Genomic DNA, 72,089 nt, shown 5'->3' on the forward strand with positions numbered 1-72,089 from the left:
TGTGGTTAATGTTTGTTAGTGTGTTGCATGTGCGCTCGTGTGTGTATGTGTTTGTTCGTATGTGTATGTGTTTGTTCGTATGTGTGTCCATGTCTGTTGGGTGTATCTGTGTGGCGTGTGTGTGTATGCGTTTTATGTGTGTTGATATTGTGTATGTGTTTGTGTGTGTGCGTATATATGGTGCGAGTGTGTGTGTCTTTGTGAGTGATTTTGTATATCTGTATGTGTTTCTGTGCGTGTTTGTTTTGGATGTGTGCTTGGGGCGTATGTTAGAGCATGTTTAGTTGTGGTCTGTAGTTTTGAATAAGATTATTTTCCCTATTTATTCGTGTTTTGTCTGTGGTGTTGTCCAGGCATTGGTATAGTGGGAAAACTAAGAATTTGGGGGACTTATTGTGTGCACAGAGGTCTATGTGTCCACAAAGTGGTATCTGTCTTGTGGTGAGGTCCCTCAGTTGTTGGTGGTGAACTGTCATCCTTTCTCTGAGGGTAAGGCTCGTTTTCCCTATGTAATTTTCGTGGCACCCTTCACACCTTATGACATAGAGTAAATTTTTTGATGCGCAGGTGAAATTATTTTTTATGATAAAGGTGTGTCCTGACTGGAACTTGTACGTTGATCCCTCAGTGAGGTGGATGCAAGTCCTGCAGTTGGAACGACCACATTTTTTTATGGTGGGCGGTGGGTTTGTGTTGTGTAATTTTGCGTTGGTGAGTAGGTTTTTTAGGGATTTAGGTTGTCTCTTACTTTTTATTATTTTATGAGCTGCGAGTAATTTTTTTAGGCGTGGGTCTTGATTTAGCTGTGGGATGTTGTTGTATATAATAGTGTAAGCATCTGTATTTCTTGGATTGTGTGTTGAGAGATAGGGGAGGCTATTTACTGTACTGTGGATGTGTTTTGGTTTTCGTAAGTCTTGCGTGTTAATTGAATTGGCCCGTTCTATTCCGTTGTCCACTAGTGATGGTGGATAATGTCTTTCGAGAAGAATTGCCCTTAGTCCTCGGAGTCTTTTATTTCGTGTTGTGTTATTTGAGGCAATTGTGCAGATTCTCGCTAGGTTGAAGGGGATATTTGTCTTTGTGTGCTTTGGGTGATTGGTGGTGAATAGAAGGTATTGTTTAGAATCAGTGGGTTTGTAATGGATGTCAGTTTCAATATTGATGCTTTTTTTAATGATTAGAATGTCAAGAAAAGGGAGTTGGTCCTGACTACATTCCATTGTGAATTGGATGTGGTTGTTTACACTGTTGATAAGGTTTTTGAAGTCAATAAGTTGGTCGAGTGTGTGGGACCATAGGGTGAGGCAATTAGCTAAGTAGCATTTCCAGTTCTCCAACATGTATTTGTGGAAAGACTGGCCGTACTTATATTTGAATTTTTCATAAATATGTGATTCCAGGTAGGCCATCACCAGGTTTGCATAGGTAGGGGCAACTTTCGTACCCATTGCAGTTCCTGAAACCTGTCTGTAAGTGTTATTATTAAAATTCATAAAGCTGTTTTGCAGAATAAATTTGAGGCCCTCAATGATGAATTCTTTTTTTATTCTTTTGGGATCTGATTGGGATATTTATCCAGGCAGAATTTAATGGCTTCCAGTCCATATTCATGTAGGATCGTAGTGTAAAGGTTTATTACATCAAAGGAGACGATTAATGTGTCTTTATCGGTATGTCTGGGGAGATTATTTAATAGGTCCAGGTCATCTCTTACAATACTTGGAATGTGTTTTAATATTGGTTTTAGGATGATATCGATAAAGTTGCTAAGTCTGTGTTTCACAGCTTGGGCCTGCCACTAGTGGTCTCAGTTTGAGATCAGTGGGATGTGGTATAGTGATGCAGGTTGAAGTGGACTTTTTGCAAGCTTCTGTGATAATTTCACTCTTGTGTATTTTTGGAAGTCCATAGAGCGTGCTGGTTTTGCAATTAAAGTTTGTTATGTAGTCGCATTCCTTTGCTGTTAAGTCATTCCGGTGTTGGTAAATAAGTGCCTTCAATTTGGTCATTGTTTTGGATTGCTGGTAGTATCCTCTAAAAGGTGAGATACGAGTTTTTTTATTGCTCAGTATTCATAATAACGACTGTACTACCCTTATCTATTTCCTTTATTGTGACGTCATGATTGTCTCGTAGCGTATAGATTATTTCCCATTCTCTTTTACTGGTGTTGGGTTTGGGTTTAGGTTGTGGGAGTTCACCATAAGGAAAGTTTGAGATGCAGTCGCAAAATTTGTCTAAGATTTTGTTTCTGCCTTTTATGGGATTATAGCTGCTTTTGTTACGAATATTTGATTCGTCGTTATTGGTTTCTTTGTCAAAAAATTCCTCTGTGAGGCGTAATTTTCTGCAAAAGTGTGAGATGTCATCCTGTATTTCCCTCAGGTTAGGGTATTGCGGAGTTGGGGTGAATTTTAGTCCTTTTGAAAGGATTTTTATTTGTGGTGTCGACTGGTTTAGGTTTAAGAGATTCACTATTTTTGGTTTTTCGGGATTGATGTCGACCATCTGGTGTCGTGAAAACAGATGCCCTTGCCTAAAAAATGATTCCTGGGTGTTCTTCTATCTGCGGTATTTTGGTATGTGTTGTTCTTTCCCCCGTTGATATGTTGTCTGCTGAAGGGGTTTTGTTTGTTCCAGAGTCTTGGTTGTTGGTGTGGCCTACTGGAAGAGTTTTGGTTATTCCAGGGTCTGGGTTGTTCATACTGGGTGTAATATTGGTTCCTTAGAGTGGGTTGGAAACCACATTCATAGTTTAGAGGTGAATTCTTATATGTTGGGAGGGAACTCCGAGTTTGGAACGGTTTGGGTTGGGATCTACAATCATAGTTCAGAGGTAGGTTTCTAAGTGATGGGTAGGATCTCCGATTCTGGAACAGTTCTTGTGTGGGTTGGGGTCTCCATTGTCTGGTAAAGTTTTGTCTTGTGTTGGTGGATGTCTGGGGTCTTTTGATGGGATTGTAGCGCTGTCTGTCAGTTCTGTTATTGTTGTTGTCACTGTTAGGGGTGGTATGTGTTCGGTGTATTGTGATTTGTTTTCTTTGTTTTTTGGCGAGGGGTGTGAATTGAAGTTAATATTTTAAAATATGGGTTGCTTGAACGGTGTTCATTTTTGAACTCTGTTTCATAATTGGCGAACCAGCTGTTTTTTTTCTATTCTATGGAGGGATGTTCTTCATCCTCGCAGTTTTTTCTCCAGAGTTTGGTGGTTTTATCAATGATTGCTCCTTCACAGTGTTTTGAGATTTCAATCTGCATTTCATTGTCAAGGGTCTTGAATTTTTCTTCGCTAGCATTGGCTCTGAGCCGCAATAGTTCTATTTCTGTTTTGAATTTTTCGAAAACTAGTTTCTCCCTGAGGTTTTGTTGATTTTCTGGTTCATTTTGGATGGGCTTTATTTGCAGTTTTCTGGGTAGGATGATAGGGGTGAAGTTGAGCCACTTTTCATAAATGTCTGCTTTGTTATTATTTTTTATGAAATTCCAGAGAGCAAACTTGCGTGCTTAGAGATTTTTAATCCAGGTGTTGTTAAGAGTGTTTTCAACTGAATAGCAGTCTTTAGTTTGTTCCTGCTTTGGGAGTATTGTTGTCTCTATAGATTTGATTAGATGTTGTAATGTTGGGATGATGTCAAGGGTTTGATTGGCTGTTTTAGCCTCCAGGAGTCCATTTAGGTATAAGTGCGATTGTTGGACTTTGTTGATTAGGGTTGAAAGTTTCGAGGAGATTTCTTGTAATTCTTTTAGGATATTTTGGTTCATTAAATTTTCTGTTTGTTGTGGCTTAGGTGGCATTTTCGGGACTCGTGTGATGTTTATATATAACAAAGTGGAGTTGTAAGGTACCGCACGAGTGGAATTATATACGAAAGAAGGTTTGAAAATGCAATTTTAAAAGATGTTTTTTTTAATTCCACTGGTGCGGTACCTTACAACTCCACTTTGTTATATATTCTCTATATATAAAACTGAAATGCGTTTTTACCGCTTGGATCGCTTTCAATGCCACTACATCCCGTCTGATTCGCTCCAAAATTTACAGGGACATGTAGAATGAGGTGACGATGCGCGTGGGCTACCTTAGAAATCCCTATCTTAAAAGGTGTGGTTGCTAGGGGCCATCTTCCTCACTCACCCTACTTCCTCCAGTACTCTCTCACTCCTCTTCATTTGACAATGCCACTACGGTTATTTAATGTAAAGTCTTCCTCAAATCACTCTCTCGCTGTTTCCTCTCTTCCAAGAACATTTTCACTCACTCTTATCTCTTAGCTTCCCATACATTTTACTCATGTATCTATCAGTTTTATAGACAGAAACAAATATTACATCGCCATCGCCATCGCATTCTATTGTCTACCTGTCAACACACACACACACACACATATATACATATATCTAATATTATATTTTTATTTTTATGTTTTTGTTTTTGGTTTTTTACTGTTTCATTTCCCTATTAGTGGTTTTATCTCTAATTTAATTTCTACAGCGTGCACACACACACACACACACACACCTATATGTGGGCCCCAGTACACCCGAATGAAATCGGGTTCTCTTCATCAAAATGTGAAAAGGGGTCTACAATTATCATCGCCACAACTTATGTATGTCTTCCTCACTCACTCACACTTTTTCCTAATGATAATTATCATCGCCACCACCAACACCACCAACACACAATCATGACAATCTTTCTCTTAAAACAAATCGTGTTTACATTGCAAAATATTTCATTTTCCCGTCCTCTCTTTCATATATCACCTTTTCTTTCTCGAGCTCTCTCTTTTTTCGCCGTCTCTATTTATTCTACAACGAGTCTATCAATGACAGCCGCAAAAGTTTCAATATTCCTACTTCACCTCTTTCAGAAACGCAACAGATATTTTTTTTTTTGCCGGGGTTAAAGCCCACTACATCCCGTCGGATTCACTCCAAAATTTACACCTTCTCTTTCTACCTCTAACTCCCATTCAATTTCTCTTATCTCCATTCTTAAGATAATTATCATCGCCACCACCACCACCAACACACAATCTGGACAATCTTTCTCTTATAACAAATCATGTTTACATTGCAACGACGTCTGCCACCTCCGCCGTCTCTATTTATTCTGCAAATGACCAGAACTCGGGAAACTTGGTTTAGTGTTCTATGGTCTATGACCAGAACTCGGGAAACTTGGTTGAGTGTTCTATGGTCTATGACCAGAACTCGGGAAACTTGGTTTAGTGTTCTATGGTCTATGACCAGAAATCGGGAAACTTGGTTGAGTGTTCTATGGTCTATGACCAGAACTTGGGAAACTTGGTTGAGTCCTCATCTTATAAAATGTGGCCCCAGTAGACCCAAATGAAATCGGGTTATATTAACCAAAAGGTGAAAAGGGGTATAAATGGGGCTGGAAGGGGATTAAAATTTAAAGGAGCGGGTGTTTAGCAATTCTCTGTTACATCAAACTAAAAAAATTGCGCCAGCCTTTTAATCGTCAATGTGTTGCCGTCCATGATGAAGAAGTTTTGAATGCTTGCCATCGTGAGTCTACTGTCGTGAGAAAGAATCAAATCAAAACTTGGTTTTTAGGGATTCTTTTACATCAAGTTCAAAATTTTACGCCAGCCGTTGAACTGTCAATACGTTGCTGTCCGTCGTTAAGAAATGCCAGCCATGGTGACTCTATTATCCTCAAATTCTATCCCTTCTAACTTTGGTTTCCAATATTTTATTATTTTTATTCACCTCGCAAGTTCGTCTGTCCCTTTTAAATGTTAGTGTTTTGCTGTCTGTCTTGAAGCAGACCTTTCCTTTGTAACTGCCTGATATTTATGATTGATCTTTCTAAATATTTTATTTCTCAACTTACTCAAGATCTTTTGTTGTTTATAAATGGGAGAGAGATACATAAAGCTAGAGTAAGAGAAAGCGAGGGAGAGTCCGGGAGAAAGGAAGAGTAAGAGAGTGGGAAAGTGAGAGAGAAAAGAGAAAGAAACAAAGAGGGAGAATCATCATCATCATCATCATCGTTTAACGTCCGTTTTCCGTGCTAGCACGGGTTGGACAGTTTCACAGGGGTCTGGGAAGCCAGGAGGCTGCACCAGGCTCCAGTCTAATCTGGCAGTGTTTCGACAGGTGGATGCCCTTCCTAACGCCAACCACTCTGTGAGCGTAGTGGGTGCTTTTTTCGTGCCGCCTGCACAGGTGCCAGGGGGGCTGGCAGCGGCCACGATCGGTTGGTGCTTTTTACGTGCCACCAGCACAGAAGCCAGTCAAGGCGGCGCTGCAATCCGCCACGTTCGGATGGTGCTTTTTACGTGCTGAAAGGAAGCAACAGAAAGTAACAACCACACTCTTACTCGCGCGTAGAGCGGGTCACCTTCAGCTAGTATATATATATATATATTCAATATACTTTTATTAATATTTAGTTGAACAGAGTGACTCAAGTTCTGCGAGTTTCGTGAGTTGGCACTTACCAAACTAATCTCGAGTCGAAGGCCTGTGGGTTTATATAATTGTTAACAAACTTCCCTCCGGATTGTTTTAGAACGACTTATGATAAAGTCACATGGATAATTGAAGTAGTTTCCCCGTTATGTTGTTCAATAAGCAAATACATAGACAAATAAAGAAGTAAAGAAATAAATAGAGAAAAATAGGATAGAAATCTTGTGCGTTTCATCACACACACTCACACGCAATCAGATATACACACACACATATATAAAATCAACGGAAAATCCAAACATACATATATATGCGTACACAATACACACATACATACACACATTTATGTGCGAACTTTGCGGGGTTTGTGTGTTTATGTGTCTATGTGTTTGTGTACGGGTGTATGCGTGTGTGCGAGTGTGATGACACGCACAATATTTCTTTCTTTTATTCTCTCTTTATTTCTTATACATTTATCTATGATTTGCTTATTGAACGACGTAACAGGCAAACTATTTCAATTATCCCGCGTGACACCATGAGTCGTTTCAGAACAATTGAGAGGGAGATGTACCAACAACTATATAAGCCTACATGCCTTCGACTTGTGACTAGTTCGATAAATGCCAACTCACGAATCTCTTGAACTTGAGTCCCTCTGTCACTTCTGCTAAATATTGATACACACACATACATACATTCGATCCCATACACATTCACGCATACATTCACACACACGCACCTGCGCGCACACACACATAATACATGTAATATGTGTAATATATATAATATATATTGATATATATGATATTCTCTTATTCTTTTATTGGTTTCAGTTCAAAGCTGCAGCCATAAATAAGGGAATTTGATGATGCTGCCCTCATTGACAACCACTGCACGTGATAGGTTCATCTGGGACACTCGTCAGGAAGAGATCTAGTTTTGTTTCAAAACATATCCGCTTTGTGTAGGTCCCTCAGGCTCTTTGGGAGAATATTAAAATATTAAAAAGAATATTAAAAAGCCGTGGGCCCTTGAAACCGTGGCTGTTGCAGCAACTGGTCCTGAAATGCGATGGCAGTGTTGGTATGTTTGGCACTGTGCAGTGGTGACCCATTCTGGTATTTGTGTAGTTTTTAATGCCACAATTTGGCACTATACCTTCCAGAATTTTCCAGATGTATATTACTGCATATCTCTTCCGCCTTGGTTCCAGGGTGTATAGTCTGCTTCAGCCTTTCTCAGTAGCTGAGCAGCTGCAATGTTAATTTTGCACTCCCATAGTTGGAAGCAGTAACCATCTTGTTTTCCTTCTCTCTGGTTCTCAGGATCCAGCCAGCCAGCCAGTACTGTCTACACTTTGTCGCAATCTTGGTAATGTGCACTTGGAAAGGGGTGTCATCACTCATGTCGATACCCAGGTCACGCACTGATTTAGGTTTTGGAATTGTAATCTCACCTGGGCTAGTATACCCTGGATGTTTTCCGTTTAATTTTGGGTACTGGTAGCGCTGGGCTTGGAACTTTTCAGTATTAAACTGCATATTATTGTCCCCAGCCCATCTGCAAACTGCGTCCAGTTCCTGCTGCAGGCGTACACTATCGCTAGGGTTTTGCATTTTCTGCAAGTCTTTCCTGTCATCAGCTTAGCTAGCACGGGTGGTCATCCAGGTAGCTGAGGGTATATCTGATAGGGCCACTATAAAAAGCAGTGGTCCTAAGACAGTGCCCTGTGGAACACCACTCTATTTGTATTTCCTTTGAGGTGACACCATTGACCATCACTGCCTGATTCTATCTTTCAGAATGTTATGTAACTACTCTCTAGCTATGCCAAGATCCCGCAGTTTGAAGGCATATCATAAACTGTATCAAAACCTTTTGCAAAGTCAAGGTGTATTACGTCCCCATTTGAATTGTCAAGTAACTGCTTCAACACCCAGTCATAGTGCTGTAGGAGCTGTGTCAGACAGCTCCTACCTGGTCAAAATCTATGCCGAGTATCACTCAGAAAGTCGTTTTCTTCAAGGAATGCGACTACTTTCCCTCTGACTATTAATTCCATGAATTTGCTGATGTGTTAAATCAAAGCGATAGAGCTATAATTTTTGGCACCTGACCTTCCTTTATAGATTGAGCATATTATTCTCTCCTTCAGTTTGCTTGGCAGCTTGCAATTCGGAAGAAAACTCTGGATAAGAATATGTAGTGGTTTTGCCATAGTATGTTTGCATGACTTGAGGAGGCTTGCTGGGAAGTCATCAGGATCAGCAGCTGAGTTTGCGCCCACTTCATCTATGGCTAGTATTATATCTTCTTCCCCAATGTCGATGTAATCTATCGTAACTGCCTCTCTGGTTGTAGGTGAGGCGATAAAGAAATTCACTGGTTCGTTTGCCTGTCTGTGGTAAAGAGTGAGTGGTAAAGACACTTTTGAGGTGGCCATCCAGGATTTCACTGATCTTGGCTGGGTTATCTGTGAGGGAACCGTCTTTTTGGAAGTGGGGTCCTATTTTGAAGTGTACTGAGGCCGTTTCTTTGGCATAATGAAAGAAAGTCTTTGAATTTGACTTTATGTTTTTTTAATAATCCAAACTTTCATGTCTGCTCTCCTCAATGTCCACAAGTGACGTTTTTAGGCGGGACTTTTCACTACTTTTGGGATGTTGGTTGAAGCGATTTGCAAACTTTTTCCGTCGTCCCAAAAGGATTTTCCTCTCTCTTGGAATCTCGTTCCTTTTAGTGTTGGCCTTGTACTTTGGGACATATTTTTAGCATATGGCTTGTATACTCTACTTTCATGCCGATGTATGGACAGACATTTCAGCCAGTCCCGTCTAAAGATCTTTTTTCGATCGATTTCCAGTCCACTTTGTGAAGTTCAGACTGGAGAGAATATATATAATATATATATATATATATATATATATATATGTATGTATGTATATATATATATATACATGTGTGAGTGTATGTACTTATAAAAATATATAAAGAACAGTAACACTCGTGAGAGATTAATGTTAGTGGCTGCAAGCTAAAACCGTATAGGCAAAATTAATAGACCTCTATAAAAGAATTATATATAACAAGGACGCTTTTTTTAAACTGCCTAATTTTCTGAAAATAAAGAGCCAAAACACTCCGTAGGATAAAAAATTAACACTATATTTTCACAGGCATAGTTGGATAAGTATTGCGTTTTTCCTCTGCCAAATAACAAGAAGGAACGTCAGATGAGGAGAGGAGAGGTGGGGAGTCAGATGATTTCGAATTTAGCGCCAACACACGCTTGATTCTCCTCAGCCAAGTCTACTAGTAACAAACACTTATATATCACTTCAACACTCATTTCGGAGTGTTTCCTTCTTGTTATTATGCAGAGGTAAGACGCAATCCTTATTTCACGTAGTTTTTTGTCCAACTATGCATGTAAAAATAGGGTGTTAATTTTTGCGGCTTCGTTGTATTTTGACTCCTTATTGTTAGCAAAGCTGGTGTTTTTAAAAGAAGCGTCTTTGCTGTATATAATTCTTTTATATATATCTATTTATTTTGCCTTTACAGTTTTAGCTTGCAGCCACTAAAATTAATATCTCTAATGAGTATTAATGTTCTTTATATATTTTTAAAAATCATTTGTATTCACTTATTTGGTTTTTCTCTGTGTGACTCAGGCATGAAACGAATACAGGCATTGGTTGAAGTGATATATAAGTGTTTGTTACTAGTAGATCTGGTTCAGGAGAATCAAACCTGTTTTGGCGCTAAATTCAAAATCATGACAGCAAGTTAACTGACATTGCTTCTTGCAATTTTGCAGAGGTAACATGCAATCCTTATTTTACTTAGTTTTTCACATGCATGTGAAAATATGCGGCTATTTTTTGTGGCTTTGGAGTATTTTGATTCCTAATTTTTAGCAAAGCTGGGTTTTTTTTACAATAAAGCGCCCTTGTTATATATAATTGAAATTTTAACATAGTTGAAATTTAAAGAAAAACAAAAGACGAAGACAGGTGTATGAACAACAAGTAGGTGTATTAGTTTGACGCTCGGGAATGTGAAACACTGTTTTAATTTTCGAGCCTACGCTCTTCAACAGAAATTAATGAGGAAGCAAACAGAGAGAGAATAGAAAATATGAAAAAAACTTGTGAATTTAGGGTCAAGTATGATGACTCATTAGCAAAATGTTTGAAAGAAGGTGAGATAAAAGTATTGGTGATCCCAAAATGAAGGAGCACATGCGTGTGCATGTGAGAAAGTGTGTGTATGTGTCGATAGGGGCTAGTGACTTTGACGTATGCGTGCGTGTTTGCGTCTGTAACGTGTAGCTGCTCATATAGTGGTATATGTGGTGACACTATTAAAGATTGTGTGTAGGTTTGTGGATGAAAATATTTGTGTAGGTGCGTGGTGAGGGTGCTGGGAATTAGTCAGTGCTAGTGTGTGTGGTGTGTTATGGAGTGGTGTGGTGTGATAGTGTGGTGTGGTGTGGTGTGCGGTAGGGTTGTGGGGTAGGCGTGTGAGGGTGTGGGATGGGAATGTGGCGGTAGGGGTTAGGTGTGTATATAGGCTTGCGGTGTGTGTGGGTGAGACGCGAGTGGTATCACTGAAGAGAGAAGGTGGATAGGAGTGAAAAAAGGAAGTAGGTGTCAGACGAAGGGAGGAGAGGTGGGAAGTCAGATGATGAGAGAGGGTAGCCCATGTGGTGCAAAGGAACGAAGAGAGAAGATTAATTTCTGTTCATGGCGAAGCCAGGAGTCCGGATGGCCCCTGTGCAAAGCAGTCTGAACACAAACAGGTGTTGTAGTGAATAACCGGTAGAGCGAAAATGGCGCGAGACCAGGGTGTCTACACGGTAAAACCTTAAAACCTATGAAATCAATCCTTGCAGACCGATATATTCGACTATCTTTCATTTTAGATTCATAATTCGTATATAGAAAAGGATATACGATAACCTAAAGAAGTGTTTAACATCTTATACACAAAATATGCATTGTATGAAAATGAACATTATTTTACCAGGTCAAAAATTTAAGACCATGAGAATAAAAAGTTTAAATCTGCTATAAACTATAAACGTTCTGATATTTATGTTCTAGCTTTCTCTAATAATATTAATAAACTAAAATGAAAAGCTAAAACAACGAAAAGCTAATAATAAGAAAAGCTAAAATGTTGACGGATTTTGAACGTGGCTGATTTGTAAAGCTCCAGAAGCAATGTTTTTTTTCAAAGTGTCATCTCCAGGAAAATTGGTCGCAGTAAAACTGCTATTGGGATCTCTTTGAAAGACTCTGAGGCTTATGGATCGCAAAAGTCGACAGACCGGCCAAAGAAAATTTTACCAGCGTTGAGTAGAAATATTCGACGGGAAGTTAAGTAAACCACAAGTCAATCATCAAACCAGATTATGGCACTTATGGGCGCGGAATGCAGATTAACGACAATAAGACGACATTAGATGGAGAGAGGGAGAGAGAGGGAGAGGGGGGGCTTTAAAAATCATAAAACTCTTCAGAGATGCTGGACGTTCAGGGTCGTTCACAAATGAAAGACAGTTTTATTCTCAGCTGAGGAGAAATTCAACCTTCACGCTCCTGAAGGTTTCCCACGATACTGGCAATTAAAAGCTATTCCACCGGAGACATTTTCAGTGGGATATAGTGGTGGAAGCTCTATCATGGTGTGGAATACTTTCTCGTACAAAAGAACTATGGAACTTCAGGTGGTGCAAGAGCGACAAACAACAGCTGGTTATGTTGGCATGTTGGAGCGGGCATCACTCTTGACTAAAGGCACTCGTTTTGTGTGGAGAAGACTGGATTTATCAAGAAGATAATGCTATAATCCGTAATGCTCACAGACCAAAGGATTTCTTCAGAACAAATGACGTTCATCCTTTGAATCATTCTCCATGTTCTCCTGACTATCCAGAATATTTGGGGATGGGTGTCATGAGACGTCACCGAAAATGGAATGACTTTTGAGGCTGTGGATGCCCATCACCAGATTATCTTCACTTCGTTGCGTTACATTCCACACAACCTTCTGCAAACACTTGGGTCGAGTATGCCACAGCGAACTTGTTAAGTTATTCGCAGGAATGGCAGGGCTGCTAAAATATCAGCAAAAGAGACTGATAGAATAAGTACTTGCCTTACAAAGAATAAACTTTGAGATCGATTTCTTCGACTGAAACCGTTTAAGGCGACACCCCTGCATGGCCTACAGTTTTCTGAATGAAGCAAGTAAAAAGATAAACTCACACGTGCACGCATACTAACAAGCAAGCATATGTGTGTGTGTTTATGTACATATGTATGTATATATATATATATATATATATATATATATATAGATAGATAGATAGATAGATAGATAGATGCATGAAAGTTTATACTTTGTAAGGCAAGTACTTATTCTATCAGTCTCTTTTGCTGAACCGATACTTACGGGGGACAAAAATACACAAAAACAAATGCATTGGTTGTCAAGCGATGCACGGGGGTATAAACACACACGCACATATACAATATATATATATAAATATATATATACGATGAGCTTTTACTTTCTGTGTACCAAATCTACTCATAAGGCTTTGGTTGGCTTTATAGATTCATTATTATTAAATAGAAAACGATATATACATGTGTATGGAGGCACGCACACACACACACATACACATATACACAAACTCAGAGGCGCAAAACTCTCACACACTCACACACCCACATAGTTATAGTGTTGTTTGTCCCCTTTTCGAAGACATTTGTAAACAAATCTAATTTGTTTTTTGTTTTTTATTTTTGTTTGTTTTACACCGTCTATAGTCATTGTGTAAGAGAAATACGATTTAGCCATAGTAAATTTATTTACCTTTTATTGAAATCGGCAACATGTATGAAGATATAAATCTCGTGAAGCGAATTAAACCTCCACCTTTTCGTTTCCTCTCTCCGTTTCTCCATCTGTACACAAGGTAAGCTATGAAGTTGTATATACACGTACACATGTATAACCACAGACACTCACATACACAAGCATATAAACATATGCGCATACACACATGTGGCATATTGTGAGAAATTATGAGTTTAAATGTTTTTATTATCCAATACTGGCTGGGCAATACAATTCAATTAATGCTTGTTTCTTACATTTTGGATTCGTGGGGAAAGACTTCTAAAATCCATACGATTTTTAGGTTTCTTAATTTTCGTTTATGGTTGTGGGAAAAAAGTTAATTTTGTAAAGGTTTGCCTTCTCAAGTAGTTCGTTATTGTGGAACAGAATCTATTTCTAAATGTGTTTCATGACATTCATAAAAAATATCGATGCACATATATATTAGAGAATGTGTCAATATATTTTCCGACAGAAATATAATTTGGCAAATCGGGTATGGCATCAAAGAAATGAGGTGAAATGATTAGTTTTTATTTTAAAGTGAAATGTACAAAAGGGTCGATTCTTTAATTTCCCTAAATCGTGACCATTAATAATATGTTTATAACTAGGGTGTAAACTAGTAAATAATACAAATGTACTGAGCCCAGAAATTGTTTCATTTAATTTTTTTAATTTCTTGCTTATTGTCTACATTTTTTCTTCTATCTCCCAACCGACACTCATCACCCCCTCTGCTGCTCCTCCTTCCTATGTTGATGATGTATCAATCAGCTTTAATTCAACATAATATGCTTTCTTCATCTATCTGTTTCTGGAACATATCTAAGTTTAACACGAGACAGTCAATGAGGGATAACTCTCTCATACTACTAGGATGATTTTCGCCTTAATAAATGATGTAGAGGTTTAACATATACTTTTCAAAATATAATATTCATATATACATACATGCGAAAATTTGTTGTTTTAAATAGTATACAGCACAAATTCTCTGGAAACCTGATGTTTTACATGTATTCCTTTATAAATACAAACACATTTCTCGATATGGTTTTATACAGAGGTATATGATATTTTTGATAATGTCAATATGATATTATTTATTAAATATGATAGATAGATTCAAGGTCCTTTGTTATCACACACATATCATATGTTAAGACATCGTTGAAATAATTTGTGATCGCACACACACACACACACACACACACACTCGCGCGCGCGCACATATATATGTATGCTTATGTACATAAATATATATATAAACATATACATATATATGTGTGTGTGTGTATATATATATCTGTCTATCTACCTATGTCTTTCTATCTCTCTCTCTCCATCCCTCTTGCCCTGTGTGTGTGTATGAAACGCGGATTGTTTATTCCAGGTATTATTATAATAAAGTGTCACAACACATTATTTCGAGATATCATTTCAACGGTTTGTAATATATGAACAATATACAGTTTCATCCTACAAGATATTCTTTCAATGGACTCATATAGAAGCTCAATAGAGTCAACCACGGCGAATATGCGGAACAAATAAATAAATAAGTTGAAATAAATATATTTTCTGGATATTGATTTATGCTATATACACTACTCCACAAAAGAAATCTGATGTTTTCAATTGAAAATAAAACATCATATAATATAGCAGAAAACTTATTATACTGCGTGTGGTGGACACCGGCTTCCCTTGATTCCGATTTACGTGCAATAACATTGTAAAATTATGGTGTCGAAACGCAGAACTACTCTCCAAGAAAAAGCATTTAGGAACCTTTTGTACTTCACATACTCAATTATATAACGAAGATCTAATTTCTGTCAGTGCATCACTACTTTTAGAAGTTATACAAAACATACAAGAACAAAATAACTAATAGACCACTGTTTTTCCTACAAAAATTGCATATGTAGCAAATAAAAATCACTCACTTCATAAAGGGATATTCGACAAAATAATTATGGCAGCCTTCATTAGAGCGAATCTTTGAAAATACATGCAAACTCTCTCTCCTCTCTCTCTCCTCTCTCTCTCTCTCTCTCTCTCTCTCTCACACATGCACACACCACACACACACACACACACACTCGCGCGCGCGCACATATATATGTATGCTTATGTACATAAATATATATATAAACATATACATATATATGTGTGTGTGTGTATATATATATCTGTCTATCTACCTATGTCTTTCTATCTCTCTCTCTCCATCCCTCTTGCCCTGTGTGTGTGTATGAAACGCGGATTGTTTATTCCAGGTATTATTATAATAAAGTGTCACAACACATTATTTCGAGATATCATTTCAACGGTTTGTAATATATGAACAATATACAGTTTCATCCTACAAGATATTCTTTCAATGGACTCATATAGAAGCTCAATAGAGTCAACCACGGCGAATATGCGGAACAAATAAATAAATAAGTTGAAATAAATATATTTTCTGGATATTGATTTATGCTATATACACTACTCCACAAAAGAAATCTGATGTTTTCAATTGAAAATAAAACATCATATAATATAGCAGAAAACTTATTATACTGCGTGTGGTGGACACCGGCTTCCCTTGATTCCGATTTACGTGCAATAACATTGTAAAATTATGGTGTCGAAACGCAGAACTACTCTCCAAGAAAAAGCATTTAGGAACCTTTTGTACTTCACATACTCAATTATATAACGAAGATCTAATTTCTGTCAGTGCATCACTACTTTTAGAAGTTATACAAAACATACAAGAACAAAATAACTAATAGACCACTGTTTTTCCTACAAAAATTGCATATGTAGCAAATAAAAATCACTCACTTCATAAAGGGATATTCGACAAAATAATTATGGCAGCCTTCATTAGAGCGAATCTTTGAAAATACATGCAAACTCTCTCTCTCTCTCTCTCTCTCTCTCTCTCTCTCTCTCTCTCTCTCACACACATGCACACACACACACACACACACACACACAGCCGGAAATTTTAACACAGTAACAATAGGAAAATAATTACATCGAAATCAAAATAGGATAAGTTAGTGAGATATTCCTAAATGAATGAAGACTAATATAAGGAAGACAAACACATTGCCATTACTGAAACAATAGCAATGATACTGTTAGTTAGTTCAGAAATCGGTTAAGATACGCACGTAAGAATTTACTCAATTCAAATATTTTAACTCTTATTTCTCATGGCTAATACATTGCTATGCCGCAACAGTTAATTTTTAAAAAGCTACAGCAGTATAGGTGGTAGTGCATAGATAGCATTTGGATAACGAATCCGACCAAATAGATAATATAATACAATAGCTTCTCTGACAGCTTATTTTACTGATTATACAACATAGATGCGTTTTTTTTAGATAGTGTCTACCATAGGATTTACCATACACATTTTTGCGAGCCAGCTACAGAAAAAATACGTTAATGGTAACGATGTATACAAATTAAGAAAGAACGTTTCTTATTATCTTTTAAACTTTAAACCATAAAATAACTATAGACTCTAATTTAAACACAACCGACATATTTTGTTACAATCCAATTAAAAGCTTGCATAAATAGCACTAATACTGATTCCAAACATGAGCACAAAACCGGCAATTTCGGGCGGATAATTTCATTACATCGACTCCAGTATTCAACTGGTAATTATTTTTCTGACACTGAAAGGATGAAAGGGAAACGAAAATCACATGTCTACTAAATACACTCTTTAATAAGACGGTAGGATTTGTAAGATGTCACCTGCAAGGAGCTAAATAGGGAAGAAAAATAATCTCAAATTAGGTACGAGAGAATCAAAATTTGAGAGATGATTATCTCATTGTTTATCGTTTTGTAGACTTATTGGGGAAAATGAAAATATTAAAATTAGATGACTACGTTTAGCACTTTAAAGACCACCACGTGATTAGAGCTTGTCAAAGGAAAGCAAATTCGGATATCCACATAACCAGAGCATGAAAATTCGAGTATCACAGGCACTTCATAAAAAGCCTCTTGCCAAACTAGGAATTACCTACTCTTCGTGAATAAAACCACACAATCACAAGCATTTAGTGTTTACATTAGAATTCATATTTTCCATTTTGATAACTTCCTTCATTATCCTATTCCTCTAACTCGTTTTTCTACATCACTCATCTTCCCTCTTACCCATATACTCTATGTTACTTCCCCATAGATAATGGATCTATTTTTTTCTTCATCCCTTGTGGTCTCTTATTCCGCTATTACCATTCAATGTTATGATTTTTCGAGTACGGGCAGCCATAGTATGAAACATATTATAGAGATAATAAGAATCAAGCGATGTCTGTGCCACAAAATATTTGAAGTAAAGACATGCCTTCCTTGTATCACTCACTAAACATCGTAATAATTTGCAATGCCTCGCCTCCAAGGATAATATGTATATCCTACACCATTGGACGCATGCGAAATTGCAGATGTTATGTCAAAGATTTTCTTTTACTAGAGAGGTCTAAAGAAAGAATACAGGATCCTCACTTGCTGCTCTTTGACTTGATTGAGTTTATTTCTTCTTTTATAAGTTTTGTTTTTTGTTCGTCTTGCACAGTGACAACCACCCTCATTACCAAGAAGGCTTTGTAGAGTTTCCGGTTGAGTTGCCGACGTTCAAACCATAAGACAGGCTGTACGGGGTTATATTTTACCAGTAGCACTAAGAGTACCCGACATACATACGTGCATCTAAACAGATATTCATGCACACACGCGCGCGCACACAAACACACATAAACACATACATGTATACAGTGGGGAGAGAGAGAGAGAGAGAGAGAGAGAGAGAGAGAGAGAAGGAAGGGGAGAGAGAGTTAGATGATAAATATAGTTTTCCATACTGGTAGATATATAGTTGAGTTATAAATAGGAAGACTAGATCTGGTGGGCTATTTTATGCGTATGACTATACCAGAAATGGTGTACAGGATGGAAATATTACATCTAGCATGATCAAACTGCAGTTGTCTTCAAAATTATAAACAGAAAATAAAAAAAAAAGAGAGAAAGATAGTGATACAACTAATTTCCCTGACACTCTATAAGATACAAGGACTAAAGAATTAAATTCATTGCTGTAAAGCAAAACATAATGTATTCTACATGATGAAATAAACAACAAACAATAACAGATAATTAAAATATAAGAGCGAAATTATTTTTAATGATGAACATAGTGTAGTCGGAAATGTGAATAAAACATGTAATTTACTGGTGAGAGTTGGAAGTGAAGTGGATGTATTTGTATATGAAATAAATTGGAAATCAACATAAAATTAAAAGAAAAAATATATAAGCGGAAATTTATTGCATTCAAACACTATATTTTGATGGCGGATAATTTTTAAAAGATGTATATTAAATTAGTTAATTAAACAAATATTTTAGAAATGTATTTGCTTATTAGCGAACTATTCTCTGTGTGTTTGTATGCTTATATATAAATGTATGTGTGCATATATATACATATACATATATATATATATATATATATATATAATATATATATATATATATATATTATATATAATATATATATATATATATATATACATATATATACATATATATATATACATATATATATATACATATATAAGTATATATATACATATATAAGTATATATATATATATGTGTGTGTATATATGTATATATATATATATATATATATAATATATATATATGTATATATATATATATATATTATATATATATATATACATATATAAGTATATATATATGTGTGTGTGTATATATGTATATACATATATACACACACATATATATATATACATAATATATATATATATATACATATATATACATATATTATATATATATATATATATATATATATATATACATATATACACACACATATATATATATATATATATACTTATATATGTATATATATATATATACATACATATATATATATATATATATACATATATACATATATATATATATACATATATATATATATATATATATATATATATATATATATACACACACATATATATATATATATACATACATATATATATATATATATATATATATATATATCCATACACAAACATATATATGTATATATAATGTAAGTGTATATAGATATGTGTGTGTGTGTGTCTGTCTGTATGTGTATGTATAAAGACGTCTAATATGAATATGGATATTATAAATGAAAATACCAAATTGATGTATCGGAACAAATGCCGAAGGTTGAAATATGTTACGAAATGTGTTTCCAAATTTTAAGATGACATGCAGAACTCAAGTGCCGCTAGAAATGTATGTATCATTATCTAATTAAGTAAAGGAATTAAGTAGGTTGCTCAATAGTTATATAAGTAATTAAACGAATTAAAATATTTGAATTAAGTAATTGAATTTAAGTTGAAGCTAATCAGGTAAATTCTTGAAAAGGAAAGGCTACAATGTGTCCAATTTAACGAATATGTTGTAAGCATAATAAGATAAAGTTTATTGGCGGTAACGAAACACAGAACCCAACTAAAATCATATGCACATATGCATATATACCCGTACATTCATAGACGTATTCGTACACTATGTCGTTAAGAATATATATATATATATATATATATATATATATATATATATATATATATAACATATATAGATACGTACAAGATAATAACACAGAGTGATACGTAGAATACTTGAAGTCATGGCCACGGGAAGATAACGCAGTATATGTATAATTAATTATTCTGTTTTATGTATTTTCTTTATACTTGTATATTGACACCACACAGTTGAATGTTCCATGCGGTATACATTTTTACTATTTTAATCTGGTTTCAAATCTCTCTCAAGCCACTTACACAATGTTTATATCATATAACAGCAGTACCTAATTGCATAAATTTATTTATGTATTAAACTTTGTAAATCTCATTTACTATGGAAAGATATTTGCTGGAAACAAATACGACATGCATTTATTTCAGGTCCCTCTATGATAGTATAGCCGAATTTAATGTAAGGGCACTTAAAATCAACGCAAAACACAGTATCAATTCTAATGTATATTGCATTAAGATACAAAACATTACCTTTTCATTTCCTGGTAAGAAAACTTTAGGGAAACATGTTCTCCAATCAAAGAGTACTTGTAAATGAAAAACAAAATGAAAGAATATATGAAAAAAGATGTAGAAGCTTTGGTGATCATATAGCCTAAATCAATAGCAGAAAATTATGGATAATATTGTTCCGCATAAGCATGACAGTATGGTTATGGTTGTAACGCATTTCGGTGTATGTCAGTTAAGGTAAACTTGGCATTTATCAATACCACCTGCACATAGGTTTTTCAGAGAAACAAAAATAAATCAGGACATACAAATATAGAAGCTTAAAGTTTACAGACAGACATACAGACTTACAGATATATCACGAATCATGCACGGAGTCAAATGGACAAATTGCGTACACAACGAAATACGATGACAAAGAACTTGCTCCTATACGAACTGCTTCATACGTTTACTATATTGTCAGAAACGAGCAAAATTGTCATGCTTGGAATGGCTTTGATTTCAGTTCTGTTCTGTCAATATTGATGAATTTACGCAAGAGCAAAAACAAGTTAAACACACACGCACACACTAACACTCATAAACATACACACATGATCCTCATAAAGAGTGCCGAAGAGAGTTGTTAAATACCATTACCACACCCCACCAAAAAAAAAAATCTGTCGAACGGACGAATGAAACAAACATTTTTCAATGACTAGCTAACAAATGACCAGGAACATAAAACTATTCGTGATCATGAAAGGGCACAAATTGCCTGAGAATGATGAACCTTTATTTTTTGTCAGTACACTTGTCTAGAAGAAGATTTCTCAGTTTCATTATGTTTGCCGTAAGCAAATCCGCGCGTGCGCGTGTATGGTAGTAGATCACCAGGTGGAATGATGTTCTATCCGAGTAATGATTGCAGTTCTCTGTTCGCTGTAGCCACTAAAAACATTTCTATAAAGCAACGTCTGTAAAAGAAAGTGACGAAATCCATTTGCCGACGTAACAATGTAGATGTTGTATCTTTCTTTAATGTTTACTTGCATTGCTAGAAATCGCAGTTTATTATATTACTAAGTAACATTTAACATTTCATTTAGACTTAAAGTAATTATTGTTTTTCTAAATCACTGAACTCCAATGACTGCATTTATATGTTATCCTTAGTAACCGCAACAGCAATATTGTCACGAATGGAAGGCCTTTCATGAAGAGGCTGCTTGATCTACTTCCAACCTCTCTTTGACTGCGCGGTCTCATATACACTCCCGCAAGCATATAATTTCCCATATACGTGCGTGTAAATAGGCACTAAATAAGCCACAGTTTTGTAAGAAAGGACATATGTAATCCATCACGCACTAGATATCATGATGGTTTCATCTGAAAGAACTTTCACCAAATACCTGCTCAATAATAGAAGCTAACCTGCGGTTTCATAAGAATTAAACAACACCAACAGCTAAACAACATGAACCAGTATTGTATGCGTATAAAATTAAAATTGTTTCCCTTTTTATTTGATTCATTTTACTGCAGAAGTGTGAATCCAAATGATTAACCAACTGATAGGATAGTCACTGCTGGATTACATTTTGTAAAGAACCAGGTTGATCATAGCTATATAGAATCTGAACGTCAGTTTTTGGCTGTTTTCAATTATTTGTTCTTTGAGTATATTTTGAAAAATACGAAAATTCTCAAGAACCCGTTTATATCTACGCGTTTCTTTGACAAAATCATGCAAACGATACATGTAAAACAGCTGTTTCAGTCTCACGATGTTCATTTGATGTCTGGCATCTCTTTGGATAACAAAGACAAAGAAAATGTACAAACTACAAACATAAAGTAAGTTCTTGTGTGCTTGTTTTTTTCTTTTCCTTTTTCTTAATTTACCTTCACTTCGAGAGGAAGTAAACAACACCAAGTGATAATTAAGACCGACTCTGCTTAACATCATCTAGTTCAATCAACAATTTTCCGGAATTAACAAGCCATTAAGGAAAATATATTTTACCCGGAAATAAGAGGACATATGAAACGCGTGGCTCTAGCTCTATGAGAAAGCCTCCAATCATATAAAAGTAGAATGTTATATCATTTAAACAGATATCTTGAAAAGTTATGAGGCATTCTCTGATGAATTTGTAACTATAAATAGACACTTTTCTAAATATATTGTGACTGTCGCAATGAAATTAACAACAAATGAAAAACATCGAAAATAGAGCGGAAAACAAAAAAGCAATCAATATTTTCTTGTCTCAAAAAATGATACGATTAAAAGAAAAAAATATTAATCGCTATTATTCCAGGAAAAGCTAAAGGTCAGTAACTAAGAGATTGGCGAAGAGTGGAAGAACATGATTGACCAACATTCTGGAAAATTTTGAAAACAACGATATAGTAGAAATAAATCAAAACTAATGCTAAATTAATAAAAACATAAACAAAGAACAGTATTTACTTAAGATCTCCTACACTAATAACATTTACAAGTACTTCAACAGACGGAATATTAAAACCAAATGCCTTTTGAGAGAAGTTAATATAATAAACACTGCTACATCAAGAACAACAAAAATATGACTAGAATACATGATAAATAGGACTTCTATTCAGCTAAAAGTAATGCAAAAGTTAAAAAAGAAATGTCTAAAGTAAATACCTTGAAGATAGTATGATGTGGTCGGTAAAACTTGATTGGTATATGTTTGTGTGCAGTAACGTGAGTAGTGACGATAAATCAATGGCATTGATAACAACCTCGTACCCGCATTTATAACTTGTATTTATGTATGGAGATTAAGTCAGAAGAATAGATGGACTTTTACTAGTGAGTGAATTGTTTCACCGTGAGATTAGAGTCAGTTTGAGAATGTCCACACAATCTTCATGGTAAATAAATACTATCGATTTCTGGAAAATATTCAGACGGGTCAAAATTATATAACCAACATGTCAGGGTAATATAAAAGTTATCTATTTTCATATTAATGCTTAGGCGTATGTACAAATTTGTTCAACCATGTATGCGTCTATGAATTCTTTATTTACTATTGCTATAGTTTTCGTCTCTTTTACGCATTGCATTATCTATATTTTTCTCTGATCTCTGTTTCTTTCCTTTGTGGCAGTGAATTCTATGTTTTCTTTGAATTGTGACCCTATTTACATTTTTCATTAGAGACCTCTGAGGTGTGTATACATATTATGTGTTTAACACATCCAGTCTTATTAAAGTATGTTGCATACCGTTGTTACATACTGCTCGTTTAAGAAAATGTAGTGATACATTCAATTATCTATATTACTTGGAAAAGTATACGCTGTGGTATCTATAGATGTCTGAATCAAGTATTACGATGATTGCAAACAGAAGAGCCACAACACTTACAAACATAAAAAGACATTTTTCTAAAAAGCAATAATCTGCAACCGTTACGGAGAATGTTAAATAAGTAAAAGAATCTACCAACATGAAATATTTTTTCCTGTCGTGTTGAATAAAGACAGAACAAACCAATGTGTCACTTCATAAATTCCATTCAACTTCAAATATGTTAATGTAAAACTTTTAACATATTTTCTATTTTACTTTTTTACTGTTATCTTCTTTTACAAGTTATCTTCATTTATGCTGTGCATTGTATGGTAAACTCAGGTGAAGTGAAATTATATTTTGATCAATTATTTAATCACCGTTGAGAGGTAGTCGTCATGTCGGATTAGTTAGCAAAATGGAGCTAAATAGTTGGACAAGTAATATTGTAATTTACTCAATAGAAAACATAGTCAAAATTATTTTAAAAATCGATATCGAACATATTCGACTCAAAATTATACATTATTTTGAAAATAATGTCAGTCTTCGACACCCTAGTCTGGGACACCTACTAACCATTCATTCTTAAACGTTATTGTATTCCTTGGTTTTACATTCACACACACTTACAGACACGCGTGCGCACACACACACAAACTCATGCACAAACACACATACACACAACCACACGCACAAACATACACTCAAACACACACACTGTGATAACAAAACAAAATCTCAATCAGAATTTCTTGGGCCTGACGTAATAGGTTCCTGTATGAGCCTACGATACTCTTTTAATTGCTTGGGGTAGAATCAAGCTTATATGCTAAATTACTAACACAAATTACTACGCAGAAGGCAAAGTAAGACCTTCAGGAAAAACAGATATTCTTAAGTAGAGATAGTAACACACACACACACACACACACACACACACACACACACACAACACACACACACACACACACACACACACACACGCATACACGCACATGTTATTTAAAGGAGACAATATATGTCTTTAAGTACTACCGATAGTTTCATATGCTGAGAAATATCTCAAACATATTCATCAGGTACAAACCGCGTATCATTACGTGCTAAAAGAAATGAATAAGAGAAGAAACGCAATAAAACTGAGAAGGTAACAAAGAGAAAAACGTAGAAGGATAAAAAAGGGAAAACGAAAACCCAAAAACTAAAATGTAAAAAGTAAATAGTAAAAAGTAAAAGAAGTAAAAGTGTTGTCCTCCTTAGACCTTAAATTATCAAGCTGGAAAGATATCAACAAGTAAATCAGGAATAAGCGGAATTTTCCAAACCTTCAAAATATATTTATGCATATGCTTACAACCACTGAAAATTTCAGACCTTTCCTATATATGTGAGCAACGGCGAAATGTGTCTGAGCAGATTACTTTGAAAATAGTCGGATGTTAGAAGACCGGAAGCAAGAGAGGAAGAAAGGAAGTTCCCTATGTGTAAGCGTAACAAGGGCAGTAACTATACGTCGGCGTCCACTTTTAAAGTATGCGTGTATATTGCGACTCTCCGTGTGGTAGCAAGGCATTTAAGTGTATGTGTGTTTCATTGTGGATCGAGTATGTATGCACAAGTATGTAGGAATGTATAGTTTATAAATACTTGTGAATCCGGGAATGTGTAGTTTAGCTAGGTTTGGTCGGCTGTCACACGAAGGTGTTATGGAAGGGGTTATAAGACGTGTGATTTTGTATATCATAGTAGTAAGTCTGTGTATTTATCATTGATCATGTGACTGGTGTTTACTTTCGTGCTCTTGTATGCTACCTTGACATTTCCCGTAAATCGTATCCTTGTGTATGTTGCTACGAATGCGTGTGTACTACGTGATTGTTTCTGTGTGGACTATGTAATGAGAAAATCATTTAAGTGCATGCAAGAGAGTTGGCTTGAAAAGTTCATGGGTTCACTATGAAGGAGTGACGCTAGGGCTGTGAAAACTTGCATGCATTTATTTCAACTCTCCTTATTAATAATTCCGTTGTTTCTTTCCAGATAAGCTGACTTTTAACTGTTCAAATAAGATTTCAGATTTAACTAGTAGAGACTTCTCTTGAAAATGGACAAAACCTGGCAGTGTCGTTTTAAAAACTACCTGCAGAAAAAGGGTTAACCACAAATGTTATTCATATAGACGTAGTTGCTACATTAGTGTATGACGCTCCAGCTTTATCAACAAAGAGAAAGCGGTCAGCTGAGTGTATGAGGGGAAGAGGCAGTCTTGAAGATGACCCAACGTTTCTACTGTCACCACCGAGGCAAACATTGCTTGTGCTCACCACATGGGTATGGATGACAGGCTTTTGACCACAAATCGAATAGCGAATGGTATTAGCATATGGAATGAGAGAGTTGGGAATATTCTGCATAACAAACTTGTTTCGACGAAAGATTCTGGTCAGTCAGTGTCACATCTTCTGGCACCCGATGAAAAGCACACCAGGCTGGTGTCATCACAGGAGAATTTGGTGTTTGAGGCAATTCCAGCTGGTTTCCTTGAACGTTTCCAAAGCCAGGATGAGCATTGGGTTCATCATTTGAGCCAGAGACAAAGAGACAATTCATTCAGTAGAAACGCCCCTCACCTCCTCCAAAGAAAGCCAAGGTCATTTCAACTGCAGGGATGGTGATGACCTCAGTTTTAGGGGATGCAAAAGGCATTGTTCAATTACTAACATCGAAAGAACATGGAGAATATTATGCCAACTTACTGAGTCAGTTACGAAAGATTATCGTAATGAAACGTCAAAGAAACAGATGTCTTGTTTCATCAGGTCAATGCTCAAGCACACAAGTCTTTGGTTTCAATAGCTGTTACGGCATTGAACTGGTTGGTCACCTTCCCTGTTCTCCTGATTTCGCCCCATCTATCTTTCACCTTGAAAAACACTTGGCCAGGAACCAATATCGCAAAGATGATGACGTAATATCTACTGTTGATTACATTTTTTGCAAAATAAAACCCATTTAGGCAAATTCTACGACAGTATCTTGGTGAGCCTATGAAATTTTCATCCGACTCTTGTATGTTAGTGAACAGCTTTTATACATTGCATATTTTATTATGATGTAGTGTGTGTGTGTGTGTGTGTGTGTGTGTGTGTGTGCGTGTGTGCGCGCGCGCGGTAAATCTTAGTTGTGCGTGTATTTTTAATTTTTTTGGCGAAGTGTGAAGATATTTTAACAGTTTCATGATTGTGCATACATGTATGATATTAACATGTGGTTATGAATGTTTTTGATGTTCTTGCTATCATGTTGTGGTATTTGCTGTGTTGTTGAGTGTGGACATGCATTTTAGCATGTATTATCGTAGGACTGTTGTAGAATTGCGTGTCTTTTAGCATAAGTAACTCGTTTTAAAGTACTGTTTGAGTTCTACTAATGAATCTATGAAGGGAGTTGTGAAAGGGATATATAGTGCACGGATGTAAAAATGTACATTTATGCCGTGAGAATGAAGGACAAAAATGCTGTTATTCTACATGTAGGTATATTTCCTTCTATGTATAGATTTTGTACTGTGGTTTTGGATGTGCATATATTTATATAAAAAATTTCGTGAATGTAAGGGGTTAAAGAAAAAAGAATTTTCCTTTATCTGTATAAGCAAGTGAATTTCGCGGAATCACTGAGTAGAATTAAATGGAACAGCGATGTGCCTATTGGAGAACGATTGAGCCAAACAAACATCGCCCAGTTTGACCACATACGTAAAATTAATGAAATTTGAATGATATGAAGTTGTTGGTTTTTCAAAGAGAAGAGACAAGTGAGCTTGTAAGGAGTAAGAGAAAGGAAATGATCCATGTTGCAGAAGATGGTAGTAAAGAAACTATGGATGAAGAAGTTGTGTGTATTATGAGCATGCTTTAGAAAGAAGTGTGTTGTGTTGGTGAAGATTTGGAAGTGTTTCTAGATGATTCAGAATGTACATGTGTGTGGGTGTGATGGGGTGTTGACTGGATGAGAAGTATGAAACGGTAGTATGTGAAAGGGAAAGAAAGGTAATTGTGTGCAGGGTAGACGTGGGAATGTCGATTTCATGGATGGAGTTGAGAGCAGCTAGGAATAGAGTTGGGGTATTTACATAGTGTGAAGTTTTCGATCTTGTGTTGAGATTGTTTCACAAAATCATGGTCAGTGCTGCATATTAGGTGACGTTCAAGGTATTGAGAGTAAAATTGGAGTGTTAGGTATGGACTGAGTTGTAGGAAGAGAATTTGAGGTAGAACGGAGAATCATTAGATGCGTAAAATATGGAGGTGGTGACGGGATGGAAGGGATGACCGATAGCATCAGAGACGTCAGGAAAGTTAACTGTCTTGTCAGAAATGGAATAGTTCAAGTAGGGTAAACAAGTCAACGAAAGCCTTCAAGGTATCGAATCATTAAATGGAAGATAACGCGGTCTCTCCTAATTTATAGGCTCTATTCATCGTCCATATAGTCCATGGGTGAATCAGGCAACTCTGAGATGATCTACTCCACAGTATAGCCAAAGAATATTTAAGCGTAGCAGTGTCCATTTTGGTCTTTTATACCCACCTCCAAGATATACTAATAAAGTCTTCTATGAACGAGAAGCAGTCTAGAATGAGGGTAATTTTGGATAAATGGTAGAGAGCGGGTAGATGCTAAGTTGTAAGGTAGTGAGACTTCATAAAATATTGTAATGCAAACAGACAGTTACTGTGATGCATAACGGTGAACAACATCTGTGAGCATCCAAAACGTCACGAATGTTGTTGGGAAGGAGAAACCAACTAGGTTTGAGAGTTTGAGATCGAAACACTTGGGCAGTATATGTCATAGATGATTAGGTGGGCGAGGTGATTAACATATTTGCGAACTTGAAGGAGGAAGAATATGGTTGGATGCATTAAGGTTGGTGGCATTCGAGAACGTAGGAGATGAATTGATGGACGGTTGAGGACATTGTGTTTCGATAATGTGGAGCAGGTTCAGTAGAGATAACATGCAGGGTCTTGACATTGTCGGATCTCGCTTGCATTGTAGGACACAGTGCGTCACATGACCACATTTACATCTTTGTCAGCCGGTTTCGTGATGACATCATCGTGGCAATGGCTTCTTAGTGAATATACAGAGTTCGGCTTCATGTTGTTAAGTGTTAGTGATCGCTTCCGGATGTTGACAAGTTTTAATTTGCTGGAGTAAATTATGAATGGCAAAGGACTGTGAATGAAACAAATTAGGATGTGGAGTGGACGTGTAGTCTGAAGCCAGAAAGAATGAGATGGTAGGGAAATAAACGGCTGAGAAAACTCCTGTAGCTGAGGAAGAGGATTATTCTAAACAAGAACTGATAGTCGTATAAATATGATTGTATGCCCCTGGGGAAAAAGGGCGAGGAATTGCATTTGGCGAGTGGGAAGTGAAGAGTTGTTGGTGAAATACACAGAGAGGAATTAAGAATTAGGATTGTGGTAAAAAGTTGCGTTTTAAACGAATTGACTATTGAATGAAATCCCACGGTGATGCAGGAGAATAAACAACAGGCGGCACAGCATCTGATGCACCACGCTTAAATTACTCCCTTGGAGAATGTAGAAGTTAATATATTCCATCAATCCTTCTTTATTTTCTTGAAGTTCAAACTGACCTCAGTAATTGCGACGATGAAATAATCACGTCAGTTAATTGCTCTAATTGCGTTAAAGTTAAGAGAATGAATGAAATTTTAATAACACAAAACTTGAAAAGCCTCAATTTTCCAATCAAGTTTTCTTCCCTATTCATCAAAGTTCCTAATACTTTCGTTATCTTAACTAAACATTATGTGAGTGGATCTTCTTGGTGTATAAAGCTACGTTGCATAATTCCAAGCAGTTTCGTTTTTCAGTTTACTGGAAGAAACGGTATTCATAGAGTCCTGTCTAAATCTTCCAGGGATGTCATTTGTCATGCTTTAATTAGGTTCAGATTGGATGAGCGTTTATATCTTCATTGACATCAGTGGTAAATCCATCAATAAATTACAACGTTTTCAGATTATTGCAATCTATCATATATCATATAGTGTGAGGGGTTTGGCTAAGTTGATAGAGTAATAATTAAAATTCTAATAATGACTTATACCGTCACAGGGTGCTTTCAATGTTATTTCCAAAAGCCTTCGTCTTGACATTTCGTCTGAACTACTTGCACACATTACGCCATTCCATATTACGAAATAGGCTGACAGGATCACATTTTTATATAATAAATCACTTAACGACTATGCCGATTAGAACACTTAAATGAACACACACGCAGCTATTCAATTATTTCAATTATTTGGCATGGAGAAGCAATCGCACCAGCCACTCTTCCTTGAAATGATTAAAATTTCTAGCTTGTTTTTGCACATTATTAAAATACTGTATACTGCTTTCAATGCGTGTCTGAACGTTTGATATTCTCAAGAATACTTTATTCGCCCTACAAGAATACTTGGATGATAATATGTATCACAACATTATTGCATATTGCTTTCTAGAATTCGTTTGAATTAGCTAGCTCACTTGAATTTTTTTCATTTCCATTGAATATGCATGTCACAGCTTGTGATCCACGTTTAACTGAGATAATGATGTAGTTAAGATGAATAAAGGAGGAGTCAGAAAACTTATAAGAATATCTATTAAAACACATACGAACCATATATTTAGCTTTGTGCCCAGGTATTTCTTTATGTGCACCAATGTGACATGTATCTGTATCCCTACATTGATATATCCATACATGATTCAAATGCTATAAATTATTAAATAATTAAGTATGTAAGTAAAAGGCGCTTGTGTTTATTTTTTGAGATGTTTTTTTTAAATAAATGAAGACACACACACACACACACACACACACACACACACACACACACACACACACACACACAACACACACACACATACACACAAGAAGTTCAAAAGGTCAACTTGTTCTCATTAATCTGTAAGTGCTGAGAGAAGAAAAGAAAATACTTTAAATAAATATATTAAAATACCGATTTTTCTGCGATCAAAATTTCTTCAAGCTGGTCCCCCGGCTTGGTTGCAGTCCAATGATTGAAACAAGTAAAAAGATTTTCAGAAAATATATAAAAAAACGGTGGGTTTGATTATTAAAAATTTCAAGAGATTTGGCTGTTATTTCTAGTATGTGGAGATACTTTCTAAGCTTAACTTCATGCGCTGGTTGAAAATCATTAAAAAATATTCTGGGGTCATTACATTCCACAAAAAATTCTTCAAGGTGATGTCCCTGCGTGACCGCAGTCTAATAACTGCAACAAGTATAAAGGAAAAAATATTCTGGGGTCGATACGTTCGACTAAAATTTCTTCAAGGCGGTGCTCCAGCATGGCCTCGGTTTCTGATGAAAAAACGAAAACAATAATCGAAAAATATAATCGTGGGGCTTTTCTCCTTGGGGACTTTTGTCCTACACTCCAATTAACCACGCACTATAGGTATCTAGCTGGGTCAGAAACAAATGATTATATATTAGTTTCAAATTTTGACACAAAGCCAACAATTTCGGGAGAGAGGTAAGTTAATTACATCGACCAGTGTTCAAGTGGTACTTATTTTATCGACTCCGAAAAGATGAAATGCAAAGTCGAACTCAGCATAATTTAAACTCAGAACAGAAAGGCGGACGAAATACCTATTTCTTTACTGCCCACAAGGGGCTAAACACATAGAAGACAAACAAGGACAGACAAACGGATTAAGTCGATTATATCGACCCCAATGCGTAACTAGTACTTAATTTATCGACCCCGAAAGGATGAAAAGCAAAGTCGACCTGACGGAATTTGAACTCAGAACGTAACGGCAGACGAAATACTGCTAAACATTTCGCCCGGCGTGCTAACGATTCTGCCAGCTCGCCGCCTTACAGATGATAACTATATAGACTGTAGCATGATGTAGCGGTAACATGAATAAAAGAACATACAAAAACACAAAATACTTGTTTATGTGAGTTTGGGTGCACGTGCGCAGAGAGAGAAAGAGAGAGAGAGAGAGAGAGAGAGAGAGAGAGAGGGAGAGAGAGAGAGAGAGAAATACAGACAGAAAGACAGAGAAAGAGAGAGAGAGGCAGAGAGACAGAGAAAGAGAAAGAGAGAAATAGATAAAGGGTGAAAGAGAGAGAGAGAGAGAGAGAGAGAGAGAGAGAGAAGATTGTCAGGTAATAGATAGGAGCGGAAAGAGAAATATTTGGTTTCATAGGACCAATTTGTATGAAGTAGTTAAGACGATATAAAAGACTAAACTTCAGACTATGTAAGTGATAGATAGATAGAGAGAAAGAAGGAGAGAGAGAGAGAGAGAGAGAGAGAGAGAGAGAGAGAGAGATGTGTAAAAATTCGAGAAATGGAGATGGTATAAGGAGTGATATTTAAAAACAATCTGTAAATTATTTAAGATTCTCGTCACAAAGAGAACGTTAAACTGGTTTCTCATTATAAGGCGGCAGTCAGTAGCAAAGAAGACAGAAATCGTGGCAAAATCAACGGAAAGGTGTGTGTCAGCACGAACGTGAGAGACGGAGGGAAAACGAGAGTGACAGAGACAAAAGAAATCTAAAGAAAAGCTTGCTTGCCATTGACAGCCAGGCATATAATCACAATTAAGAAGAAAGAAAGAATGAAGCAGATAGATAAAAGTTAATGTCATTGCAAGCGAACGAAGCCCTTGTGAATTAGAAGATATAAATGCCTTATTTGGGAGGTCCACTTGAAAGCCTAAAATGTTACAAAAATAGCAGTATAGCTCGATTTTTAATAGTTGTAAGCTGCGTTCTTCACACACACACACACACACACGTACGCACGCACACGCACACAACCACTATAGCCATGCACATGTCTAACACAGATAAACTGAACACAAAACGCTGATCGAGTTGATAATGAATAGCAAGATTTACTACTGTTGGTGTGGAAGGAGATACATTTTCATTAAGCGTAGAGCCAATTAGATTTCATAACAACTACTACTATTACTACGACTACTACTATCACCAAGCCCATCAGTATCGCCACCACCTCCACCACCTCCACCACCACCATTACTACTACTACTACTACTACTACTACTACTACTACTACTACTACTACTGCTGCTGCTGCTGCTGCTGCTGCTGCTGCTGCTGTTTTCTGCATTTTGAAATTAAATTTTCAGGTACTACCAGTACTACTGCTGCGCCTGCTGCTGCAGCTACGACTGCGGCAGCAGCTAGTGTTGCTGCTGCTAGCAGCAGTTTTCTATATTTTAAAATTAAATCATCACCTACTACTACTACTACTACTACTACTACTACTACTACTACTGCTACTACTACTACTACTACTACTACTACTACTACTACTACTACTACTACTACTACTACTACTACTACTACTGCTACTGCTACTGCTGCTGCTGATGATGCTATTTTTCGTCTTTTTCGTTATTCTCTTTCTATTGTAATTTTCATTCATTTTAAAATCCATTTCATCTATTTGTGAATGGTACTCATTTTTTTTGTTTTTATTTCATATTAGTATTACCGGTTCACTTTACTACGAACGATATTTTTACCTTTATTCTACTTTATATTTTCGCTCTTTTTATTACACACTCTCTTTTTCACAAAGCTCTTCTTTTTATTTTAGGGTACCAGTAAACAGGCACATTCAGAACTCTCTCATGTAGGCGTATACAAGACATTGCCTTTCGGTATATATTCGAAATCTTTCCCTATCTGGAGTCTGAATTCACATATAACACATATGTCAAAAAGTCGTCAAACTTCGTGGCCGATAAATAAACTACCAGTCGGGAGCGTCCTATTGGCAGAATTGTTATAGTGTCGGACGAAATAAATTGCGTGGTTGTTCAGGCCATCATAGTTTGAAACTGTGTTTGTTAGACTTAATCAATTACACGGTTTATCAGCGGTTTAGTACCTTGGGTGCTTTTAGAAGGGTACATACTGATATCTTGCCTAAATTAATAACACAAATTAGTACGCAGAAGCAAAGTAAGACCTTCAGGAACAACAGACATTCCTAAGTAGAGATAGTAACACACACTCCCCCAATGTTAAATGCCATGAAAATATAGAAATTAATGGAGGAAATACAAAAATAAATGAGAATATAATATTTTCCAACTCCTTGAAATATATATTCGTTGAAGAGAAACTGTTGTTGTTTCTCCTTCATAATTAGACGCTGCAAGGAAATAAATGCAAGAAGGAAGAGCACTCCAACACGTCCAAAGACATATACACACACAGACACACCTATAAATGAGTGTATATGAAAATGTTTGAATGTATGTGTGCATATACATACATAAAACAAACACATATACAGCGAAAGAAAATGGAATTCACGAGACTTTATCAGAACTACTACGCTTGTTTCGACCCATTATACATCGGTGCCTTGCGGGTTTGATGCTGTACAAGAAATTGTGATGCATCGTAGGTGCAGATCGTTTCTCCAGGTGACTTTTCAAAAAACAGCTCGTTTTTTATTTGCTGTTTCGCTTATTTCTATAATAATAAATTTTGGTAAGTGTAGCGTGCTATGTTTCTCCATAATGAAATTAAGTATAGTGAAAAAGAATTATATGAAAATAATTCTTCATTATATCTCAGTTAAATAATGCTGAATATTTCTGTTTCTTGGGTTGTGTGTTGCAATTTAAAGATAAAGATTTGTGTGATTTTTAACACTTTTTGGATTTTCGTAATTCTTCAATGACCATTGCTTTGGTGTGTTCTACTGTTCTACTTCATTCTCTATTGGAGTAGGCAGGTGTTTCCTTGCAAGTACAGCCTGTTTAAATTCAATGAGTCTTTTATTATGAACATCTAGATTGGAGACAATTCTTCGGATTCTTCTAGCTAGTTTAAATTGACGACAATTCGTAGCCTACAATATAGGAAACTGTGAATAAAGCATTTACTTACACGGCAAATAGTCGCTCGGATGAATCTAGTTTGCATAAATGAGGGGTATCTCAACCCTACACGTGGCTTGGTGTGAAGCAACAATCACTGAAGATACTCCAAAAGTCAAAGTGAACATGGAGTTCTCGTTGAATGCTGTTAAGTCGATATTTATTCTCTCTTCGATATTTATTGGCTTTAACCACAGCCCATCCATGAGAAATATTATCACAGTACGATTAGCTCAATAGCTGAACTATCAGGGTGTATACATTTTAATTACACAGCTAATTAAATTACAGACAGGCGGCAACTCACAATTTCAATAAATGTTTTATTTCGCACTAGCAGTATCACCCGGTGTTGCCTGGGTTTGTTTCAACCCTTTAGAATTGGAATTTTTGAAAAGTAAAAACGTTTGCATTATGCAACTTGTTATTCTCTTCAAGTGAACGTTTTTCCAGTTGAAATACACCGAAAAATGGTGACACAGCAGTCAAAATTCGTAAAAAATAGGGATTTTCATAGAAAAAAAGCACCTTTTTTATGTAAAGAATTTTTGGTGCTAACATGGCCCGATTTGAATTTTATATTCTACAGAATGAAGAGCAAGCCTTCTTCTATCATAATCTCAATTTTGGTCAACTTGCGCTGCAGGGTCTCGAAGGAGATAGTGTTAGTTGAAGGCTACCAAACCTGCCATACACAGCTTTATATATATAGATTTGCTACACACTACTTTCCATCCTTAATAATGAAACTTGGTAGATCCAAAAGTTAAACACACACACACAAGTTGAGTTTTATATATATAGATTTCTCAACGGGGATTTCAGGGGAGAGTTTCAGGGAGTCGTTGGCGATGTATCGTGATGATCAAAAATCCGGCCTGCTAAAATTTGGTTAAAGTGATTCAAACTGCAGACTCAACGCAAAATGGTCACATTTAATTCAAAGCGTTAAAAATGTTATGAAAACAATTGGTATGTGTTCACAAAGTCCAAATGATTAATGCGAAAAAACCCTCCAGGCTACATCCCGAAAATTCATTTCTTTGCCGAATTTCTACAATGTTTACGGTGATTCGTTTTTATATCTTGATTTTTTATTTTTCATGCAATTTACGCATGCTTGCACGCGTGGTGAACACAGTTCACGTCAAACAGCTGACTGAGTAAAGTTCACTATTCAATGCATGGGATAAGGCCTAAACAAACACATTATCGATTTTTGCACTTGCGAGATGAATTTCGGAACAGAAATAGCGCAGTTCAATATACATTCGCCTAAACTTCAAGTGACCCATCTTTGGTGGTTCTACGATTTGTTGAATAGGAGGAGATGTGCCGGGAAGTTAAACACACAGACACACAAGTTGAGTTTTATATATATAGATTTCCTAAATCCTAGGTCACAAATTCTTGCTCAGGCATATAGATGGCTGCAAATGCGTTTTTAGTGAGACCCGAAAACGGTGGAGACACATCTGGTTTTCAAACTGCCTGTTGCTATGTCGATATTTCAAATTCCTCCGAAATTTACTGAGATTTTGATACAGCAGGACATTAAAAGATACTGTCTAAACCGATTAGCTCAGTTACTGGCCGGGCAACGGTGCATATATATATATATATATATATATATAAATAGTTAATCCAAACATGAAAACACAAAGAGAAAACACAACAACGCGAGGACGTGGAACAAGTATAGTATTATTGGACGCTCAGGAAAGAAGGAAAGAAGGAGAGTTTAACGTTTAGAACGGAGTTCTTCGTCAGAAACATAGGAAAAGGAATGATTCAAAGAAGGGAAGACGGAGGGAAAAAATTGCCAACGGTACACACGCGGTGACATACATACATACATATATATATATATATATATATATTATATATATATATATATATATATATATATATATATATATATATGTGTATGTATGTATGAATGTATGTTTGTATGTATGTATGTGTGTATGTATGTATGTATATAGATATTTTGTTTCGAATTTGTGTGAATATGTCTAGAATAATATATCAATTGAATAAAGTTAAGACGATGTGGTTTTCACGTTTTTTATTTTGCTGTTATAACATTAAAAATATTACGTAATGTACATAAAGTTAAATTGGTGCTTTCTTACATAGAGTAATCATCAGAGTTCAAAGTTTTTAACTAACAGTCAGTTCTTGACATTTGTAGTATCTCTCCAAGAAGCTGAATTTTTAGGATATTCTTTTGACCAATCCGCATGTAGCTTCAACATCACGGTTTACCAGGCGTACAAATATTACGTAATTTGTTTATATTCATATGTTACAGATATTCTTCAATCCACAACATTAAATATTTGTTATATTATTGTTGTTAATTCCGTTCAGAACAGGTTTGAACATTTTAATAAACCGTTTCTCTTTTATTTTTCTTCTAACATCACTTGTCTCATGTAGTTTGTGGAAAGGAAAAATCAGAAACATCTTCTGACCACGTCTCTATATGTTCGCTCAATGGAATTCAGCGAACATTGGTGCTCCGGATTTGTAGTCTGTGGACTCGTGAGCGTTCCGATAATACATTCCCTGTCTTTCCTATATATATTTCTTCGCAATTTGGACATTTAATGCAGTAGATCAAATTTCTGCTTTTGCAGTTCATATATGCATTTGCGAAAATCTGTCCATTTTTTGTTCTAATGGACCTGCCAGCATGCATGTATTGGCACGTTCCACATCTGTTATCATTACATTTGGATGCTGTGAATGTTGTTTGTTCATGTTGAATTTTTTGTTAAGTTTCTTTAGGTTATGTGGTTGCTTTTTCTTAAGATAAGTGTTTGATTATTCATTATGTTTTTCGTAATTTTTCTCTTTGTTGTATGATTGGCAAATTCATTTTAAAATTGTTTTGGTGATGCGGATTGTTTTGCATGAGACAAGAAACAAAAATGAAGCATGCTCTGCAGAAACCAGTTGACGGAAAACCGAAGAAACGAGCATCAATAAATCCTGAATCAGCTGGGCAGAAACAACTTCAGGATTTCGTTACAGCCAACACAAAAAGATTCTTCGAAATCCTAGAGGTACCTTGCACTTTTCTTGAAAAAGATGCTGAAGAATGGAACGATGATGAAAGTTATGCGAATGCTAGAGATATCGCATATGGACTCAAAGAGGTAAACGACATTGTGGAAAGATGTGTACGACTTCTGGAAGAATATAACAAACTGATAAATAATGATGAACAGCAGAAGCAATACATTCTTCAAATTGATAAAAGTTACAAGTCATCACTCACAAAAACAAGAAAACATAACTCTTGCTTCACAAATAAAAAATAAACTCCCACATAAAGAAAAGTTAACACACTATACGCTGTACCTCAGTACGTACTATAGCCTAGTATGCCATCGTTTTGTTTTTTCAAACTAGGTTAACCAGGTACATATCAAACCGGTTCCGGCGAAAATATCAACAAAACAATATGAAATTGAAAAAATAAATTTTTAATTCCTTTTTTGCATTACCCTAATATATACGAGCAAAACGCCCCCGTCCAATGGACGGTGCTGAGTTGTCAAACAATGAAACCAAATTTTCTCAAAACAACTTGTCCGACGGTCCCATAGGCCTCCCCTTTGAGAAACACTGATTTAACCTAAATTTAAGATACCAGCAAAAGAAGAAATAAAGATAGACTTTTTTTCTATTCCAAAGAAACCAAATAGTCTTTCCTTACTTCATGCCAAGTTTGAAGAAAATATCTCTTTTCATCTTACTGTTTTGGTCTCTTAAATATACTGCTTTTTGTGGCATTATTTCAAGCCAGTCGGCTTTTTTTACGCAAACTGCACGTGCATTTTTCTCGCGTACGCCTAGTATCGATCCCAACAGCTGATGTACTTGCGCGTACGAATGCACGTTCCCACGGCTTTATCGATCGCATTCTCACATGGAATCGATTTTTGTAATTTTTTCAAGACTTATATACGCCCTGATACCGTCGGTATCTACATATCAAATTTGAGCGCAATCGGATGGAGGATGCCCGAGATCCTGGAAGACACACACACAGACAGAACGGATTTTATATAATAGATAAACATGTTTGCTTGCATGCATGCATGCATGCATGCATGCATGCATGCATGTATGTATGTATGTATGTATGTATGTATGTATGTATGTATGTATGTATGTATATATGTATGTATGTACGTATGTATGTATGTATGAGGCGAGCTGGCAGAATCGTCAGCATTCCGAGCAAAATACTTTGCAACATTTCTACCGAGTTCGAATTCTGCTGAGATTGACTTTGCTTTTCCTTTTCTTTTTTAGCTAAAACAAAATAAGTACCAGTTGAGTACTGGGATCAATGTAATCAACTCACCCCTCCCTTGAAATTGTTCACCTTGTGCCAAAATATATATACACGATTGCAGCGTGGAAGGTGTTTGTAAGCCATTTAAGAAACACACAAAAGCCGTTCGATTCACTTCAACATTTAAGTTTAATTTGTCAAAATATTTTCGTCGCTAAAATCCGCGACCTGTTCACTGACAAAAATCCGTGTTGCATACACACACACACACACATACACACACACACACACACACACACACACACACACACATATATATATGTATGTATATATATATGTATATGCATATATATATATATATATATAATATATATATATATATAATATATATATATATATATATATTGCTTACTTGTTTAAGTCATTAGACTGCGGTCATGCAGGGTCATTGCCTTGAAGAATTTTTAGCTGAATGTATCGACTCCAGTACTGATTTATTTGAAGCCTGGTGCATGGTACATATTCTATCGGTTGCCTTTTGCCGAACCGCTAATTTACAAGGACATAGATACGTCAGAACCAGTTGTTAAGTGCCGATGCTGGGACACATACACACAAACACATACATATATATATGTCATGCTTCCTTCAGTTTCTGTTTGCCGTATCCACTAACAAGGCTTTTGTCAGCCGAGGCTAAAGAGTAAGACTCCTGCCCTAGGTGCCACACAATGGGACAGAACCTGGAACCTTGTGGTTGAGAAGCAAGATTTTTACTACACAGCCATATGAAATGACGTCCACAATATTGAATAAGAAGCGCCGAACTTACACACACACCCTCTCTCATTCTCGCGCAAACACAATATATATATGATACAGTTCACTATGTACTTAGCAGTAACCATGTACTTTTTTTTCTTCATCGTTTATTCCTTGAATACAGTGAAGTTTATTCTCCGACGAAGTGATCTAATAAAACTAAACATATGGTATCTTCCCTAGAACTCAGCAAAATTATTAAAATTCTATTTTTCAATCCATGAGCAAACGCACTCTTCCTTCACAACTTATATATCGATAATTTTATTGTTGTTGTTCACTTCATTACCTGTCCCATCTTTAGCAGAACTATATATCAATATAAGCATTCTACTATTTGCATGCATATGGAGAGCATTGTTGTATTTAGTTTAGTATATCTAGCACATCATTAAATACAGAGAAAGTATCTGAACATATGAACAGCTTGTAAATGTAAAAACCTTACTAATGACGACATGTTGTATTCAGGTAAAGTTGTTTCGCTTCTGAAATTAATATTTGAAATGGGAATTATAGCAATTTATTTACACCGCGTCGAACAATGCTTGGAGCAAAATAAAGAGTGAATTTCTAACTAATATATATTTTTCTAAAGAAATGAATATTAATTGTTACAGAAGCTTAAAATTTGGGCTGCAGATCATATCATGGATGTAGCTCTCGGCATTCGTATTTTAATTTTGATATTTTCAAAGGAATGTAAAAGAAAATAAACATTAACGAAAATGCGAAATTATTCTGCTTTTATGAAAATTGCTTCAGTCTTGTAATTTTTTTTTCTGAAAAAAGAAAAAATGAAATTAAAAACTAAGGGATTGTTGAAATATATTAAATTAGAATGAAATAGAATTTCTCTCTCTCTCTCTCTCTCTCTCTCTCTCTCTCTCTCTCTTTCTATCTCTCTCTCACTATATGTATGTATATATATATAATATATATATATATATACATATACATATGTATATATGTATGAATGTATGTTTCTATGTTTGTGTATATGTATGTATGTATGTATGTATGTATGTATGTATGTATGTATGTATGTATGTATGAGTAATCGGGATAAAATGAATAACTTCTAATTTCTCGTTACTTTCTCCCTACCTATTTGACATCGCTACATTGCAATTTTTGCCCAATGACTTTGTACCTTTGCATCATATTTAGGTGCAAAAAGGGTCAGAATAGTTCTTGTGATTTGTTGTTGTTGTTGAAGTTGAGAGAGTTTCAAACATAGTCGTGTTATAGATACTTCTTTTTCTAGAAATTTTTCCTCGAATTTGACTCTATTCTAACTGAGGTTGCTGATGGAATGTCCTGATAATTGTTGGTCCTTAACACTCAATATTCTTTTCTCTGTTGTTGGATTCCAAGTCAATTTTTAACCACACTAATGGCTAATTCAATATTTCAATTTTCGAAAAATGATGTCGAAAATGGGTTTAAATGAGCAGTGATTCATTTCAATAATTTCTTCTCTTTAACGCATGGTGCACAAATGTATCGGGAAAACAGCCACCGCAGTAGATCGTGAAGAAGCTTTTGAGAATATTTTATGTGGAAGTTCGATAATTTCATTTCATGTGCAATTTATCAATGATCCTCTTTCTATGATCTAGACACTTTAATGTAATTCTGGAGAACTGAAGTGGTACATTTACTTGGGGTGCTCATTTTGCACCACACAGATTTGTCCTTTATTTGCTGAAAGGGAACTGTGATACTTTTATAAAATAGTGTTCAAAATATGTTATAGTATTTTTAATGTATTTAGAGTAGCTCATTTGTTTAACAGATATAGTTTTATAAGGTAGTGAAAATACGCTTTTATATATAAATGCATAAATATATACATACGTACACAAATGTAGTAAAAAATCCTCATTGTGCCTCATACTACGTACACATACGAATGCATATATTCATGTTCATATCTATCTATATATATATATATACATATATATATATATATATATATACATATACATATATATATATATATATATATATATATATATGTATATATATACATATACACAAATATATATATATATTCACACACACACATATATATACATAAATATTCATACAAACACATATAGACGCATACATTACACGTATATACTCAGGCGTACATATACTTTTTTTATTCATAAATGCATAAATTTATACATACGTACATAAATACATAACTATATATCAGTTTGTACAGGAAGTTCAGTCCAATTACGTCTTTGAGCCCGTCGAAACCTGTTTGTGGAAAAAGCTATAAATATCGTTTGCATCCACTGATGCATAATCAATTCATGAAGAGTTCCCAAATGACAACAATCATATTTTGTTTAATTTTATATATATAAAAAACAAAATATATGGGATCCAAGCAAAAACATATTCTTCACAAGTTTTACGAGATCCTAATGCCAGCGAAGCATCCAAAAAAGCTTAGAGTTAAGATGAATTGATGGAAAAAACTGAAAAGGGCGTTGTGAAAATTTTAGGTGTGAAAAAATTCAATTTCCCACATGAGCTTCCTTGACAGCGTCATTCCTAATTGGATGGAGAAACGCTGGAAGCTATACCAATGTCTTACTGAAATATATGAAATGGATGAGAAGCTAAGCTCACATCCAAACCCTTTACCACTACCACGTGAAGAAACCACCCACAGAAAATATCGTTGATTGGTTGGTGAGATACTGAAAGAGAATATCATTATGAACATGGAGGGCTGCTTGATGACAATTTTGAATAAAAAAGTTTTGCATATATACATACATACATACATACATACATACATACATAGTGACCATGGTGGTCAGTCCGATACTCGGGCGTCTGTAATTGCTGCTTTGAAGGCAACATACCAAAAGTTGGAAAAGTTGAACAACAACATGTGGTATGATTGCATACAACTATCTCTACGTAAGTGTTCTAAACATTACATATATCGAAGCATATTTTTTTTTCTTTTTCTTTTTACTTGTTTCAGTCATTTTGACTGCGGCCATGCTGGAGCACCGCCTTTAATCGAGCTACTCGACCCCGGGATTTATTCTTTGTAAGCCCAGTACTTATTCTATCGGCCTCTTTTGCCGAACCGCTAGGTGACGGGGACATAAACACACCAGCATCGGTGGTCAAGCAATGCTAGGGGGACAAACACATACACACAAACATATACACGCACATACATATATATATATATACATATACGACGGGCTTCTTTCAGTTTCCGTCTACCAAATCCACTCACAAGGCTTTGGTCGGCCCGAGGCTATGGTAGAAGACACTTGCCCAAGGTGCCACGAGTGGGACTGAACCCGGAACCATGTGGTTTATAAACAAGCTACTTACCACACAGCCACTCCTGCGCCTATGGTTGGTGAGATGAATTGATGGAAAAAACTGAAAAGGGCGTTGTGAAAATTTTAGGTGTGAAAAAATTTATATATCTATATAAATTCATATATCTACGAGGGGCGTTCAATAAGTAATGCCCCTGACCCACTTCCCATAGCAGTAGAGCAACGAAACTTGGCACAGTTATTAGTCTTTTTCTACATACGAATCACCCAGAGTTACGAATTTCTCCCATCGTTTGATGCGGCTCTGGAGACCGTTTTTGTAGAAGAACCCAGCTTGGTCCTCCAACCTCAACGTGACTTCAGAAATCAAGGCTGCATCATCTGGGAAACGCGTTCCTTTCAAAAACAACTTCATGATTGGGAAGAGGTGAAAATCAGAGGGTGCAAGGTCAGGAAAGTAGGGGGGATGGGGAGGAGTTCATAGCCATACGCCTGTGCTTCTGATCTGGCGACAAGCGAGTTGTGGACCGGAGCGTTGTCCTGCAGGAGGAGGATGCCTTTTGATGATCTTGCCCCGCCTCTTGATTTTGATAGCTTGTCTTAATTTCCTCAAAGTGAAGCATAATAGGCTCCTGCAATTGTGGTACCCTTTGCCAGGAAATCCGTCATCACTACTCCGTCCTGGTCCCAGAAGACTGTGAGCATGACCTTGCCAGCGGAGAGCTGCACCCTTGCCTTCTTTGGAGGGGGTGAGTCACGGCGCTTCCACTGCATTGACTGGGCTTTGGTCTCTGGATCATCGTGATGGACCCAGGTTTCATCCTGTGTAATCAGTCTTTTGAAAAATGTTGACTCATCTTCTTGGCACATCTCCAAATTCACCCTCGAGCACTCGACGCGTTCTTGCTTCTGGAAAGGCGTGAGCAACCTGGGAATCCATCTGTCAGACACCTTTTGCATATGCAAATGGTCATGAATGATAGTTTCCACACCACGGTACTAATCTTGACCACATGGGCTATTTGGCGAATAATTATGCGTCGATCTTCCAAAATGGCAGCCTCAACTTGACGGACAGATGCCTCATCAATGGCAGAAGGGGGCGACCAGATCTAGGAGCTGTTTCCACAGAGTTCCGACCATGTTTGAATTCACGATGCCAGCGTTTTACAAGGTCATATGATGGGGCATCATCACCGTAAGTTACTTTCATTTCATCAAAAGTCTCCCGTGGTGTGCGTCCTTTCAAATACAAAAACCGGATCACTGCTCGACACTCAACAGGCTCCATTTCACACTTGACTCGGTTCAAACACCTGTAAATCAGACACCACAATTAATTCAGAGCTGTAATTTGCCGCTTACTCTATAGAGATATAAATAATTGCACATGCAAAATTTCAGCTAGATCAAACAACTGCAAGTGGGTCAGAGGCATTACTTATTGAACGTCCCTCGTATATAAACGATACTTATGTCCTAATAAATTTATATACACACGGAGCCGTAGTTTTTCACACCTAAAAGAATAAACCAAATAACATTTCAAAACAATTTTAGAATTAAAGACAAATTCAAAGGAAAGATCATTGTCTATTTCGAAAAACAAATATACGCGAATAGACGAAATCTTCATGGTTAAACGCGTAACTCTCCTTCGACCAAATCGGAAGATCAATCATTGCATACAATGGAGCTACGAGCTTAATATTTATATGAAGTATATATTCAATCTGATCTTCAAAGTTCCGTTTTATGCGAAGGTTAAAACATTTCTGAGACTCCAAACACACAGAATTAGATTTTTACGGAAAGCATTTAAAATTTCGTCGAACAAGCAAAACGTATCGTTAGATGTAAATTGATACATCTATGAAACATTGACTCAAAGCAGGCTGACACTATAATGCAAGCCACTGAAAATAACTATCCCACTTCCACTAATAGACAGTTAAATCTAGCAGTAAAGAAAGACACTAAATCCATACCTATACTGTACAAACAGAAGCACACAAAAACTTGTGGACGCCTAACAAGTAATTTGGGATTATATGTTTAGCAGGTCCACAAGCTTAATTTAAATAGATCATCAAGGTGGATCATCAAAGCTTAACGGTTAGCCAAAGTCCTACAACAGTAGTAAGTGCTATTGAACGCCCGACCAACTATATTACACCACTTTGCTCCTTAAGAGTGATAAGGAAAAACTTGAGTCTTAACAGCATTCACTATCAAAAAAGGCATCTTTCAGGGAGATAGCCTGTCAGGGTGTCTGATTTCCACAAAAGAACATATCTTTGCTTTGTGGTCCCACAAAGCAATATCAGTTTGTAGAGGAAGTTCAGTCCAATTCCGTCTTTGAGCCCGTCGAAGCATGTTTGTGAAAAAAGCTATATATATATATATATATATATATAATGTCAGCAAAAGTGTACGTAATCCGCAATATGTATATATATAAAAAAAATGGAGCAAATACGCAATACAAGACAATAAAATATCCGGACGGATACACGATACTAAGGCTGACAGGAAAAACAATTAGAGGGACAGGGGAAAAAAGACTGGTCGTTCTTTAATTCATTATATTATTACTTTACCCACGTATAATATACCCATCATTCATTATTATTATTATTATTATTATTATTATTATTATGAGTATTATAAATATTATTATTATTATTATTATTCAGTAGTTTTATTTATTTTTATAGCGTGCTTTCACTTCACTACCGAGCGCAGCTCTGTGTGCCTTGGATATGTGCTGTGATTTGTTGTGATGCTCTGATGGTTATTGTATTGAAAGTGTTCTGCGTAGGATGTGTGCAGTGCCCAGTAGTGCAATTTCTGTATGCTATACGTGTTTGTAAGTCCTGGTGTTTTTGTTATGTATTTGTCTGAATATTTTTTTATCATGCCTAATGCACTTACTATGATAGGAATTGTTCCTGTTTTTAGATACCACATTCTGGTTACCTCTATTTCCAGGTCTTTGTATTTTGAAAGTTTCTCCATTTCTTTTAGAGAACCGTTGTAATCTCCTGGTATTGATACATCAATTAGAAAGCATTTTTCCTTCATGATCTCTGACAACTATATCTGATCTGTTGGCCTTAATTTCTCTATCTGTGGGTATCGGCATATCCCAGAGTATGGTTGCTTTCTCATTTTCTGTGACGTTTTCTGGTGTGTGCCTATACCATCTTTTTTCTGTTGTTATTCCATAATGTTGGCGTAGCTTCCAGTGTATATAGGTCCCAACTCTGTCGTATCTGTGAATATATTCATTCTTAGCCAGGCCTGGGCAGCCAGAGATAATATGATTTGTTGTTTTTTGTCCATCTCCACATATTCTGCAGTTACTTGTTATATTTCTTTTCATTACATGTTTTTGGTAATTTCTGGTGGGGAGGCTTTGGTCTTGTACTGCAATTAAAAATCCCTCTGTCTCTGCTTTGAGTCCAGAGCTTCTCAACTATTGCTAGGATTTTTCTTTGTCTATTTCTTTTGCATTTAGTTTAATCCAGTATTTGCCATGAAGGGGCTTTTCTTGCCATCGTTGTATCATGGTTCGTTGCTGTTCTAGTTTTAGTTTGGATTTCATTTGTTTTATAGCTTTTTTTGTTTCTTTATCTTTTTCTTTTCTTCTTCTTCTTCTTCATATTTGTTAGGTTGTATGATTTCTTATTTGTATTTTCAGCTTCCTTAAATACTGAGAACAGTTTTTTGTTTTGCTCGTGTTTTGCCGCTATTTGTATCAGTTTTCCTTCCTTCTGAAGTAGATATTTTTGCAGTCCTATGGTGGTTATTTTATAGTAGTTTTCCAGCTGTATAAGGCCTCTACCACCTTCTATACGTTGTATATATAGCCTTTCTATGTCAGATTTTGGGTGATGCATTTTAGATCCTGTCATTATTTTTCTTGTTTTCCTATCTATTTTGGTCAGCTCATTTAGTGTCCAGTTAAGGATATTGTAGCTGTAACTTATAACTGGGACGGCTAAAGTGTTAATACCTATTATCTTGTTTTGAGCATTGAGCTCTGTTTTTAGTATTGATCTAACTCGTCTATAATATTCTTTCTTTATTTTCTCTTTCATTTGTGTGTGTTGTGTCTTATCTAGTTCATGGATTCCTAAGTATTTGTAAGTTTGGCTTTGGTCTAATTCTTTTATTTCATTGGTTTTATCTAGTGTGATGTTGCTACTCTTAACTAGTTTTCCTCTTTTCATGGTTACTTTGGCGCATTTTTCTAATCCAAATTTCATATCTATTTCTTTGGTAAATCCATGAACTGTCTTTAATAGTGTTTCCAGCTGTTTGTCATTTGCAGCGTATAGTTTTAGGTCATCCATATATAAAAGGTGGCTGATCGTTTTGCCGTAACATTTATATCCGCATCCAGTTCTATTTAGCATATCAGATAGAGGTGACAGTGCCAAGCAGAAAAGGAGTGGAGAGAGCGTGTCTCCCTGGAATATTCCTCTTCTAATGGGGATGTCTTTGGTTTTCATGAGTCCCTCTTTTGTTTGGAGGTGTAGGACTGTTTGCCATTTATCCATAGAGTGCTCTATGAATTTTATGATTGTTGGTGCTACTTTGTTAATGGCTAGTGTTTCGAGGATCCATGTGTGGGGGATGCTATCAAACGCCTTTTTGTAGTCAATCCAGGCCATACTGAGGCCTTTCTTCTTTCTGTGGCTGTCTTCAGTTACGGCTTTATTAATCATTAGTTGATCTTTACAGCCATATGAGCCCTTGCGGCATCCTTTCTGCTCTTCTGGGAACAGTTTGTTTTCGTCCAGGTGCTTGTTCAGCCTTTGCGATATCACTGCAGTAAATGCCTTGAACATAGTAGGGAGGCAGGTTATTGGTCTGTAGTTTTCTGGTTTTGTTGTTTCATTTGATTTGGGAATTAAGATGGTTTTCCCCTTCGTGAGCCATTCAGGCATTGTCTCTGGCTCTGCCAGTATGCTGTTAAAGTTTTCAGCCAGCTTTTTGTGCATTCCTGTTAGATATTTCAACCAGAAATTGGGGATCTTGTCATGCCCAGGTGCCTTCCAGTTGCTTAGTTTTTGCAGTGCCTGGGTGACCTCTTCAGTTGTTATGGGGGTCCAAAGTTGTTCAGATGCCGAGTTTGTTATTTTCATACTCCTTTTTTTTGGCTGTTCGTTCGCTGACCATATTTCTTTCCAGAATTCTTCCAATTCTTCTGCCGTTGGTGCTGCAGTGACTTCTATTTTATTTTTGCCCATTTCTTGGTAGAACTTTTTGGAGTCGAAGTTGAACTTTTTGTTCTGTTCAAAGAAGCGTTGGCGTTTCTCGTACCGGCGGATCCTTTGAGCTTTGGCAAGGATATCTTGCTTCAGTTTTTCTTTTATCTCCGGCAAATCTTTTTCTGTGGTGTTATATTTGCGGAGCATTTTTGTTCTCTTTTTGTTGCTCAGTAGCGTTGTTTGTTTGCTGATTTCATTAAGAATCGACAGGTCTTTTCTAATTTTTTTAATTTTGTTTTGGATGTTATTTATCCACAGGGTTTGTTTGGGTGGTGGTACTCCTGTTTGGGCGGGTTTGGGTGAGTATCCAGCTTCTTTTGTGGCTGCAGTGGCTGCTGCGTATATCAAGTCATTTAGTTCAGTGATATCACTTTTTTTTGTTTCAGTGGCTAGTTCAGTGACGGCTAGGTTTATGTTGTTTATAATTGGTGTTGTTATTGCGTTTATTTTTATTCTTGGGAGGTATGGTCGGTGGTCCATTTTGAGCTCTGTGGTTTTTAGTTCTTTGATTATTTTATTTTTTATATCATCATAATCATTAGGCTCCCCTTCGTTGTTTACATCGTGTTTGTTGGGAATGTTGCGTTTGTCTTCGTGTTTTACAGTTTCAGTGTTTATATTATTGGGCATTGTTGTGTGGCTTCTATCTACATTTTCCTGGTGTATTTAAAAAAATTTTTTTTTTTATATTTTATATTTTATATTTTATATTTTATATTTTTTATTATTATTATTATTATTATTATTATTATTATATTATTATTATTACCATGAAAGACTCTCGGATAGTTCTTAATTACCGGTTATTCTTTATTTGAAATCAGGCAACAACAAATTACTAAAGACTTCAAATAGTGTCTTCTCCTGTGACTCAGAGACAATACTCTCCTTAGAATGCGAGCTGTACCCGTATAACCTGAAGCCTGACAGCTGCTCTAATATTCTTAATATGTTTTTCAAAACCCTTGGAAACTCTTCTTAATGCTTCAATTACCACCGGTATCACCATTACTTTCCTCATGCCCTATAACTTACCTATCTCGTCCCGCAGTGGCTGGTATTACTCAATCATTTCTGTTTCCTTACATTTCCCCCTCGAATCGCCTGGCATTGCAGCATGTAAAATTCTACCCGACCTCTTTTTTCTTCCCAAATATAAAATATAAAAGCTCTACTTTGTATTTTGTCCCCTCTGTGTTCAGCTCTGTGTGGCCAATAAAGAAACATATCTTTACTTCTTTTTCATCTTTATGGATGAACCCGATAACTGGTCGTCTCGTCTCTATGACAAGGTCTCACTGTATGTTAAAATCCTGGAGTATATTGTAATGTTCGTTTTCTATTACTCCCTCTGGCTTTTGAGCACACCATTGTTCGGCTCTCTCGAGGTTTGCTTTACAGTACAGCAGCCAGTGGACATATCTGGCCACATTGTCGTGTCTCCTTTTATATTCGCGTTGAGCGAGCACACTGCAATAACAATATGGCTTATACTTTCTTCTTTCTCAGAGCACATCCTACACTGTGGAGAGTCAGTGCTTTTATCAATGTGATATTTGGAATAGTTTATTCTAAGAGCTTCTTCTTGAGCACTGCGCACTAATGCCTCAGTGGCCCCTTTTAAATTTCGTTTCTGCAGCCATTGACAAGTTCTGTTCCAATCAATCTCATCTTTATTCTTCAAGAACTGACTGTGCATTTTCTTGTCCTGTTAAATTTTCTCCATCTGCTCTCTCTGGTCTTTCTTAAATTGTATTGCATATACGGCTCCGTTCACTTTTAATGCATGTATGTATGCATGTATGTATGTATGTATGTATGTATGTATGTATGTATGTATGTATGTATATATGTATGTATGTGTGTGTGTTTGTGTGTATAACTCTGTTTCCTTGTGTGTGCGCCTGTTGTATATGCGTGTATGACTATGTGTCTTTGTGTGTGTATATAGATGTATGTGGAGTGTGTGTGTATATACGGTCATTTGTTTCTATCTCCTTATGTGTATGTACTTCACTGTCCGTATTACCTACCTACCTACATACATACATACCTACATACATACCTGCCCGCCTACCTACCTACTTATCAATATATTGTCTACCTACCTATAAATACTTACCTACCTATCTACATACCTACCTGCCTGCCTACCTACCTACCTACCTACCTACCTACCTACCTACCTACCTACCTACATACATACATATCTACCTGCCTACGTACCTACCTACGTATGTACCTACCTACCTACTTGCCAACCTACCTACTTACCAACCTACCTACCTACCTACCTTTCCTACCTACCTTTCCTACCTACCTTTCCTACCTACCTACCTACCTACCTACCTACCTACCTACCTACCTACCTACCTACCTACCTATTTACCTATTTGACTGTCTACTCACGAATATAACTTCTGAAATATGCATATACAGCCATTATCTATTTTCAGTCTTCGATTGCATTATTTATTCAGACGTATTCGTATACGCTACATCGTAATATTCAGTACTGGCTCAACATTCTATAGAAAATCTGTAGAGATACACCAAAACATTTAGACATATATACACTCACAGACACACATATATACACAGATTTATATATTCATGTATATATATGTATACATAGATGTATATATGTATACCTCTCAGAGTCAGGTGACTATTATGATGCAGACAACGTAGTTTGTCTTTCTGTTCGCTGTTGTGTAACACGAAATTGCCCAATACACAGTCTTTGTTGCCTTGTAGATGGTTCGATGTTATCTTCTGTTTGTGGGGCGGAGCGGATAACTTCGGTACAATGAAATATATCACATTGATTCTCAGAAATTTTGGACAAATTTTTTCCAGTTGTTCTAGAAGCAAATCAGTTCCTACGTTATAAAAAGAAATATTGTCATTTTTAACAACGTACTCCCTTGACTGACATTCTGTATATTATTATTTATGCAAACATACAATTTTACTTCATCTGCTAAATGGAATTACATATTCCAGAATGGAAAGTGAAATATAGACGATGTGATAGATATATGTTCAAATCTCACTAAGATTCATTGCTGACTTAATAACACACCACTTCCTATCTTACACCATTATCTCTCTCTCTCTCTCTCTCTCCCTCCTCTCTCTCTCCCTCCCCCTCTCTCTCTCCTTCTCTCTCCTCTTGACTATGGCATATTTGCCATATTTGTCAGAATGCGTTGAATTCCCTACCGAATTAACAGCAATCGTAAACAAGGTAACATTTTATCCTTACATAAATAATAAGGTACAGTATATAACATTATTTTTTTCTAATATTTATTCAAAATACTATCTACACGGACTTTTAGTCAAAATACACCGTTTATTTTTTGTCGTCAGACAGTGGTAGCAATCATTTACCATGTTTGTCAGAGGTATAGTCAATTGTAAGCAGCTTTAAGCGTATCCATTAAAGGAAACCTTTTTCAATTTATTTTCTTAATTTTCCCAATAGGAGGACTATAGCTAATGGTCAAACATTGTTAATATTAAACATGACAATGACAATACTACAATACCTGCAGTTGGGAAATTTGAGTAAACAGTCACAAGAAGAATTCCAATGAAGTAGAGAAAATGAATTATTATGTTATAGAGATAAATTATACCAACGATAATCGGATGTAGTTTCTTGTGTATATGGCAAGATAAATGCTAACACATTTTGTATAGCTATTCAAATATTTATCCACAGATTGTTATATGTGCAAAGTGAAATTCTTAGTGATATGTTTACGTAAGCTACAATATCTATAGAACAACAATATTTTTCTCCCGTGTTACGAGAGCAGATACACCTTTCTTCTGAAACTAGTAAATGATTTAAGTGAATTAAATCACAATAATAAACCATGACGTATTGCTTGAAAACAACGATTTGTATGGAGATGCTTTAGAATATACTGCATGAAGAGCGTATGGGGATTAGTGGCAAAGCATAAAAAGAACTAGTAAGGAACATGATATTTAAATCTAATTTAAATAAATTGTTTTAATTCGAAAGTAATTTATGTAGTTCATCACATTTTATCTATAAATTGAATAGCAGTAGCATACAGCAATCAAATCAAAATATAACCTTTCTCCTAAATATATTTCATCCAACGAAAAAAAGCAATTATTTTGTTGGAGAGCAGAAGTTAAACATTTACGACTTCGTGGGTAGCTACGCTAGTCAGGATGCAAAAAAAAAATTGCTATATAATTCTGTCCTCAAAATTTGACACAAGGGCAGCAATTTCAGGGGAAGTGGTTAAGTCGATTACGTCCACCCCAGTACTCAACTGGTGGTACTTGTTTTAACGACTCTGAATGGCGATGTTGACCTCGACGTCATTTGAAAGCAGAAGGCAAAGACGGACAAAATGACGGTAAGCATTCTGCACGGCAGGCTAACGATATTGCCAGCTCGCTGTTCTGCAAGAGTTGTTACGTAGTTTATTATTATCAGTTCATCAAAGCGATTGATAATATTTTCTTTATTCTCCACGTCCGTCAAAATTTTTGCAATAAAAAACGAGAATTTATTATTATAAACACTATAGGGTTGAATGATGAACACTGTATTAGTGTATTCTTCCAAATCCTGCTTCAATTTCCAAATTAATTTATATAACGACGTGCCGCTAACTATAGCCTCAGGTCTGAATTTCAAATTTTGATACAGTAATCGCAACTTAAAATCAGTTTTCGAAGCACATGTATCAACGTATATAGTCTACAAAGACGTAAGCTTTTGTTTTTAACTAAAAGTGCTTATAACTTAGTACTTTTCACCTTATCATATCCAATATCGCAGTCGAGTGTGTCTGTCGTGAGTGTATTGACAGACGCCTATTTGTGTGTGTACATATACGAACGTGCTAAGGAATAAGTACACGTGCGTATATGTGCATGTATGTATATATATATATATATATAATATATATATATATATATATATATATATATATATATATATATATATATATATATAATATATATATATATACATACATATATACATACATACATACATATATATATGTAACATACAATATTAAGAGGAATGACCACAAAAGTGGACACCTAATATGCTAAACATAGACGGCAAATTGCTAGTACCACGAATGTAGTTCTAGAAATTGTGCTTTGTAAGTGACAGACTACGTAGATATTAACAAGTGAAGCCATGGTACGTAGGTAATCTTGTTTTTATTTGGTATATTTTCATTTGTCTTGCTCATTTTTACATTTTAGCGTTATTCTTCGTGGTAATAGCGATTTGACGTCTATGTTTAGCATATTAGGTGACCACTTTTGTGGTCATTCCTCTCAATTTTGTATGTTACACACACACACACACACACACATATATATATATATATATATATATATATATATATATATATATATATATATATATATATAATTGAAATACAAAACAATGAAGAAATAACAATCAGAAAAGCGGATAAAGGAAGTGCAGTAGTGGTAATGGACACATTTTACTACAAAAATGTAGTAGTGTCCATACTTACGAAAAAATCAATAATTACACCCCGCAAAAAATAATGAAAAACCTCTTTACAGAAAAGACTTAACAGAAAAAAAGAAAGAGACCATTTGACAAATTTTAGATGTAAACCCAACTTATTCTATGGTCTACCTAAAATTCACAAAAGCCATAAAAAAATACCTAAAGGCACACATACATCCAGCAGCACCAGGAGACCGAAATTTACGGCCCATTGTAGCTGGACCATCCTGTGAAACACATCGATTACGCTGCCTCATGGACATACTCCTGAAACCATTTCTAAAACATCTCAAGAGATGTTAAATCACCGTCCAGAAAGGGTTGTGAAGGAAACAACTATGGTCTCATTCGATATGATTAATTTATACACCAACATACCCAATAGCTATGGAATAGAAGCAATCCGTTTCTGGATGGACAAATATTCAGAAGAAATACCAGAACGAATCAACAAAGATTTCATAATTGAATCAATTAAATTCATCCTCCAAAGCAACCATTTCATGTTTGACACCACTGTTTATCGCCAAAAATCTGGAATTGCAATGGGAACTAGGGCAGATCCAACCATTGCCAATCTAACAATGAGTTATTTAGAAATATCAATATATCAGGAGTCATTTTCAAAATGTGGAAACACTCTCCCATTACATAAGAGAAGATTGGAAAATATTTTTGGACGACTACTTCATCCTGAGAAAAGAAACAATAGATAAGCTCCTGGAGTTCAAAAGACTCCTCAATAGCATTACCACTAACATACAATACACAATGGAGCACAACCACAAGGAACTCACATTCCTAGACATACTGATTTAAAAAAAAAACAATAGAAAGGGACATTTTTTACAAGACCACTGATGCTATTATTTAGCGCATGTCACACCAGACATAACAAAACAAATATTCCCTTCAACCTTGCAAGAAGGTTTTGCACTATAGTATCCGAAAAAATACCAGAGAGCTAAGATTGTAAGAGCTTAAAACTGTACTCCAGGATAGGCACTATCCAACTCAACTCATAAATGAAGGGATAAAACGTGCAAAATCGATTGATATAAAAACATTAAGAAAAGCCAAACACAACAAAACACTTACCCATATAATAGTACCTTATGTCTCCACAAAAAACCCCAGAAACAAAGAAGCATTTAATATCATCAAAAATCTCCCAATACCCCATAAGGGACCTAAACTTAAGGAGAATATACGTAACAATAAAAAGAGCAGCAAATCATGTAAGACATTAAGAAAGCTCCTCACAAATGCCAAACTATTCTCGAGAACAACGGACGCAAGAATCGAAAAGTGTAGTTGTCCTAATTCTGGAACATGTCCCAATCAGTTAGAAGGATCGGAATTCCATTTCAGACAAGGGCAAATATTTAAAATCAAATCTAACTTCACTTGTGCATCCCAAAACCTAATTTACATAATCAGATGCTCGGGCTGCAATCGAAACTATATTGGTTCGACAGGAATGTGGTTCAGACAGCGATGTACGGTACACAAACAACAAATATTCTCCCCACAATATCGCCAAATATATGTAAGTCGACACATTGACGAATGTCCAGAACGATTACAACAACAATTTATAACTTTCCCATTTTTCCAACTTGCTTTTTTGACAAGTAAGATTGAATAAAGGAGCCTCATTTATCCAAAAATATAAACCAGAATTAAATATGACACCATATTAAAAATAAATGATTTGCCCCTTCTATTGTAAGATATAAACCAGGAAAAAATACAGACCAAAAATAAAAATTACAGATTTACATCCCTTTTACTGTAAAATAAATGAGTGAACAATTATCTTGCCTAGTAATATGTATTTCCCCTAGCAATATGCCTATTTTCCAACCCATAACTAGATGAGCAATGTGAAACTGGTTCTTACTCTAATTATGTTTAAAGAACAAAATCTTATTTTGTACAAAATTGTATATCTTTATTATTATGACACTAATATACTTTTTAATCATGAAAAACAAATCTTCCCTGTTTTTCCATCTTTTCTCTTTATGTATATATACATATATATATATACATATATATATATATATATATATATACATATATATATATATATATATACGACGGGCATTTTTCAATGGGGCTGAACGTGAAAGCATGTGGTTGGAAAGCAAGCTTCTTTATTTCATATAATTTGCCACAAGGGCATCACACAGATAGAAGCTTTGCGGGCTGGACACGGACATTAATGGGATGAATGATAATGATGCAAAAATGATGATGATGGGAGAAGAGGAAAAGCGCCCGCCGACTTCCGCTTCTCTAAAACAATGTTCTTTTTCCTTTTCCCCGAAAACACAATGAGGCAATAAACCTCTTACATAAAAAATACAATGTTCAGAATTCTTTTTCTTTTTCTTTCATTTTAAAAACACAATGAGGTTATAAACCCCGTACATTACACAAAAAGTCACATATTTCACATTTTGTAGACTCGTTCATGTTATCCGGCCGACCAGTATCCTTGCTTAATTGAAGCATGTACTTGGTTCCTAACCGAACCACACAGCCATAAATATGTAGGAATCCTCCGGGAAGGAATTCATGATCCTGCACAGATCACTATCCCATAGGACGTCCGCAGCCACCTGCGAAGGCCACTCAGGGTCCTCCGTGCAGGACGGAAGACCCTCCCATCGGCCCCTCCTTTCCATTTTCTTGACTTCATTTTCTATGGTTCCACCTTTGTGGAAGAGGACCACAAATTCATCCTCCAGCGGCACACCCGCCGGAGGAGAATTGGGAAACGCCGGCAGCGTGTCACAACCCGCCGGCAGCGTGTCACAACCCGCCGGCAGCGTGTCACAACCCGCCGGCAGCGTGTCACAACCCGCCGGCTGCGTGTCACAACCCGCCGGCAATGTCCCGTTTTTCTTCTTTTTTCTTTTTCCCTTGGGTCGCGAGAGGGTGAGGTTCCTTTGATGCGTGCAGCAGGTCCTCCTTTTCTCCCGCAGCCCTCGGGTCATTCGGCGGGCAACCATTGTTGCCCACCTTTTGTTTTCATTTTTTCGAGGTGGTGGAAACCTCCTCGTCATCCTCCTCCTTCTCTCCCTCCATTGAGGGAGCAGGGAGAGATTCCACTATTAACTGCTCCAGGATCCTATTTTAGTTTTGTGCAGTTTTTGTTAATGTGGCCGGTCTCCAGGCACAGGTGACACTTGGGTGGGGGCGTCCCTCGAACATCACCGGATACCTAGACCCGGCCATCCTCAAAAAATCTGGAAAGACCAGACTTTCGGCTGATTGGGTCCATAGGGTCAAAACAGGTTTTGACCCCTCCGAATCAGCTGCAGGCAACACTTTCACATTAAGCAGCTTGGTACTGCTACCGCCCAGACCCCGGCGGATAGAGTCCTCTATCCACTCGGGCTCCATTCTGGGTGGCAAACCGCAGATCCAAGCCCTCAATAATCGCTTCCCACAATAGCTAGGAAGGGACATGATTTCCTTGCCCTCGAGGAGCTGGCTTGCAAAATCACAATTTCTTGGGGGGAGTCAAATAGCAACCAGACCGTTGCATACTTGACTCCCCGTGAAATGAATTTAATGGCTGGCATGTACTCTTCCAGCTCATTCAAAATTTTGCCTTCGGGAAGACGGTTATGGTGTCGAGCGACTTTGAATAAGTTCTCAACACCATCGTCTTCCTTTCAAGATCTTTTAGCCATTTTTGGGAGGTGTTAAATCCCACACAAGACATTCCTTCGCCATTTAAAAAAAGTTCAAATATAGTCAAAGTGTAAAATAAGGAAAGACACAAAAAAGAGAAGAAGGAAAAACACAACAGAAGGGAAGAAATAAAATAAAAATAGCAGTTCAAAGAAAGTTCTTTTTTTTTTAAATAAATGAAAATTTGAAAAAGAGAGTTCAAATCCTGGCAAAGAAATTAATTTTTCGGCCGAAAAGGTACTCCTGGCCAATAATCCACAAGGAAAACACAATTTCTTACAATTATGTGAGAAAACACATACGTCTCCACTGCAAGGCAGACAAAAAGCTCCGAGTACAGTAAGGACTCCTTGCTAGTACAAAAAAATAAACCTACAAGCAACAAATCCTACTGGACTCAAGGAGCATAAAGCCTTACCTTACAGTAGAGCGTCTTAGTAATCTCATTTTCGCCAGCTACACACCAGCGTGATGACTTCAATTCAATTTTCGCCAGCTGCAAACCAGCGTGGCGACTTCAACAGGCGAGTGAAGAACAATTAACAACCGGACCGGAAGCAAGCTTCTTACCACACGGTCACGCCTGTGGTTATTATATATGTGTTTATAATTTTTTCTATATATACTTGAATTCAGAAGCATACATACCCGTGAGTGTATATAGGTATCTAAATAAGTGGAAGGAAAGTTTACTTGTCGAAGATACGTCTCGCTTTTATCCTTCGAAACGTAGAGTAGATGAAATCTTTAGCGACTGAAGAAGGGGTTTTTCTTTGTGTGAATTGTCCTGTACTCTATTTTTTTGCTGTTTTTAAATAAATGTCCAGTTCCTTTGGTTTGTGTCTATGTTTTCGTTTCTCATTGTGTTCGACGTCCTTTTGGTGTCCTGTACTCATATATGCGTGTATATATACATGTAGAGGTAGGTACGTACATATATGTTTATATATATGCATATGTTTTATTTTATTTATTAATATATTATATATATATATATATATATGTATGTATGTATGTATATAGATATATGTATAAGTGTGTATGTATATATGCGTGCGCGCCTGTGAGCAAGCATATGTATGTATACGCCGTAATGGCATATATGGATATTATTTTTATACATGATATGTATGTAAGCATATTGTGAACTGGTATACCTCCTAGTTTCATTTTATGTAGTGACGGCTAGATGTGAGACTACGTAAGCACAAGTACTTTACGTACGGTAGTCTCTGGTATTTTTTATGTTTCATTTTCTTATCGATTCATCATTACTCTTTCTCCATTCTCTACTCCCATTTCTTCTATAAGTAATTATCATTCTAGCCTGTGTTCTGACTTCTCCATCATGGTGATCATTTTTATCTTCGATCACCAAAGTAATTTCTAAATCCACCTCATAAATTCATCAATACAGATAAGGCACTGACTGTACGAGGGTGAGTCAAAAGGTAATGCCATTTTATTTACATTATTTACTATTGACGGATATATGTCCTCATCTTGTTTGTTGTTAAAACAACGTTTCAGTTGATACACGCTCCAGCCTTCATCAGGTGTCTTGGGGAAATCTCGAACCTGTGTTCACATTCCTAATGTATTTCTCGATGTTGTTGTTGTTATTATTATTATTATTATTATTATTATTGTTATTATTATTATTATCATTATTATTATTATTCTTATTCAGTAGTTTTATTTTTATAGCGTGCTTTCACTTCACTACCGAGCGCAGCTCTGTGTGCCTTGGGTATGTGCTGTGATTTGTTGTGATGCTCTGATGGTTATTGTATGGAAAGTGTTCTGCGTAGGATGTGTGCAGTGCCTAGTAGTGCAATTTTCTGTATGTTATATGTGTTTGTTATTATTATTATTGTTATTATATTATTATTATTATTATTATTATTATTATTATTATTATTATTATTATTATTATTATTCAGGTCACAAACTGGAATCGAACAATTTGCTTCTCAGGATAAGAAAACTAATAACAATAGAAATAATGTTATTAATGATTTCAGCTCTAGCAACACTAATATAATTAACAAAAATAATTTACGGACCAGGGGAGGCAATCGAAAATCAACACAAATTCTACAACACAGAAATACTCCCTTTAATGTAAATGTTAACACTCTGAGTCATTCTAAGTCAAAAAAAAACTATATCTGGTTTGTCATTCCTTTCGGGAAACAAATCAGGTCTAACCTCCCTTTACAGTTCCGTGAAGCCGTAGCTAGGAACTTTCCCAGGAATTCTAGGTTTTACCCTACTATCAATTCCAACACTAGAAATCTATCGCAGATAATTGCCTCCCATAATAATAAACTGCTAAATAAGGACTCATTACCCAGGAGTAGCGACACTGCCCTTACCAATTCCAACCTAACATACAATAATAATAATAATAATAGAAATAGTATTGATATTAGCAACATTCATAGCAGCATTGGCGTTAACAATAGTAATAATGATAATAACATTAGCCGGATTATTAACAGTGGTGGTGTTAGTGGTAATAGTAACAGCATTTCTAATAATAGTTGTATTATTGATGATAACAATCACAGCATTCCTATAGTCAGAGAAATTGCCGACGATATTACAATTAATAGTAATGATAATAAGATGAATAGTATCGTGGCCAATGCTAGCAACAATATTTACACCTATCATAACAATAAAAACTCTGTCTTAGTATCGGAAGTTAATCCCAACAGATTAAAGTTCTTATCCAAAAATTCCAAAATTAGAAATACCATTTACCAGTGCAAAATTTCTTCTAGAACCGATGTCTTCTTCTACATTGGAGCAACTTCTTCTAAATTAGCTCAAAGGATCTCCAATCATTATTCAACTTTCCGAGATAAGAGAAAACAACACAGCACGGGAATAAGTAAATTGGTTTGGCGTCTGAAGGACAGCAATACAACTTTCAAGCTGGAATGGTCCATATTGTCGGTGTCCTTTCCGTTTGATAAGGGCAGAAAACTTTGTGGCCTCTGTAATTCCGAACTTTTTCATATTTTGTTCGCCAAAGTCCCTTTAATAAATACAATCGTCGAGAGGTCCTACAGGTGCATGCACTGGCAAAAACACACCTTTCACTCATATGAATAATGATTAATAACCCCTTGAATTTTAATTAATATAACTTTTTTTTTATATATGTCACCCCTATATTCATAAAAACATTTTTTTTATACTTTCAAAGAACTACTACCTAATCCAGTGAGGTATGTGTTGCCTTAGTCCCCCAACCTCGCCCTCCTCTTTCTCTCTCTATTTCCCTCTTTCTATAGTAAGCACAATCAAACACACAGACACAAACCTCTCACCACACCACTGTTTGTTTTCTGACATCTACCCATCCACATACACAATCACGCACACACATACACAAACACACACATTAATGCAGTTATATACAGTCACACACACATGCACTCATTCACAAAAGAAATTAACAAAATCCACCTTTCATATGACCTGCACTCTTTCACCTTCCTATTCTTATGCCTCTGTCCTCCAACTTCGTTTGAACACTTGAACCTTTAGAACTTTCTAGAATCTTCTACATCTAACCATTTTGACGTCGCTCCTTATAAAGGAATATTTTAAAGAGACACTCATTATTGCTATGGGCACTCATCTGTGTGAGCACTCATCTAAAAGTTTTTTGTGCATTTTGATGTTGATATAAGTTCCTTGCTTTTTCCTGATGAGAAAGCGGCATAATGTACTCCTTATTCCTTCGCAATTAGGAATATGCAGCCTTTGAAACATATGTCGAAACTAAAGGAATTTTGTTAATTCGTCGTTCAACTCCATTCTTTCATATATATATATATATATATATATATATATATACTTTTAAGATATCGAGATATCAATGATATAGCACATAAAAACGATCGTATAGTTAATATTAATAGTTTTCCGTATATAACTATGAAAATATAATTATAGTAAAGGGCTACTGGAAATGACCATTGCCAATGCTAGAAGTAGTTGTCAAATACTTACAATCCTCTCTAAAATTTGTTCCCTATATTCAACCAGATACGAACGCGAGGGAATGGACAAGAAAATACAAAATATGTTGGACAAATCTATAACTCGAGATTTTACGGTCTGCAAAAAATTCTTTTGCAATCTTCAGTAGAATATATCATTAATATATAAACGATACGTACCCAGTGAAAAATTCGCCCGCAGATATATATATATAATCAAAATAAGCAACATGATATCAACTAGTAATGCAGTACGATCGTTTCAAGCGACTCCATAGATATATGTATGTGTATGTGTGTGTGTGTGTATGTGCGTGTATGTATTTTCCGAATATCTATTTACGTATCCATGATGTATTCTAACGAAGGACTGCTCGGAACTTCCTCGCTATTCTCAGTGATAGATTATGAGCTTCCAAAATATATTTAAATACGGTGAACTACTATGAATTCTCGCTTTCCTGGTTTTGTTGTTTGTCTGCTTAATTATATTTGTATATGCATATCTTTTCATTTCTCTGATGTCAAGAACAAACGCTTGTCAATGGTCCGACCTTAGATTTTAGATAGTGCTCTGGTATGAGCACTAAATATCTGTACTTATTCTATATATAATTTTATGCGTTCTCATATGTACGTATGTATATATGTATGTATGTATGTATATATGTATATATATATTATATATATATATATATATATATATATATATATATATATATATATATTATATATATATATATATTTCTTTACTACCCACAAGGGGCTAAACATAGAGTGAACAAACAAGGACAGACAAAGGGATTAAGTCAATTACATCGACCCCAGTGCGTAACTGGTACTTAATTTATCGACCCGGAAAGGATGAAAGGCAAAGTCGACCTCGGCGGAATTTGAACTCAGAACGTAACGGCAGACGAAATACGGCTACGCATTTCGCCCGGCGTGCTAACGTTTCTGCCAGCTCGCCGCCCATATATATATGCACACATATATACATATACACATATATCTTTACTTTTCATCTTTTATTGTCTTTCGATTTCAGCCATGCTGGGGCGGCACCTTGAATGTTTAGTCGAATCAATCAACTCCAGTACTTATACACACAAACACCGATTGTCAAGTGGTTGTTGGGGGAAAATCACAGGCACACACACACACTCACACACGCATATACGGCGGACGTTTTTCAGTTTCTGTTTACCAAATTCACTGACAAGGCTTTGTTTGGCCACCAGCTATAATAGAAGACGCCTGCCGAAGGTGCCACGTAGTGGGAGTGAACAGAGCATCATGTGGTTGGGAAGCAAGCTTCTTTCCACGCAACCACGCCTGGGTATATACATCTGTATTATGTGTTCATATATACATATGCAGTAATAGCGCTTATCTTTATTACAATCTGAGTGTCTTAGAATGTATTTTGTAAAAATATAAAGTGCTTCTACTCCTGTTTTTATACAACTTACATATTTAGTTCTCGATTAATTCTGATGTTTTACAGTAGTAAATCCTTTCATCTAATATCACATGTGACTTACTATGATTTGAAACAGGTATAAGATCGCCTGCCGTTTGCTTTAAATACGTTGGTCAATATTAAGCATGTAGTTTAGTAAAGATTAAACTCATTTTCATAATTTCAGGTCCCCCTATTGTTTCTTGTGAGCTACAATTTCTTTTCCTATACTTAAATGAAAAAAAAAATAGCTATACATTATTCGTTTATTTCCAAAAAATTTAGATTCTTCAGTTAATTCAACAGTAGTGTATTTTGAATTGCACTGGATGATATGCATTGTTGTGTAATATTTATTAATATCGCTATATGAGAAAACACTATTTTCATATAGAAGCGGTGTCTTTAACAGAGCTTAAGACTTCAGTGGCAATGCCATCGCGCAGCATATTGTATAGACACAATGATAAACAAATAATATCGAATATATTTCTTTCTTTGTACGCAGCAATTGAATCCGGAAGTTCATGACTGTATTACTTTAATATCTCTTTATTGGAAAGACACGTCATCACTTCACGATTCCATTCATAAACCAGCGAAACAAATCCATTTCCCACATTCCACCTGTAGCTAAAGACTGGCAAATATATTCATTTCTTCTGAGGAAAGCATATGTTTGCACCGGTCGCCCTCATTTTATGCATATATCTGTATATATGTATGTATATATATATATATATATATATATATATATATATATATATATGTGTGTGTGTGTGTGTATGTGTGTGTGTGAATGCATATATATATATATATGACTGCATATCTGAGTGCATACATTTAATGCTAAGGGTAGTGGTGTTAGGATGTGTATATGATCTATTTTCTATATCTTGTAAGTACGTGTGTATATATATATATATATATATATATATATATATATATATATATATATATATATATATATATATATATATATATGCACGTGTGTGGGTGGTGTGTGTGAACGTGTGTGTGTAAAGACTCACATACTTCATGCTGTTTTATGTTCAAAGCTTTATTCTGTCATACATCTTAAGAATTTTACATGAAATATCGATAAATGCCCTGAAGAACACAACCACCTAATAATATCAATTACACTCAAACCTACAACTGCATTAGGCGCAACATATCATCCCTTGCCTACTTCCCTCACTTAAACACTTGTATCTAATACAACCGTAATAACATTTCTACCGAACTCTCATCGTAATAAACGTTGTATCTCAGTCACATCAATTCCATGAAAAGTTTCTAAAATATTGCGTTAAAAGCAGTAACCACACCAACAACAATGGCTACGGTAATTATGAAAAGAAACACAACTGCTACTGATGATGATCTACCTCCTGATGATGATCATGCAGAAATAGCCGAAACGTTCACAATTAGAAAAAGAAAAGCTCACGAGCTCAAAATAATTGATAAGTACTACAGCAACAACCAGGCACATGTGTCACAACCATATGTGCGCAACACGGTGATCTCATATCAAGATTAAACAGTACACGAAGTTGCAGCTGAGGCCCAGTTAGAATTTTCTTCAGGTCGAGTAGACTATCACACTCAAACGGTCCTTAAATAAGGCTTGTTTAAGGTTGTTGAATGAAATACCTTTGTTTCCAGATATGAAGTATCCATTCCCCAAAGAATTGTTCTCAAAATATGGATATAAAGCACCCCCACTACTTCTGCTCGTGATCACAGATGCGCATATCGTCAACCACTAACAAACATGCTCAACTGGTTACGGTCAAACAACTGACAAACAAGTTTGTAGTATTCAGCAGAATATTTGCTGTAGCCTATCATTTATACCAAGACAAAACAATGTACATGATAACACTTCCAGTCAGTTAAGATCAGAAGCAATGTGAAACAGTGCCTGGTATTGCATCAGGGCCTCGTACAACATCAAGGAAATTATTACTCCAGAGCATCGAGGTACTGATTCAGGACATTATCATCATCATCATCTTTATTATTACTTTTATTATTATTATTATTATTATTATTATTATTATTATTATTATTATTATTATTATTATTATTATTATTATTATTATTATTATTATTATTATTATTATTATTATTATTATTATTATTATTATTATTATTATCTAGAGTATTGTTTTTTTACTACCGAGTACAGCTCTGTGTGCCTTAGTATGCGCTATGGTTTGCTATGATGCTCTTATGGTTACTGTATTGAAAGTGTTTTACGTAGGATGTGTGCAGTGCCTAGTAGTGCTATTTTCTGTATGTTATATATACTTGTTAGTCCTGGTGTTTTTGTTATGTATTTGTCTGAATACTCTTTTATCATACCTGATATGATAGGAATTGTTCTTGTTGAAGGTTTCTCCATTTCTTTTAGAGAAACGTTGTCATCTGCTGGTATTGATACATCAATAAGGAAGCATTGTTTTCTTTCTGATCTCTGACAAATATATCTAGCCTATTGTCCTTAATTTCTGTCTGTGTGTATTGGTATATCCTATAACATGGTTGCTTTCTCATTTCCTATGACCTTTTTCTGGCGTGTGCTTATACCATCTTTTTTCTGTTGTTATTCCATAGTGTTGGCATAACTTCCAATGTATGTAGGTTCCAACTCTGTGGTGTCGGTGAATATATTCCTTCTTAGCCAGGATTGGGCATCCATTGATAATATGATTTATTGTTTCTTGTCCATCTCCACATATTCTGCAGTTACTTGTTATGTTTCTTTCCATTATATGCCTTTGTTAATTGCAGGTGGGGAGGCGTTGGTCTTATGCTGCAATTAAAAGTCCTTCAGTTTCTGCTTTGAATCCTCAGCTTCTCAGCCATTGCTAGGAGTTTGGTTTGTCTATTTCTTTTGCGTTTAATTTAATCCAGTATTTGCCACGAAGGAGCTTTTCTTGCCATCGTTTTATCATGGTCCGTTGCTGTTCTAGTTTTAGTTTGGATTTCATCTGTTTTATAGCTTTTGTTGTGTCTTCTTCTTCTTCATAATTTTTGTTGTATGACTTCTTGTTTGTATTTGTCAGCTTTCTTAAAGACTGAAAACAACCTTTTCTTTTGTTCGTGTTTTGTGGCTATTTATATTAGTTTTCCTTGCTTCTGAAGCAGGTGTTTTTGAAGTCCTACGGTGTTTATTTTGTAATAGTTTTCCAGCTGTATAAGGCCTCTACAACCTTCTATACCTCGTATATATACCCATTCTATGTCAGATTTTGGATGGTGCATCCTAAATACAGTCATTATTTTTCTTGATTTCCTGTCTATTTTGGATAGTTCATGTAGTGTCCAGTGGAGGATATTGTAGCTGTAACTTATAGCTGGGACGGCTAAAGTGTTAATACCTATTATCTTGTTTTTAGCATTGAGCTCTGTTTTCAGTATTAATCTAACTCGTCTAGAGTATTCCTTTTTTATTTTCTCTTTCATTTGTACGTGTTGTATCGTATCTAGATCATTGTTTCCAATATATTTGCATGTCTGGCTTTGGTCTAATTCTCTTATTTCATTTGCTTTATCTAGTGTGATGTTGTGACTGTTAACTAGTTTTCTCTTTTCAAGACAGCTGTGTTACATTTTACTAAGCCAAATTCCATGTTTATTGCTTTGGTAAATCCATGTAATGACTGTAGTAATGTTTCCAGCTGTTTATCATTTGTAGCGTACAGTTTTAGGTCATCCAAATATAAGAGGTGGCTACTTGTTTTGTCGTAACACATTTATCCGCATCTAGTTCTGTTTAGCATGTCAGATAGAGGTGACAGTGCCAAGCAGAAAAGGAGAGGACAGGGCGTTTCTCCCTATAATATTCCTCTTGTAATAGGGATGACTTTGCTTTTCATGAGTCCCTCTTTTGTTTGTAGCTGTAGCACCGTCTGTCATTTTTTCATAGATTGTCTTATGTATTTTATGATATTTGGTGCTACCTAGTTAATGGCTAGTGTTTATTGTTTCCATGTGTTGGGGATTATATCAAAAGGTAGTCGAATCAGGCTCTACGTAGGCCTTTTTCCTGCGGCTGTCTTCAGTTATGTCTTTATTGATCATTAGTTGATCTTTACAGCCATATGAGCCCTTGCAGCGTCTCTTCTGCTCTTCTGGAAACAGGATGTTTTCTTCCAGATGCTTGATCAATCTCTGCGATATGATTGCAGTAAAGGCTTTTTAAATTGTAGGGAGACAAGTTATTGCTCTGTAATTTGTGGGTTTGCCGTTTCAGTGGATTTGGGAATTAGGATAGTTTTGACTTTTGTGAGTCCCTGGCTCTACTAGTATGTCATTAAAATTTTCAGCCAGCTTTTTGTGTGTTCCTGTCAGATATTTTAACCAGAATTTAGGAATCTTATCGCACCCAAGTGCCTCCCAGTTGCTTAGTTTTTGCAGTGCTTGATTTGTTCAAGTGCTAAGTTCGTTCTTTTGACAGCCCTTTTCTGAGGTTGTTCTTTCACCGACTATGTTTCTCTCCCAAAATTCTCCCACTTCTTCTATTGTTGCTGCTGCATTGATGTCTATTTTTATTTTTTCTAAGTTCTTGATAGAATTTTGTGGGGCTGTAGTTGAGCTGTGTGTTTTGGTCGAAGAAACGTTGACGTTTCTCACACCGGTGGATCATTTGTACTTTGGCAAGGATACCTTGCCTTAGCTGTTCTTTTACCTCAGGTAACCCTTTTTTGTAATGTATTTGCACATTATGTTTGTTCTCTTCTTGTTGCTTAGTAGTGTTGATTGTTTAATAGTTTCACTAAGAATTGACAGATCTTTTCTTTTCTGTTTTTTTCTGGATATTATTTATCCATAGGGTTTGTTTGGGTGGTGGTGGTACTACTGTTTGGATGGGTTTGAGGGAGTATCCAGCTTCTTTTGTGTCCACAGTGGCCGCTGCATAAATTATGTCATTTAGCTCAGTGATATTGACATTTGTTTCTGTGGCTATTAGTTCTGTGATGGCCAGGTTCATGCTATTATTGATGTTGTTTTATTATCTATTTTAATTTTTGGGAGGTACAATCGGTGGTCCATACTAAGATTTGTAGCTTTCAGTTCTTTGATTATGCTCATTTTTATAGTATCACAATCATTAGATTCCCCTTTACTGTTTCCAGGTTCTAGATTTGTTTCGCCTTCCTTCCCGTTCATATGTTTGTCTGTGGTGTTCTGTTTTGGTGTTTTTTGCACATTATTATAAATTCCTATGGTCTGGGTTGTTGTCTTTTGTTGTTTACGTTCCTTTTGTTGGAAATGTTACGTCTACCTTCGTGTTTTACAGTCTCAGTGCTTATGTTATTTGGCGTTGTTATGCGGCTACTCTGTACATTTTCTTCATGTATTTTTCCTTTTAAATGTTCTATTTCTATTTCTAATATTTTTCTTTCTTTTGAGTATATATCTTCGTATGTTAGCTAGTTTATTAGGGTTCATTGTTATATCGAAGTGTTTATTTTGGTTATTTTTTTTCCAGATTTTATAAGTATATGTTGAGGTGTTTTCGTTCTTCGGGTAGATCACTGCTGTAAAATAAGCGTGTAGGATTGAAATATTCCTCACGTGTCCATTTATGCTTTTTTGGTTTTATTTGCGGGATATGAGGAACAACGTCCGGCCCTTTATTCCGACGGTCATCATTTTCGTAGGGTACCGGTCCGTTCATTTCTGGTGTTGAATTGTTTTTCACGTGTAGTTTTTTTCGCGTAACAATCGTACATCCTGATTGATATTCTTGGGTTGAATAATACCGGTATTAATTAATTTATTTATAATTTTTCGTACATGATGTTTTGGGATAGAGATGATTTGGTGGTAATTGATCTTAATGTGTCGAGCGTGTTTATATGTGCTGTGCGAGCAGTGGAGATGATATCCAGTTAAAATACATCATTTCATTTGGAAAATAGAAATAAATTTCAATGAGTATGACTTACTCAGAATATAGTCTAACCCTTCGTCAACTGTCTTTGACTTCATGTGATGTCTTTATTCCCGATGGTTTTGAATAGATTTCGGAGCAGTGTTTTATTGCTCTCACATGTTAAATGGCCCCGGTGTCTTCCTGTTAAACGTCCCCGGTGTCTTCTGTTAAGCGTCTCCGAAGTCTTCTCTGTTAAACGTCCCCGGTGTCTTCTCTATATATTAATTAATTAATTTTTTATTTATTATTATTATTATTATTATTATTATTATTATTATTATTATTATTATTATTACTATTATTATTATTATTATTATCATCATAATAATAATCATCATCATCATCATCATAAATATACAATCTCTGATAAACCCACAACAACTAACCGTCTGGCAAGGGCACGCATGGCACATACATCACAACCATGTGTGCACAACATGGTGACCTCAGATCAAGACAAACAGCGCACAACCTTGCAGGTGAAGCCTAATTAGAATTTTCTTGTGGTCGACTAGGCCATCCTTTTCAAATGGTTCTTGAAGGATGATGAAGGAAACCCTGAATTAGATGAAGAACCTGTAACCACTCTCAAGAAAATTGCAGAACGGATCAAACGGACTGCAAAAAGGATGGGCAGAAACAAATTGAGGAGCAGTGGAGTCAGAAGCCTCTGCATGGACAATATATACTTCGAAGCTGAAATGCTGATGTAGACCAAGCAACAACCCATTTATGGTTGAGAAACACAAGACTGAAAGTAGTTACTGAAAATTTCATACTAGCGGCACAATATAGAAAGCTTGCTCACAAAAACTACCAGGCTAAATTTCTTCAGAATGGTTCTGAGCCTAAATGCAGATTCTGCGATATATTTGATGAAAGAATAGACCTTCTCGTCTCGGAATGATCTGTGCTGACACCAAACGAATACAAAAATCGCCACGATAGGGTAGGATGGTGCTTACGTTGGAAAATACGTAAACACTACAAAATCAGCACTCCTGCTTAGTGGTGTCAACATCATCTCGAGCCAGTCGTTAAAGGTAAAAATGTCACTATTCTCTGGGATTTTCTATTCAGCACCGACAGAACGATCCAGTATAATAAACCAGACATAGTCATTAAAAACAGAGAAGGAAATACTTGTCGACTAATAGATGTAAGTGTTCCGACTGATAAAAACATATCTGTAAACGAATTTGTCAAATTAAGTAAAGGTCAAGCACTGGAAATTGAAATGCAAAAAATGTGTCATCTGGAAGCGAGAACTGTTTCTGTTATTGTGGGTACCCTAGATACTTGCAACAAGTATGGACTTGATAGAGCAAAAATTGGTACGACCACAAACCCGAAGACATCATCGAAAATAAGAATCCAAAGATCCTATGGGATTTTATGATTCAGTACGACCATGAAATAGAGAATAGGAAGCCAGAAATAGTCTTAAATGAGAAAGAAATCAAACTATACTCGATCAGATATAGCATGCCCAGCTGAGAACAAGGTATGCGATAGGGAACAAAGAAAATTCGAGAGACATGACAGGTTAGCTTCGGAAGTTAAGCAATTGTGGTCGATGAAAAAGGTAACAGTAGTACCAATAATTGTCAGAGCTCGTACATGGAAATATTTGTTTAAGCTAAACAGAAATGAAATCTTTAGTTGCGGCACAAGACCAGAGCTTTCGCACTTGAAACAACCAAAAATACGCAATGAAAAGAAATACAAGTAGCTGCAGAATATGATGGAGTAACTGCAGAATGTAACTCATACTGTGTCTGGCTTTCCAGTCCAGGCGAAGATGGAATATATTCAGACATGATAGAGTTGGGGCATATATACACTGGAATATATGCCAACACTATGCAATAACAACAGAAAAGGCTACAGAAGTGATAAAGCATATATGCCAATACACACAGATAGAGAAGTAAAGGCCAATATACCAGATATAGTTGCCAGAGATCACCAAGAAAAAAATTATTTTTAATCGATGTATCAATACCAACAGATGGCAATGTTTCCCTTAAAGAAATGGAGTAAATTTCAAAATATAGGTAACTGAAATGTAGAGTCTAAAAACAAAAACAATTAGGTATGAAAAAAAACTTGTGACAGATATACATAACAAAAACGCCAGGAATTACAAGTATATACAACATACAGAAAATAACACTACTAGACACCGCAAAACACTTTCAATACAGTGAAAATAGGAGCACCACAAGGAACCACAGCACATATCCAGGGCACACAGAACTGCGCTCTGTATTGCATTGACAGCACTTGATAAAAATAAAATTACTGAATAAAATTACTGAATAATAATAATAATAATAATAATAATAATAATAATAATAATAATAATTAATAATATAATAATAATAATAATAATGCCCTGATGAAGTACCAGCAGTGGCTCTCATGGCTTCTGACTTACTGATTGGAAGTGTTATCATGTACATTGTTTTGTCTTGGTATAAAAGATGGGCTACAGCAAATATTCTGCTCATACCACAGATTTGCTTGTCAGTTGTTTGACCTTACCAGTTTAGCATGTCCCTTAGTGGCTGACGATATGTGCTCTCTGATCACGAGCAGAAGTAGTGGGGGAGCATCATAGCCAGGTGTTGAGAGGGTTCTTTGGGGTTTGAATAGTTCACCTCTGGAACATGGGTGGTTCTTTCAACATCCTTAAACAACCCGTATTCAGGGACCGTTTGAGTGGATGGGCTACTCAACCTGAAGAAAATTCTAACTGGGCCCACCTGCAAGGTCATGTGCTGTTTATCTTGATATGAGATCACCATGTCGCGCACATATGGTTGTGATGCATGTGCTGGT

General features: G+C 35.9%; 1 long non-coding RNA gene across 1 annotated transcript; it reads right to left on the reverse strand.

Annotated features, from left to right (window-relative positions):
- Positions 1-6,578: 6,578 nt before the first annotated feature.
- On the reverse strand, positions 6,579-13,183 carry LOC118763505. The gene is made up of 3 exons (XR_004999265.1): positions 13,135-13,183; positions 9,560-9,562; positions 6,579-6,693 (listed from the first exon to the last, which is right to left on the reverse strand). It is a non-coding gene; the product is annotated as an uncharacterized LOC118763505 (long non-coding RNA).
- Positions 13,184-72,089: the final 58,906 nt, after the last annotated feature.

This window comes from Octopus sinensis, linkage group LG5 (assembly GCF_006345805.1).
Source record: "Octopus sinensis linkage group LG5, ASM634580v1, whole genome shotgun sequence".
Taxonomy (NCBI): domain Eukaryota; kingdom Metazoa; phylum Mollusca; class Cephalopoda; order Octopoda; family Octopodidae; genus Octopus; species Octopus sinensis.